At 41.0% G+C, this 72,089-nt stretch overlaps 2 protein-coding genes across 2 annotated transcripts; both read left to right on the plus strand.

Annotated features, from left to right (window-relative positions):
- The first annotated feature begins 7,486 nt into the window (after positions 1-7,486).
- ino80c (INO80 complex subunit C) lies at positions 7,487-9,843 on the plus strand. Its single transcript, XM_068760363.1, has 5 exons — positions 7,487-7,663; positions 8,054-8,167; positions 8,271-8,382; positions 8,553-8,620; positions 8,705-9,843. The coding sequence occupies exons 1-5, from the start codon at positions 7,487-7,489 to the stop codon at positions 8,834-8,836; spliced, it is 603 nt and encodes a 200-aa protein (XP_068616464.1). The 3' UTR covers positions 8,837-9,843.
- Positions 9,844-44,303: 34,460 nt separating this feature from the next.
- On the plus strand, positions 44,304-48,377 carry LOC137917553 (transcriptional repressor scratch 1-like). Its single transcript, XM_068760271.1, has 2 exons — positions 44,304-44,418; positions 47,650-48,377. The coding sequence occupies exons 1-2, from the start codon at positions 44,304-44,306 to the stop codon at positions 48,375-48,377; spliced, it is 843 nt and encodes a 280-aa protein (XP_068616372.1).
- The last annotated feature ends 23,712 nt before the right edge of the window (positions 48,378-72,089 follow it).

Here is a 72,089-nt window from a genome sequence, read left to right on the forward strand (position 1 = left end):
AAATTGGTGTAAACCCCAAAATCCCATAATGGAGTCAGTGAGGAGCTGCATGTCCTTATTAGGACTCAGTGTTCTACCTGCAGACAGAAAACTCTATGCCCCATCTAAATGAGATATGAATACAGCTCACTTCTAGATCAGATCACACAGAATGCATTCTGAAAGTGAGAGCCATCACATTGAATTATTAAATACAATATTAAATATTTTGGAATGCACCGAGTCCACTTCGAATGTGTTAATTTGATTTTGATTTAAACACACAGAAATGTGTGCCCTCTGTCCCGCCAGTGTAGAACACCTTTGCAGATTCAGATAAACTGATGCTTTAACGCTGATGAAAAGCAAAACATAACCCAGCTTTCTTAAATTTTATTTCCACTCTTTTTTTAATATAGAATATTACATCAAGCAGCACAACTGAAAAGTTGAAAGCACTCGTTTCTTCCGCTAGGATCCGCATCCATACACATGCAAGCATGCACACAATGAGAGCTATCCATCCCCATTACCAGCATTGACTTGTATCCGGCACCAGTCAATGGTCTGCTGACACTGATCGATAAGGTGTGCTTCGGGCTGTGGCTTACTGTGCTCTGTCAGGTCACTGGGGCAGAAAACAACACCAGCACACTCAAATAATCTGATTTTATTTTTCATCCCTAGTAGCCGTATACGAGTATGTGAGCTTCCACACACGGCTTCCATTTGTTTGACACAACAACTGAGCGTGGATGTCAGGTGTGTTTGGAATGTCAGATTATATGAAACCTGAAGCAGCATTATTCTGTCGGTTCCAACATACTGCTCCAACCTACTGTCTACCTGAAACCATAGGCATGTGTTTATAAGAAAATGGGTGAACCACTCAAACAGCACTCAGTTACAGCTCATAGTTTAACTTTACCCTCTAAACATTCATATGTGTTTGCAATTGAGCTCCACTCTTTTTTAATATAGAATATTACATCAAGCAGCATACTTAATTCATGCATCTGGAAAATGTTGTGTGCCAGTTGTGAATGAATTATTTGTAAAGACCTTCCTTTGAATCAGTATTTCTCCTGCAAATGTGGTTGTCTTGTCTCTGTGCCAGAGTGGTGACCTTTCCTGGTGTCCCAGCACACAACAGTAGGTTTGCAAGACAGGCTCCCCTCAAAAGGTGTTTGTGTGATCCTCCTTTCATCAAACATAATTTAGCAAATATACTGTAATACTGTAATATATTGCTATATTAAAATAGAAAATGGTCATGATCATAAGGGTTTCTTCTTCTTTTTCTGGCATTACTATAGGAATTATCAGTTGAAAAGCCTTGGATACCTTGTTTCATGACATCAAACCAACGGAGGTAATAAAGAATGCCGTTGGAGAACAGATGTGACAAAATTTTATTTACATGCTGTGAACTTGAAAAATCACCATACAGTGTGACAGGATGCTGTATCACAATTTCATCTGTCATTTAGACCAATAACTTATATTGAGTCTCTCACATAATGGACGTCTTTTGAAGGATTTTGAATATCAAATGTTCTGTATTCATACATTTGTATTCATTTATGAAACAGTGGTCTAGCTTTTAGCGTCTGTGAGGGGTTTGTATTTTCCACCTGGGTTTTCTTCGGTTTCCTCCCACGTTGAAAAAAGTGGAAGAAAGTGAATTAATGCATTTTTTTTTTTTGCCAACTAATTGTCAAAAATCAGTTGACAAGCAGGTAGCTGGGGTGTCCTCAACTTCAGTCCTGACACATCCAAGGATGTTGCCTCAGTTGTTCCAGGGTGGGACGCCTCTCATAATATGGATGTGAGCACTTATTTATGAGATCTCGGCACCCTAAGGCTGAGAGAGAACAGAATGCATAGATGTGGTTAGAATATTCACAAGTCATAATGAAGATTAAGAATCTGGAAAAACAACAGACAACCTTTCAAAAGAAAGTACATCCGAGGACACATTTCCTGATGATAGCAGTCACTATGTCCCAAGCTAGTGCTAGCCTTCTGACCTCAAAATAATTTTAGCAATGAAGTGGCTGAATGTTAATGTGGTGTTATAAATAAAATAAAAGTAGTCTACTTATATGACTTTCTAACTGAAACATGAGATCCTAACACTGAAGTTTCCCACCATTTGCGTGATGTCGTCATGTTGACATATATAGGAAGGTTTTGCACACAGACACAAAGTTAGGTTGTATATTGATGCCAGCATTGCCTTACCCTGGCTCGCATCTTTAAGGACACTGCTGTTGGATATCAGGGGCTTTTCATAGAATGACTCTTTGGCCAGGATGTCATGAAGCACCTCACCCAACTCCTGGACCGTAATGGCCTCAGACATCATGTTCTTGAATTGCAGTTTATCTGTAGGAAAAAGCACAGCGTTTTTGCAAGGTACAGAGACAGACAGGCCAGGACAGGCAAGATGTTCACGAAAGAAGGGTGAACAGCTAGAGGAGAAGTTGTGTGATTTACCAGTTGCCCAACTGCTACAAAAATATGTCTTCTCCACGAGTTCACTGAGGCCGAAGTCAATGATTCTCACCCGAGGGACACCAGAATCAAGTTGAATAAGGATGTTGTCAACCTTGATGTCGTTGTGGAATACACCCTTTGAAATCATGTCGGCCACCGCGGACACCAACTGTCTCGTGATGTTCTGAGATGAAAATGGATGAAGAGAAAATTAGAGTGAGGGAAGAAAGAAGTGCTGCGTTTGCACTTTGATTTTACCACAAGTGACAGTTTTTACATGAAGGTTTAAGACAAATGAACTAGAAGCTTAATTTGCTGTGGCGACCCCTGATGGGGACAAGCTGGAAAAGGAAGAATTCACTTGCAAAAGTGAGGGAGAATAGACAAGGAGGACAATCTCATTTGAGCCTTACTTTAGCCTCATGTTCTGGTAGCGGTTTCGATGCATAGTCCTTCAAGGTAATGCAAGGCTCTGGCCTCTCCATGACCAAGATTAACTGGCCATCCAGTTGGTACCAGTCTATCAGTGTTACTGCTGGTGATTTTCCTACTGACTCTGGCCGGCCCGCAACTTTCTGCATAATCAGAACCTCATTTGGCAGCTTTTGTTTCTTATTATTAATAACCTAGAGGAGTAAATAGACATGATACAATTATTTAAAACACGTATATATAAATGTAAATGCAGTCCTATTTATTGCCAATCAGCAGCACAGTGACAGTACTACCGTTTTACATCATTAAGTTTTACTCATTCTAAAAATTAGCACCAGTTAGCAAAGAAGTGTGACAAAATGTGATTAAAATTACTCACAACACTTCCAACATCTACTTGGCTGTCGTGGATGTATTTGATTGCCACCTAAGAGAGAGAACGAACAGTTTGTTAGCTGGTAAATGGAGGAATTACTGCGTTGTGTGTGTCAAAAAAGTCAAGTCAAAATACCTTTATTGTCATTGTTGTAGGAACAACAAGACAGTGTGTGTGTGTGTGTGTGTGTGTGTGTGTATGGAGAAGTTAGAATTCAGCACTCATACTTACTGGCAGGTTATCAGATCTACGATATCCAGCAAAAACACAACCGAACGATCCTCTCCCGAGTATGTAGAGCTTTAGATATTTTTTCTCAAAGTCCACTGAAAACACAAACACAGTTATCTTTAACGGTGGAGAACATCTCATCTGATTCACTCCACGATTAAAACCACTGGTTGTTAAACTCATTTTTAACTTCTACTCTTTTGCATTATCTGAAGTAGAAAGTGAAAAGTACTTCATTTCAGCAGTTTGTTTACACTCAGCTCACCTCTGCTGGAGATGTCTAGGGAGGACTTCATCCAGAACGGTTCTGTGTCTTCACCACTTTCATCAGCACTCGTCCTCAGCCTCTTAACGGGCGACTGGTGGGCAGTACTTGCTTTTCTTTTTAACCCGGTTTGTTGCTTGTTGGTGGGCTCTACAAATAACATCAACCCAGTGATCTTGTTAAAATGGATGTTTGAACATTATTATTTATTATATAGGAGAATGCATATTATATATTGTATATATCATATATTATATATTATTTATTATATAGGACAAAATGAAGTGGAGAAGGTTGATTTGCTGTGTTTACAGTAGTCGTAACATGTATTCTTCTTTTTCTTCCTCATTCGGCTTGTCCCATGAGGGGTCGCCACAGCAAATCAACCTTCTAGTCGATTGCATGCTTAATTCTTGCAAAGTGTTACGTCGGATGCCATTCCTGCTGCAACCCTCTGCATTTATCCGGGCTTGGGACCGGAGTCAAGGGAGACACTATCCGTGCTACCTCTGAGGCTGCATTAGCAGTAGATAATTATTATTGATTACCTTCCAACAAGTCTGTATATGAACATAAGTAAAAAAAGAGAAACAAAAGAAAAATCACTTTGATAACAACCCAAAGGTGTTGACAAGGATTTTTCACTCACCTGAATCAATTTCTGAGTAAAGAGAACAAATTCTTCCAGATCTTAAAATTATATCTGAATTTTTGTCTAAAATGACTGTCAAGAGTAACCAGTTGGGTTAGAGGTTTACAGCTAGGGTTGCAAGTAGAATGAGGCTTACTTGGATTGTCTATAATGCTTCAATGCAACCAGCTGCGCTTTGAATATCAAAGTATATTTTTTCTGCATTACCTTTGAAGCCCTATGCCCGTTGTTGCCCATTTTTGCCCATTTTTAACTTCGACTGTTTTGCATTATCTGAAGTAGAAAGTGAAAAGTACTTCATTTCAGCAGTTTGTTAACACTCAGCTCACCTCTGCTGGAGATGTCTGGGCCTTCTGTGTCTTCACCACTTTCATCAGCACTCGTCCTCAGCCTCTTAACGGGCGACTGGTGGGCAGTACTTGCTTTTCTTTTTAACCCGGTTTGTTGCTTGTTGGTGGGCTCTACAAATAACATCAACCCAGTGATCTTGTTAAAATGGATGTTTGAACATTATTATTTATTATATAGGAGAATACATATTATATATTGTGTATATCATATATTATATATTATTTATTATATAGGACAAAGTGAAGTGGAGAAGGTTGATTTGCTGTGGCAACCCCTCACGGGACAAGCCGAAAGTACAGTAGTAGTGTGATGGATTCTTCTTTTTCTTCCTCGTTCGGCTTGTCCCATGAGGGGTCGCCACAGCAACTCAACCTTCTAGTCCAGGGGTCCCCAACCACCGGGCCGCGGCCCGGTACCGGTCCGTGAGGCATTTGTTACCGGGCCGCAAAGAAAGAACAACTAATGTATACAATTTCCGTTGTATCGATTATTAGCGTCTAAAAGGTGTTTTATTTTGAAAAACGACCGGATTTTCTCCAACGTAACAATCGCGTCTTGATACGTTGCTAAAAAAAAAACTCGCAAAAATTAATAAAAAGAAACAAAAGTATTTGGAGAGCTTCTTTGCTAAGGAGAAAAGTCCAACTGAGGAGGAAGAAGGAGGAAGAAGAGGCGCCGACGACCTCCAAGAAGAGAAACCAGGAATGACTTAAAACGGGTATTAACAGCTGATTCGCTCCGTTAACGAGCAATGAAGGGTTCAAACCTGCTTCGGCACATTGAGACCAGAACCCGGATTAAAAAACAAGAACCCGGATTAAAAATAAGAATATGGAAATTATGAAACAAAAAACCATGAAGGACAGAAGTAATTATTGGGACCATAATTTATGGTGAGTAGATATTGTGTAACTATTAATTATTTATTTAATAGTTATTGCAAGTGCATAATATAAAGTTTATTGGTAAGATTATATTCCTCTTTTTAAATTAAAAATTTCACGGCATGAAACCGGTCCGTGGCAGGAAAAAGGTTGGGGACCGCTGTAATCTAGTCGATTGCATGCTTAAGTCTTGCAAAGTTTTACGTGGGATGCCATTCCTGCTGCAACCCTCTGCATTTATCCGGGCTTGGGACCGGACTCAAGGGAGACACTACCCGTGCTACCTCTGAGGCTGCATTAGCAGTAGATAATTATTATTGATTACCTTCCAACAAGTCTGTATATGAACATAAGTAAAAAAAAGTCACTCACCTGAATCAATTTCTGAGCAAAGAGAACAAATTCTTCCAGATCTTAAAATCATATCTGAATTTTTGTCTAAAATTACTGTAAAGAGTAACCAGTTGGGTTAGGGTTGCAAGTAGAATGAGGTTTACTTGGATTGTCTATAATGCTTTACTGCAACCAGACTGCACATATATTATTGCCTTTGAAGTTAATACAGCAAAACTTTGCTTTGATCTTCAAAGCAGTGACCAATACGTCGGTTGATCGCATCGGCCGTGTGGATAGATTGCACAGCATTAAAAAAATAGCCGTTAGCCTATCATCCATCCTCATTATCGGATTTGCCACTTGATTGACTTTCAGTGAAGCCAGTGTGACGTCTCTCTTTTCTCAAACACGGAGTGAATGTGTGGCTAAACTGCGAGTGAAATCACCTGAAGGAACAATTGTGTTTCCACTGCTCTAGTGTGAGTGCTTCACTTCTACAGAAGGAATGGGACAGCTTTCACAGAGCTCATGTTGCACTGCCATGTTTTTACAGGAGCCCAGAATGGACAAATAAACAATAATCCTACAGAGGGCATGCCATTTTTGTAGCTGGATGTAGGGGAGGTTGGTGCCCACTGGAGAAGAGTGTTCCTGGTTAATTATTCAATAAAGTCACAATTAATAAAACTTGTAAGAGTTTGTGTTGCTTGAACATAATATGGATCTTGTACATAATACATCCATGCTTGTTTTTCTCATTTTATTTTAAAGGCCCATGATCCTTAAATTTGTCTCACTCTGTTAGCAAATAATACAGATATTCTATTGATTATACATTGTGGAAAATCTTATGTCTCTGAAGGTGTTTTTGGAGTAAATTAAAAACAGAGACGAGCTCAACCCTTGTCCTCACTCCAGATCCTTCTCCACAGCTTCTGTGACACCTGCTCCACCAGCTTGTTTCCACCCTTCTCCCTCTCTTGTACTGCTTCGCCAAACCGCTGACAAGGAGCCTAGTAGAAAAAAAAAAGAACGAATGAAACTTTCTCCCTTGGGTCGGCAGAGGCAGCAGGAGGGATGAGACGGTAATGATGAGATAAGGGTGCTGCAGCGAAATCAAGGGTGGTGGTGGACTTTTTAAAGGCTATTGGAGTATATAAAAGAATATGAAGGGACCCCCCGCCTCACTTTTTTTTCCTCCCCTCCATAATTTATCATCCAGACACTACAGCCTGGTCAGGGAGTTGAGGAAAGGAGCGTGATACACATCCCGGATCAGTAGGGGGCGGTAATGCCCCGTCGCAAACTTGTCCAGCCGCAATGAAACACGAAAAGAAGAAGAACTTGTTACAGGAAGTAGAAACATTCTATATCCGGGTGAAACGACGCTCGTAAGGTTCAGGTTGGGCAGCTAACGCCAAGCAGCAGCTATACGTCTATCAGTCAGGGAATTTACTTCGTAATTACAACACACGCGAATGGCCTCTCAAATCCCAATAATCGTAAAAGCCCATCCGGCCGCCGGAGCTTCTGCCGCTATCCGGGGGAAGAAGCGTCCCGGAAGTCCAGCGACCTGCCTCCTCCAGCAGGTCAGCTGTAGCAGCAGCAAGAAGAAGAAAGGACAGCTAACGGCGACAGCAGTACCACAAACACAAGTAAATGATTTATGTTTTAATTACCTCCGTCGAGGCGGGGGGGGGGGGATGTAATCACCAGCGTTGGATTGTTTGCCTGTCTGTTGGCAAGATGACTCAAAAAGGTTCTGGACGGATCTTGATTTAGTTTTCAGGAAATGTTGGGAATGTTATCGGGTACAGATTATTACATTTTGGTGGTGATCTGGGAAAAATGCACTGCACTTTTCCCAGATTGCACTGTTGTGGAATGGTGTCTGCCTTGGTTGGTGGGGTTAAAAAGGAAGATGTCTTTTCAGATTAGATGGATTACGCTATAGATTTTCTTTCAGACCTTGTTTGAATTTGATGATACAAGAAAATGATTATTCTTCACATGAAATGTAAACGGTGTCGTGTTTCATCTTTCAGGTGGCAGCAGTGGAGGTCGTGCCTGAGGTGAAGGCGTTGGGAACAGCTGACAGCAGTTTGAATGCCACCACAGAGTCCACAGCAAAACCACCATTCAAAGACCCCGCATTTACGGTGGGCTCCTGTGTCAGTCTGTGTTTCAGTTAATCTTTCTCTGTTGCTCTTAATTTAGATTTGGACTAATTTATTCCTCTGTTATATTTCCTAATCTTGGCAGCATTCTGGAATTGGTGGAGCAGCAGCAGGAAAGAAGAACCGGACCTGGAAGAATCTCAAACAGATTCTGGCTTTGGAGCGGACTTTGCCTTGGAAAATCAGTGATCCTACCTGTATGTTTTCCATTCAGAATTCTACCACAGGCATCTACACGCAAGTTTTTTTTAAACTGTACTGAGTTTTACTATTAGCAAGAGTGTCAAGAAACAAATATGTTTAATTTGTCTAAAATAAAAGTTTTTTTTTTTAGGTTAATCTGATGTGATATTTTTTGTGTTCACAGATTTCAACATTGACGCTCCTCCCTCTCTGAAGCCAAGTAAGAAATACTCTGACATCTCTGGACTTCCTGTGAGTAATCACGCTGCCAATATTGTCATTGTACAATAAACAAGTTTATTTGAATCACTCACTCGCCATCTTTTCTTTTCTCAGGCAAACTACACGGACCCTCAGACAAAGCTGCGCTTCACATCTTCAGAGGAGTTCTCTTACATCCGCCTCCTCCCCACTGATGTTGTTACGGGATATCTGGCCCTTCGAAAGGCAACTTGCATTGTTCCCTGACAGCCGAGCTGGGATTGAAATCGGACACGGCTTTTGACCGGAACTGAACTTGTGGTGGTGCAGCAAGCCGCTGGTCCAGTAAGGAGACTCCGAGCACTGGCTGCTCACAGAGAGGACAGGTTGGGAGCATCGCTGAAAAGAGATCTCCTGGAACTCATAGCTTGACATTTGCACTGCTGTCTTTGAGAAGACAATCTAAGAATGGATTGTTCCTGTGTGGAGAACTATTCAATATGAGATCTTCTGTCATATGCAGCTTAATTTTACACGTGTGATTTGTTTTCCAACTGGTGGCGTGAACGCATCTCATTAATTGCACATGGCAGCCATCCAAGATCATTCGGTATCGGCTACTTTATTCATGCATCTTTTCACAAGCTAGATAAATGAGAAGTGTGTTTCTCGTGTGAATGGTTCCTGTTATGCAAAAACATATGAATAAAGGCACCCAGTCTTTTAAGAATCAAACCTGCAACCTCCTTAAGTCCGCCTCTCTAACTTACATATTCAGCAAGTTCTTTAATGTAATGTTCCTGCCCAGAAGACTTGGTTGTATGTTTTACCAATAATAAAAGTAATGTGTTGCCATTCATTGATAAAGTAACAGAAGATTCCATTGTTTCCCACAAGCTATTAGATTACAGAAGTAAGTAATGTTGTGGTTTTTGGTGTCACTTTGCAGGAAAACCTGATTAACTACCCACCTGTGGGCATCATGCAGCTGATGGAGGCAGCCTAGTGTACCTCACTCACCCCTCTGTCTCATTCTCAGGACACAGTGGACAATCTGAAGAACCTTTCTTTTTCCCCCTTCAATTTATCATACAGGTAGAAAAAGATGAACACCTTTTCCCCCTACTGGTTCTCATCCTTTTGCATTTTAGGACACATTTGATGGTTTTATTGTTCACGTGTTTAAATGACTTAACATCATCTCACTGTCTGGCACTTCTGTAGCCCCCAAACTGTGGATTAGTTTGGGGACTACAAATGTCTAAATCCTACTTTTTTTTTTTATATGTCCTTTTTGGTCTGAATGGTTTTTAAGATTTGTTTTTTTTCATTATGTGACCATATTGTTTTTTGGACTTTACAGCACTTTGATCAGCTCTTTTTAAATATACTTGTAAACAAAGTAGAAACAAGAAAGAAATGAATGAATTGCATCATGAAACTGTCTCTTCGGAATGAAAAATCTGTTCTACACCAAACTCAGCAGGATGATTGTATGGAAACAAACACCAACGTGTACCAGATCATGATTGTAGAAACAGAGAAACACCGAGACGTGAAATATCCTCGGGGTCGATAAGTCACATGCATGTGTACAGTATCCATTACCCTCAGTGTCGTTCATGCGAGACACTGAGGAACGGAGCACATCCCAAACCAGGGTGGAGATCCACTAATCTCTGCAGCCACTCTTTGTGACCACCTGGGGGCGCCAGAGCTCTGCTTATTCTGCCACCCGGCCTTTGTCGAGTGCGTTTGGTTGAATCCCAAAGTAAGTCAGGCGGGCTGCAGACGTCTGCGTCTGAGGAGGCTAAATGCCACTATACATGTCCAGGGGACGGCTGTTACAGATGTGTGTGTTTTATATGTCTGTGTTTTCTTTTTTTTTTTTTTTTTTACAAGCACAGGCTTTTCACACTAAAATGTGTAAAACGTCCTGATAAAATGAATAATACATTAGTCATCTGACATGTCTGAATTCTAAAAATGTACCAGAAAAATTCATTAAAAGAATGCTCAAATGTCAAGTCAGACAAATGGACGACACCGCAAGCTCTAGTGAGCTGATCGATAGACTGGCGCCGGTGCCTGCTGAGCCAGCAGGGGAACTTTCATATTTATGTTTCTGACCTATTGGAGCAGCAGGAATATAGTGAACTTCTTAACTGTTAACAAAGAAATGACTTGTTATTCACTGCTTAATAATACAGATGTTGCTGCAGCGGTGCAGGAAGGCACAATGTTTATTCAAAGTAAAACTGAATGAACACCTTCATGAGGAGCATGGCCAGGTGTTTAACTTCATTTAACAATAGCTGCATACAAACAAGGACAAAGCTCGGGAAAGCTGACGTCTGGGCAGAGACGTCACACTAACCACATTCTTTTATTGCAGCAATGAGCTCGTAGGTGTGACCAAAGGAAATCGCTGACTGCGCTCAGATTCTTTCATCACTTCTGTGGTAAATATGGGAAGCGTGATTCCGTAATCCAAGTGGTTGAAACAACTGTTTCATCCCCCCAAAATTTGCCTTTTGGCTGCTCACCTCCGCCGAGCAGCTCATTCCCCTCATAATTAGATTTACACCGTCCACATGGTGATCTGGATCATCATCTAAAGGTTAAAAAATTGTCTTGGTATCTTTATACACCAACCATGAAAAGTAAAAGTGAATCTGAATGTATGGATATTTGTAACTGTTTTCTGAATCCATAAATGGAGTTTCCTAATGTCATTCTGGATCCGATCCAGATGAAATTTGGTGGTGAGATAGAGGCCCCCACCATACATGACTGTGTCAAATTCCGTGTATTTTCCTGACTATCAAACAATTGCTATAAAGGTTTTCTATGACGAGGCCTCACAGCGGTGATTCAGAGGACACTCTGCTGCCTCCTTTCCTTTAACATCATCATGTCTTTGTGTGTGGCCATCTTTAATCACTGCTTGTATCTTTGTTCTTGTACTTTGCCCTTCACCACTTTCATCCCCATACTTTGTCAGTGCTTGTGCCTGTCCTAAAGGCGGGACAAAGCACATGAAAACAATGTTTAACCTTAACTGATCATGCCATGACTGCCCCCACAGTGACACAGTTTCATGGTCCATTTAGCTGAAGAAAAACACAGATTGCTGCCTCAAGGAGTCACGGCCATTATTTGTCTTTCCTTGTTAGAATGCAGCCGAGGTAAATGTAATGAGCGAACAGTTGTGGCTGTAGAGGTCAAACAGCAAAGTGTCATCAGATAGCTAATCAACTCATTCAGATGTCATTACACTGGGATAAATCCCTGTTAATCCCACTGAAGATTCCATCAGTGTTCCCTTGCAGGTCAACTTGTCATCTCAGAATGTGTGTGTGCTCACATGTGGGAAGAAGGGATGCAGAGAAAGGTAATTCTTCATGTTGATAGACAATGATCGTCCTTTAATAGGCAACATTCACAATCCCCTCTCCGTCCTCCTCTCCTCCATTTTCCTGTCCTGTCCGCCCGCTCCTATACCCCCTCCTCACCTTCCCTGTCCTAGCTGTCCTACCTGGCTCTTCTTCTATCTCTGTTGGCTGGAGGATTAGCGCTCTGCTATGGTCTTTGATTGATAGGACCTCTGTCATTCCATTTGTCTGTGTGTCGCTCTGCTTGTGTGTTTGTGTCATCCACTGCCTTGCCCCTTTTCCCAACACCCACATGCAGGTTTCCTCTATGAGAACAGTAAGGGGTGTATTGGTTGATTATGGAAATCAAAACATGTTTGCTGTTAATACACTTATTAGTAATAAATATTCTATTCATCGCTGGCCATTCTCCAAAACCGAGTTACACAATTTTTAGTATTCTACAAAGTCAGGACTGCTGAAGTCAGTCGAACACAAAATGCATTAATTGGGAACATCTTTCAAAATGAATTCCCCGTTTCCCAGCTCAAATTCAAACACCACCATACTTGAATTTAAAGGCGATGTTGCCTTTACACAAGGGGTGTGTGTCAGGATGTGGATTCAGCTGTGCATAATGGTGAAGCATAATGAGTTGTCTCTCAGTTTTGATTGACTCGTTATTATTTTTGAAGATATTGAGCAAATGTTAAAAGGAGCTATCTCAAAGAAAATGGAGAAAAACCCAAACATGAATAAAGCAAACAAACCCAATGTGAGCAATTACATAACTTTGAAATATCCATCCATCCATCTGTATCTTGTCTTCCCATCTCTCCGTTGCTCAGATTAACTCCATCCATTGCATGCTGCCAGACCTACATTGAAGTGAATGAAGTGTCATTGGATAGAGAGAGAGGTAGTATAGGAGGGATGTGACCCTGCCACCTTCTCCACAACAGATGGAACCAATCCCAGCAATCCAAGACAGACCATGATGTGTTTGTGTGTGTAATGATAGCACCCATCCATTCAAACGGCTGCTGGTGATGCAACTCAATGCCTAACTGTGCTGTGCTATGCGTGTGCGTGTGTATATGTGTGTATGTGTGTATCATTGAACATGTGCCTCAGACCTGATATTTTATAACCAGCTCAGCTCCAAAAGCCAATTTACTGTGTGAGGGCTGTTGTGAGAGTTTCAACCACAGATTGGAGAAGTAATCTTGGATGACTTTGAACGAATTTATAATGTTACTGTGTCCCCTGGTAATGCATACTGCTTTTGAGACCTTTATTTTTTTTTTAATGCACATCCATACACGAGTACTTAAATGGTCTTATCTAAACTACTATTGTTTTATGCTGGAAGAAAAATAAAAGCAGTTTTGCAAAATGACAATAAAAAAGTGGCGCCTTGCTGTGAAATCTTCTACCCTGTAGCAGCAGAGAAGGGTTTATATCAATACTGAGGGGCTTTATGAGCCACAGTGTCTCCAATAACTACTCCCCACTCTCTCTCATACACACACACACACTTTTACTGCAGGTCCCCTAGCCATTTTCATACATTGGATACACAGCACAGAGAGAGAAAAGGTAATTGCAGCGATGTTAGACGTAAAGCAATAGTTACAGGCTTCATGTGCGCGCGTGTCAGAACCTTTCATCCATCCGTATCACTGTGCATTCAGAGGCTCTTATGCTCGGCTTGCCATCGGAGAACACAGCAGATAGAGGCCGGCCTCCTGTTCACTATTATGTACCTTTTCACATGTGTCACACATGTGCTTGTTCATGTAAGGGATATATTGATTAAATAAAGAGTATATGCATGGAGAGAGAGAGAGAGAGCGACCATCAACACAGAACCCGACGCAAGTTGGGTTCTGTCTTTCCCTGCAGGTCTTTCCCTGCTACTCCTGTAAAGTGCCTTGAGATAACTTTCTGTTATGATCTGGCGCTTTAGAAATAACATTGAATTGAATTGAAATACACGCATACATTCTGCACAGTGTCTTGGGAGGATGTGCCGGTAAATGAGGCATGAAATGAAGAGTAAGACATTGTATAATGTTCAGTCCTCAGGTAGCCTTTAGATCGGACATGAGACAAACCAGGCCAAGATTGGCAAACATCTAACCCTCAATGACACTGCACCAGTACGCCCCCCCCCCCCCCCCCCCCCCCCTCGGTGGTTACAATGTTACCCTACCCAGCGAGTCCTCTTCTTTAAATTCATCAAGTCAGACATATAAGTGACAACATGAAATGTGAAACCTTTTTTCAAATGACATTACTGTAAATGAATTTAAATGTACATCATTTGTCTTTCTTCATTTGTAACATAAAAACGCAGTGAGTGCCAAGCCTGTTACCAGCTAGTAGCAGGCAGAGCCGCCAGGCCCTTCTGAATCACCAGCTTTGCTCACATGCCTCGCATGCCTCTTGTTAATTTGGTAAAGCAAAAACGAGAGAAGTCTTTGCACATCTAGTCCCATGCCACACTTCCTCAACAACCCTTCTGGACTCATAGTCCTGATGATGTTGCTACAGCAATACTTAGAATTTCGATATGATTCAGAACAAAGCAAATGCACAGTACATGCTACAGTTTTTCTACTTTTGACCTAAAACAAATCAGGAACTTTGGTCTGATGTGTGACTGTTTGTCTCAGAAATCATAAAGCCAGTTAAAACCATCTCCTATGCTATATTGCCAATTGCATAGAGCCACCTTCAGCACTCTGCTGTGATGAAGCGCTCCTCCTGCCGCTGAGGGAGGAATATGCATCAGCATAGACCTCAGCATGTGAGTGACACGCTCCTACATTAAAGGTAAGTGGTGCGCCACTTCATTGTTAACATTACCATTCCAGGCTTGACGGCTGCATCAGGTCATCTAATTCTATCGGCGGCAGCTTCAGTCTTTCTCTCCGCCACCATTATAATTGGGTCTTATCTTCACAAATATGCTCTGCTGTTAATGAACAATCAGTCCAGTTAATGTCCTGCTAATTAATAGCCTTCAGCCTCTTCAGAGTGGTAATTAAGTGCCAGTTGAGGCGTCTTAATTGGCATGCTTTCTGATTGGATCGAGACACGCTCAGCCCTCTGGGACCCACAGGAAATGGATTATAGGGTTGTCATGATTGTGGGGAGGACTTTTGCAAAGACTGCTGACTTACTTGTTTAAGAAATGGAATCATCTCGTTGACCTGAGATGAAGTGGACTAAATGAAAGTCTGAATGAAACAACCATCAATGATAGTGGCCTGTTTTTTCTCTCTCAGTCCTAAATAACTCCTAAAGTCCTAAAAACCTCAAGCTAAATATATGAAACGTACTGGTGAATGTGAAAAAGACACACACATATTAAGAAGCAGAAGAGGAAAAAAATGGAGTGTATTGTTTGAATTATATCAGCAGTGTGTGATTATATTAGATTTTCGGACACTTGAGGCTGACGGAATAAACGGGATAATGAAATCACCTTCTAATGTTTTTAGGGAAGGTTAAGTGTTACCCAACAGTCAGCCAGTCACACACCCAGCAGTCCAGCATCCACTCGCCCATTAACTCCCTTTTTTTGCCTTCCGTTAAGTCCTAATCGAAACATTAACTGTGTCCACGAGCTCATTATTGTTGATTTGGCTGTATGAAAAGAGTGTATCAATGCTTTATCATTGAAACTGACAGACTCTAGTGAGAGCAGTCAGACTAAACCCCGGGGAAGTTTATTATATCAAAATATGCTAAAACATCCCAGTCTAATGATAATTCTCTGCGTAACCCCTTTCACATCACGTACATCAGCCATCCATTGTACAATAAACACATTTTCATTGTAGCAGCTTACAATCATTGAAAGAAAAGTGCACAATTGTAGGTGCTATTCCTCAGTGATGGACAGGAAAGAGCTCGCTCATGGCCAGTGCGATTTCAGTCCAAACACTGGTCATGGTGAGCTCCTTCGCTAATTAATTACACTAAGAAAAACACAACAGAAAAGGTTCCAAGGCAAACAGAAGTTCAAATCCAACCAGAATTATGAGACAGATTCGCATATGGTTGAACGCTGGCTGTGAGCTGCTCGGTTAATTAGTTTTATTGTTAAAAAGAACAGAAATAGCCAAAGGTTAAGTGCAAAGTGTAAGGCAAAGAACGGACTTGATGCAATACAAGCTAACAGTGTGAGATGGCGGTTTTTCACTCACATATGGATGACTGGTTGCTTCAAGCTGTTGGATAATGAGTGAGAGGACAGTAACGAGGGGGGCGGGGGGGGAATGGAGGCTGAGAGTAAAGGTGAAGGGGAGGGAGGGAGAAAAGAAAGAAAAAGAAGGGAAGGAGAGGGGAAACGCCGGCAAGGTGGTTTTTATAATGAGGGACAGAACAGACAAACACCTGAGTAGAGAGAGAGAAGGTTGGAGGCAAATAAAGACTCCATTTGGCACTCCACACACACACACGCGCACACACACACACACACACACACACACACACACACACCACACACACCCACCCACCCACACACACACACACAGTATACTGGTTGCTTAGAGCAGCTTGGGATAATAAGAAACACAATAAGGTGGTTTTTATAATGAGAAACAACAGCTGAACCACCGATGGCAGAGAGAAGAGTGAAGAGGGTTGCAGGCAATGGACGGCTCCACTTACTGTATAAAACAAGAGTCTGTGCAAAAATAGAAAGTTCTTATACAACAGCCAAACCGAGTGAAAAGACAAGTAGGGGGACTGAGCTGTTTAATGCGTCCCGACTGAAAGCCCTAGCCTGTGTGATGGCTTTTATGACTGAGACTTTACTGATGACAAAGTTTGGTGCCAGGTGGCAACGCTAACACACTGCAGATATATTGTGAGCCAACAGTGATCAGTGACACATTTGTCATTTAGTGCGATCGTGGCAGGACCTCCCGTAAGAGGATGCCATTCATTCCTGACAATGATGTTGTAGATGTTGTAGAAACCTGCAGGAAGTTTCTTTTCTGATACTAAACAGGCAAAAAAGTTGATAATTGGGCTGTTTTCCAACAGAAAGATCGTTGATTGAGCGAGACAGGTGTTCTGCAGAGGGAGATGCAGCGTTGCGATCAGGTAGCTCAAATAAGGTGCCGGGATTGGGCTTTGCCAGCTGGATGGTGGAAGGCAATCAGCTGATTGGGCTGATCATTCAATTAGCTGCTATCAGATGAAGCAGCTTGGGCTGTGTATGGGCAACAAGGGGATGATGGGTGTTAAAAAACACTTACACATTACACACATTACAATTTCATCATTAAAGCAAAAATAAAGAGTGGATACATCTTTTAGAAATAGTTCATAGATGCAGAAAGGGCAGGGGGAGTGTTCCATTTCCATTTCTGTCCAAGCAGCAACTGTAGATGCATCCATGCAGCACGTGTCAGTTTTTGCTGCTACTGACGCACATCTGTGGATCCATCCTGATGCCGTTGTTTTTGCGGGTTTCTTGAGTTCATATGCTTTTTAACTTTGTCTGTTTTTACTGCATGCCCTAGTATAAGCGCTGTAGTTTTGCATTTGATTATTATTTGTTGTTGTTGTTGTTGCTATTTTATGTTACATGTTGCATGATTGCACCATGAAAAATTCCTAGTTTGTGAATCCTTTCACTGACAATGGTGAATAAACTGATTCTGATGTTACTGTGAACTTGGTAGAGAGGATGATGAAGATATGATGAGACAGGACATTTAAACGAGACGCATGCATGCAGGACTTAAGAGGCTTGTTTTTCTTTTTATATCCATGCATGTGAGTGTATGTGCTGAATTCTGGTGTGTGTGTGTGAGAGATAGAGAGAGCGAGATCATAGAGCGCTCCCTTCCTCTTTTTTTCTCCTGGATAAGCACTTTGTTGTCCTTGGGAGACTGCTGGTGCTCGGCTTCTCCTGCAGCTACCAGGAGCTGTTCCACTGAGCCGTGCACGTGAGGTGACCTTCCTTTGCCTCTGACTGTCTCATGCCTCTGTGCATCACACACCTTCAGGGCTGCGGGATAACACACTCTGTCCCCTGCAATGTTTCATTGACATACATCCTGTGTTGTTCACTTTAATGGACCAATAGAAACATAAAGTACCACATTTACAAACACACAAAATCACTACCGAACCCATCCACACACACACACACACACACACACACACGCAAAAACGTTATCAAGAATGTGTAACCAGATCTATCATGCAAAACAGATCTTTTTTTTTTTACTGTAGACGTGTAGAGCAATGATAATTAATACATCATATTTATCAGGTCAAAGAAGCTACACTATTTTCCGGCAGCCATGCATAATTGACCAAATCAATCCGCAGTAATCAGATTACAAGTGAACAAGGCGTATGGAGGATGCATTTGTAACAGGATGACCCAGGCCACATTCAGAGGAGGTTTTATTTTTATTTCAGCAGCATCATCTTTTATCAGTGTGCCAGTGAAAGTGTCTGCGCTACGCCGAAGGGAAGCGCATTCTGCTGCCTCGCTGGTGAAACGATTCTAATATCTGGTTTGCTGCAATGAAAACTACACGTGTGAAGCGCCTCATCAGCCAAGGAAAGCAGCAGAAGTGAGCGAAGCGTCTGATTCAACTGATGTCGCCGCTGACCTGGTGACCACTCTGGGCCCATTCACACCACAAATGGTTTTCTTACATTACATGTGTTTGATCAATTTAGTTTTAAACTTTTATTGATGACATCAGGCACTTGATACCAATATATTTGTTCAGGTGACATTACTTCCCCGTCCTCCGCTATCCTCCAATTCCTTTAATCCTCTAATTACAGAACACAATTATTTTTATCGGAAGATATATATTCTAAAAATACCTCAGAAATACTATGTGCCGGTACTATCTGGATAACACCGGCACACTTCTATGAGTGCGTTTTCATGACAGCGGAGGTAAAAGTGTTGCAGGGTGTGGCAGTTCTTTTCAGCCCAGATGTTGACCTCAGAAGAGCCTCGGAGCTCCAGTGAACAGAGGCAGAAAATCACCCCCAGTGTTATCAGGGCTGCACTGACAGATGCTCATTAGAACAAACAAGCGTGCACACACACACACACACACACACACACACCCCCTAACTTGATAGCTTCTTCTCACTTCAGTAGTTCAAAGATGCGTCTTAGATCTCAAGAAGCTTCTCACTGCAGAATGAAGATCACCCATGATGCTTACTGTGTAGAGTGCACATTTTGATTTTGTGACACTGAGGTCCTAATTCTTAAATGCCCTACAAAAAGAAAATAATTATAAAACTGTACATGTAAACTGTATTTGAACGATGAGCAATATGGACAGTGTGAAGAACATTGAAGGAACATGCCTAAAGTGTTCTGATGCATTTGATTATTGGTTCTGCTCATCTGAGGATGTTTTATGTTGCTCATCCTGACCATAAATTTACAGAAAATAATCAGGCTGGGAGGTGGGGAGATCCAGCCCTCTGACTTACAGCGATGCGTCCCTGAACAATGATTACAATCTCTCAGAAGATGCCAGTTTGCCGCATCATTAATTCAGCCTTTCATACTTTTAATTTACACATCATCAACACATCTCCGGTTGGTTATGACTGTGATTAAATTGTGATTTAAAAGTGCCCCTGGCATACAGTTGCGTTTATATTAATATTCTTTCTTTATTGAAAACGTGTGATGGGTTTTGTTAATTTTGATGCTGCGAAGTGTCTCAGTTTCTCCCTGGAGATTCGACGTTTCGTCACCTTTTCTATAACTAGCTCTGCATCTCCTTCTAAGCTGCATTCAACAGGCAGCGTGTTCACAAACAGGAAAGAAAAAAAGTTGCACATCCCCCCCCCCCCCCACCCAATTTTCGTGAATCAACAACAGCAAGTCAAGTCAAGTGTTTTGTTTGTTCCAAAATGAATGCAAACCATAGACACATGGGACCTTTACTGTACAGCTGCAGCAGTGAGAATAGAAGTAGTATGCATTATTCTCCACAGATGCATTTATTCATAGATTCACGTCATCAATGTTTAATGATCTGCTGATATTTGGCCATCAGGCTCCCACTGAATGTGACAAGAAATGTTCTTCAGACTCTTCATCTGGTCTGTGCACAATACACCCGACTTTCATTATTCTGTGTTTAAAAGCTTCCAGCAGGTCCGAAACGTGCAACACATTAGCATAGAGTTGTAGTTATGAGCGGGCAGACAGGTGTTAATGATCCTCTGAGGACGCACATATTTATTCATGGATTCACTTCAGCTATCCAAATGCACCGTGATGGCCCCAACATTTTTCGCTCTGTTTTGATCTGCCTTTGCTGGAGCTCAGTCACAGCATGCGGACAGAAAGTGTCATATTAAATCTTCGTCATCGTTTCCAATGGAGGCTCCTACCTTTAATGTACAATGTATTTATGCACAGAAAAATACAGAAAAAATACAGGCATTTTTTTCTCAGACTAAGATATTGACAAATTTAGTTCATCAGTGATTTGTCGACATTTTGTTCCACTTAATTGTTCTTATTTCCTTGTTATTGTGCTTTCACTGTGAAACCCAGATGCAGTATATAGTTTTTGTGCTTTCTAACTGTTATTTTATGTTACGGTACTTAACTTATAGTCAATGTATTACCAAAGATTGCGAATGCAAAGTCATCATTACTGGCATGTATTTGAAAACACTGAACGGATGATGAGGGCAAAGGGTAAGACAAGTTTTTTTTTTTTTTCATTTTCACTGAAACACATTCATATTTAAGCAAAAGAAAAGAGGGAGAGTTTTAAAATGAGTGACTTTCCTCCACAGGGATTCTCCCTCAATTGTGTCTCTGATTTTGTTTCAATTTGGGATTAATGCATTTTTAGTGTCCAGCAGATTCAGATTCTGCAAATGTAACTCCCACAGTCCACTGAGTGAAAGAGCAAAGCTACTAGAAACATCATAGACTCAATTAACACATTCTATACTTCACATTTATATTTAATTCAAATATTTATATCTAAATTCAATTTTAAAAAACATGCATAGAGAACAAGAAAGATTCAACATTGAGTTTTGTAATTATGGGATATGTGCCATCACTATACAGTAGGCACAGTAAGCAGGCCTGTAAATAAGCCTCTTTTGCCTCCTATTTTTATTCATGGTTGTGGTTTACTCAAATTTTGCCGGCTCATTGTGTCTGTTGCAGGCCCCTCCCTGGCGGCGGTGTGACTCATGCATATTAATGAGTGAAATCTACATAATTAGATGCAGCGTTATCATAATAATAAAGACCTACAGTATATATAATCTCTTATAGGATCCTAGAGCTCAGATCTTTGAGCTTTGACCTAGAATAGAACAAAGATATGTTCTGCTGAGATCCCTCTGTGGATCTGCAGGCCTGGTGAAGGAGTCACACAAAGCTTTACCGTCTCCAAGTTGGTTCTGATCCAAAGTGCCTGTATAAATATTAGTGTGAAAATAAATACATGTAAAACATTACAGAGAAGTGGATCTATGACTAACACAATTCATAGTTTTTCTGACTAAGCACGTCGTGTATTTGATCATTAAGCAGAGTTCTTTCTTTCTTATATATTGTCTAATAGACATCTCTTCATCAACCTCTCTTTGCACACACACACACACACAACGTGACACGTTTACACATAAACACATTCACTCCTGAGCTATAAGGTAATTTACATACACAAAGCACAGTGACACATTCGGACACATACACAATATACAAATAATCCCCCCTACCCCCCCTCACGGCTCACACACACACACTGTGTCCCGTGGTCTGTCTGTGCTGATAAGGGCTTAATCCTGATTGGAGTCTCAGTAAAAGGCTTTGTTATGAACACTAAATAGACTGGCCCTCGGCGAACACACTGACACACAGCTGATAACATATACACACATGGACAAACACATGCAGAATAGATGCATGCAAACATACGTTTACACACACATCCATACCACAACACGCTGTATGCACTCTATACCTGTGCAAATTTGCCTATACACCAACACACACACACGCACACACACACCAGCCCAGAAAATCGTGTGTATGCATTCATGCAAGTGGGTCTGTATGTAAATGCAGAGTTTATCAGCTGTTTGACAAAGCTCTGGAGAGCGGTAGGTGTTGGTAGACCACAGACTGAATATGCTGTAAATGGACTACTAATAGAGAAAGAGATTAGAAGGCTGGAGAAGAGGACAGTAGAGGAGAGATATGAAAGAGAGGGAATAGAAGGAGATGAGAGAGGAATAGTAATGTCAGCAGAGCTGCATTTTAACTCCCTATTTGACGAAAGATCGGAGGAACCCCCACCCCGTCACACCTGTAGCAGCAGAACTTAACCTGGAGCTCTTAGATTTAGATGGGCGAGGTTATACCTTAAAACACAATAGTCGTCTCACTCCCTCTAATGAGTTACATTTCTTTCTTCAAATTCTGAATCACAAACATATCGACTTAGAATTTAAAAACACATTGTAACAAAAAAAAGAAACAAATCATTGATAACAGGTTGAAACAAAGAAGGGAAATGGATTAATCAAAGAGGATGGGTCCTTCTTCCTCACCTCCTCTCCAGTGGTACTCAGGGGGACTGTAATGGTCTCTGATGCATACCACACATGGTGATATCACACTAGCTTTCAATCCAATAAAATATTGTCAGGAAGGCAATGCGGCAAGAAGAGAAGGATCCAAATGCACAACAGACAACAGGGAAAGTTTGCAGAAAACACATCGCAGTTTAACCATTTATCGCCACGTGTATCATAATTGATATTAATAATAATAGGCTTTATTTATATAGCACCTTTTTAGAAATGAAATTCCCAAAGTGCTTTTACAGATAATAACAAACCAACATGAATCATACAAACAAAAAATACATAATAAACAAACATTCATCAATGTAAAACGGGTGTTCAAAAGCAACAGTGGCGTCAGGGCACAAGTGATGAGACGAGGTGATATACATGGCCTTTCAGGATTTTGAGAATTCTACTTCAGAAGCTTGATTTTGTTTGATTTAAAGGGTTAACGGTTCAAGTTCAAGTTCAAAAACAGGAACAAAAACAAAGCCCAGCAACATACAAAGACAATTAATACATACAAGAATTAATCACAAGGACTAAGGTTTCAAACAACTGACTACGACTACCAACTTCTTGGCAGCGAACTGCAGACAGAGCAGAGCCTAAGTAGAGCGACAGCTGACGACGAGGCGAGCAGCAGGTCAGGTGAAGCTAGTCAGCTGATTACCGGGAGGATCTGGGAAGACAGGCAAAGTTAGTGCATGAGCAAAAGCTGCTCGTTACCCAGGAGCCCTGACACAAAATAACAGCAAGGTCAACGTCACCAATATCTATCAATACTTTTTTATGACTAAAATTGGCTGGAATGATACCATGGAGGAGAGAAAGGCATCATTTACAGGCTACTTGAGAATCAAGTTCAATTACTATCAAATTATTTGTCATTTAACATGTGTCCAATGGAAAACAACAAATACATACAAAGCTTCAAAATAGTCTATCATCAGGCAGTGGATCTGATGGAAGCGATACGCTCCATCCCTCTGTTTTACTCTCCCTCCCTTTTTCAGCCATCCTCCTTTCATTTTGGACTTGGACTGAAAGTGTCCTCTGAACGATCTCTGAGCAGAGTGAACCTGTAATCCTTGATAGCAGCCTCCCCCCCCCCGCTTTATTCCTCTTCCCTCCTTTGACTGACTGATCAGTTAATTAATGGATCAAGTCCCCTCCTAAGGTCACCGTGGCCGTGGGACATCTGCTCTTGACCTTTCATCAATGACCTTTCTCCTGCTCAGAGGTCATTAGATGCATCCCGGTATCATTACAACAGACCCAAAGGGGTTAAGGCTGCTCTTTGAGGTCAGAGGTGAAAGGTCGAGACTCTGTCATCAATAACAAGGTAAGGTTGTCTGTAGGTCATTGTCTACATAGAGATGAAGGGCAGCTCAGCCTTTGTGTGTGAGTTTTTTTTTTTTACATGCAGGATACATAATGCTCTACAGCTGCATGCTGTTACCCTTCTGGTGTTGAAGCATTCATTTAAGATAAATGGTCACCTTGTGGTGTTCAGTCGGATGTGGCTATGCACCCTCGGAACGATCTGGGCAAGTAGCTTCCCTTGCTTTATATTCTCAATGAATACTCCTGTCTCTTTTCCTTTATTTTGGTGCCTCATGCAACAAACACAAGTCTGGGTAAAGTTTCTTCAAGTGCATAAGTCTGGGAACTCTGGATTTGCCTTTTCATGCGGACGACGGCACTGAAGTATAAGCGGCGTTCGATCGTCTGTTGTCGACGATACATCCACAATATCTCTCGGCCACAGCCTTCTCTTCATGTTGGCTCTGAAAGCAGCAAACAAAGCTTCAAAAAGAAATTCGAAAAGTGTTCATGTGGTATTGTGTTGTTGTTTCAAGTGGCCTGTACACACCGAAAAAAAGGCGTTTCACTGTAGCACGAACAACAAAATGAGCACAAATGGAAAACCATGGAGCTACATTATCAATTGAGGACCTGCTCTCTATCACCTCCGTGATTGTCTCAAGTCTTTGGTTGTTTCTCATTCAACTTTTACCCATTTCCCTCCTCACCTTTTTTCTTTTTCCCCGTCTGGCGCTTCTAATTCTGCCCCCCCATCCCATCCCACCCCTCCCTCTGTGTAACCTTGCGGGGTAAAGCTCCATTGACATCTGCTTCATAAGTATTCAGGACTCAGCGCCTTTGACATTAATCAGCCTACAGTACATTATCTCCCCACTTCTCTTTGCCCCCCAACCCCCACCCACCCCTTTTGCCTCCTGCTTCTCCTCTCATCCCTATCGCCCCTCTTTCACTGCTCCACTCTATTCTGCTGCCTCCCTTTGCCACGCTCTCCCCCCTTGTGGCTTCCCCCTCCTCCCCTTCTTCCTCTCCTCTACCCTATCATGCATTTCAGCGTTCCACTCGCTGTTTTCTTATCACAGTGAGATAACCAGAAGAGAAAAGGGCATTACTAAGTCTGCATGTTGCCCACCTAAACGTCTGGCGATCAAGATACATTGTCTATCTGCGTGCCTGCCAGTCTTAAGAGTAAGACAGCAACTTTAATATAGCAGTTACAATGCAGCAAGGTCAACTCAGTGAGGAGGATTCAAATGAGATTTCAAACTAAATTGTTAGATCAAAAATAAGAAAATAAAAAAAGCACATAATCATCTTAATTTTAGCTTTGCTTTGACTAGAACTAGACTCTCCTTTAGTTTAATCTTCTTGCCTGTAATAGATTGGTGACACGTGGAGGATACAGACGGATCTCCATCTTGTCTGCATTGAAATGTTTGAATTAAAGAGAAATATTTTCCTAGATTATTTTTACTATCATTAATTTACTATATACTATAGTAGTCAGGCACTATAACCAAAATGTCTAACTTTGTCTAACCTAACAAAGTGACAGTTTTGACTACAACTCTATTTGCCTATTTTGACTTTAGGTAAAAAGTAGCTGGAAAGGAAGTGAATAATGTATTTATTGCTTTAAAATGTATTGTTCAAATAAATGAAATAAATGAATAAATAAATAAATTGCATGCAGGCAGCCAGGTTTTTAAGACTGTGTCTGCAGAACCTGATGTATAGACTTTGTTGTGCATCCTTCTGCAGATTGTGCAGCTTGTCAGGAGAGTGCAACTATATTTTATATTAATGACCTTATCCTGTGCAAAGTTGAACATGGCCTTTTGGAATGAAAGCTGTTTTGCATATCCATTTCATCATGTAGCTTCAGTTGGAAAGACCGACTGCAGCAATGACAGCAAGTAATGTAATGGAGAGTGAACCGCGGCAATGCCTGTCCATCCAGCATCTGAACTTCCTTTTTCCAGAGGCCTTTAAACACTATAGGAACTCAAATATACTGTATACAACATAAGACATTAAGTGGATTGTGCCCAAATGTCATTTGACCCCCTCTGGCAAGGAGAAACCGGTTTTATTGCGAACTGTTTCCAGTGTGGCTCTGTAATTTGCTTTGATCGTCCTCACAAAAACTGCGGTTTGTGTAGTGAGAGACGGCGTCCCTGGAGGAGTAGATTATGGGAGTAGATGAGGACAAGACGAGGTGTATGTCACGCAGTGCTCAGATTATCTTGGAGGTGTGATGTATGCCTCCACTGCTAGCTAACAAGGGATTATAAAGATTCACATAATCCTGGATGGGCGGGCTGGTTCAGGACTCTCACTGTTACTACATTAGCATTAAGCATTAATAGCACCCCGGCATTAGTGTTAGCAGCTAATAGTGTCCCAGAATACATTAACTGCTAATAATGCAATGCTGTAAGATTAGCATTTGTTATAATAGTGCCAAAGCATGCATTATGAGTGTGAGTTAGAGGACAGGATAAGTGTGTGTGTGTGTGTGTGCATGAGCACACATGCTTGTGTCTATCTTTGTGTGTATTAGTGTGCATGTGTGGAGTGTACAGAAGCATACATTAGTAGACGATAGAAAATGTACAGGGAGAATAGAAGGTTACTGAAGACGCTGAAGGAAAGAAGACGGAGGCGGCGCCAGGTGAGGGGTTTAACAGGGTGTGTGGCAGCATGCATTAGTTACAGCAGGCTCTGGTCCAGCATTCACACCAACACAAGGTCATCTCACAAAGGATATGCCAGTTTCTTATATACCACAGGAAGGGCAACTCAATTTTTTTTATTTATTATAGAGTAAAAACTCAAGATCGGGATTGAATACATTAGAAGTCAAAATAAACAACAGCTTCAGCTTTCTGCAACAGCTTTGATGGTTTAAACAAACTTTCTTTTATTCTAGCCGCAACTGAAGGCCCTAAATTAATCTGCTCCAAGATCCACAGGGATTGTTTGATAAGGATAATAATGCACACTATCTCACTCATTTGAAAGGCATTCATGGAATCACACTCATCTTTACACACAATGAATGACAAAAAGAGATAAAGGTGTGAATATTTAGGAAAAGAATGCAGAAAGTAAAATCAATTGTTGATAAAGAAGACTCAGTCTCATGCTGCGTTTAGTTAGCAATCCATCCAGCTCCTAGATCCAGGGTACTTTAGTCCCTCTTTTTAGCTTTCCTCATTTACTTTGGCTCATTTATTGAAACATTCATTTATAGACTTTAGGTGTCATTGTCCCAGCTGATGCAAAAGGTTGTAACTTGCCCAAAACAATTCATTCATGCTTCAAACCCCAGGAAGTTTGTGAATACAAATGTGAATGTTTCGAAGTTGTGAAGATTATTAAAACTTCATAATTGGTCCACTCATCAATTTGGTAAAAACAACAACAAAAAAACATGTGCAAGTAGTCGCCATGGATAATATACCATATACCAATACAAATTAAATTAATTGACGATTGAGAATTTTAAAAATGAAATTATCATGTAGGTAAAAGAAAGCAATAATCTCAGTTTAATATATATATAAAATGATCTACCTTACAGAAAGGTTAGGTTTGTCGTTTGTCTTCAATGAGGAGCTAAAAGTCTTCACAGTGAAAGTTTATCCATTATATCAACCCTGCTTCGTAATTCCTGCAATGCAGAACCTGTCATTAAAGACAAGTCAGAGACAGACAGAGAGAAGAAGAGACGAGATGCAGACAAATGCAGAAAATTGGAGAAAGACAAACATTTCACAGAAAGAGGTGCAATCATGCAGCTATTCAGTGGAGTCATTATCAGGCTGCAGGCTGTTTGGTTCTTTACAGAATAACAGCAGGGGTTTAGGGAAGCTTCTAAACCACCCACAGTCACACACAGAGAACGGTCCTGCCAGTTTCAGCGCTATCTATAGCCATATTTCTAAGTGGGCACCACTCAATCTAAGATTTTCTTCCAATCACCCAGGGAAATAGAGAAAGGATTTATAAACTTGCAGATTAAACTGCATATTCCAGGGGAGGTGTTAAGCTGCTAAGGAGGTGGGTTTGATGCTTGCCATTTTGTTTTCTTAAATGATTCAAAATCATGCAGAGATGGAGACAAGCAAAAAAAGAGCAAGAGACATTTTCATTTTCAGTTCCAAGTGCTCATGGATAGCATAAAGTTAATTACAGTTGTCATTGATGCCATAGAAAACCACAACAAATAAGGCAGGGCAGTCGGGTTTCTCAGCCCACAAGGTGTTTGAAATCACTGTGTTATTAGAATTGCCTCAAACATGCGCATGTGAGAAAGTGTGTGTGTATGAAGAAAAGAAAACCTGTAATTGCTCTGTCTATCCATATCTGTCCACAGCCCCATGTGGGAACCCGGCTAAAGCTGCTGCCTCTGCTTTAGAAATAGCAGTCTATATGGCCGGAGGGGGGCAGTTAAATACCCCATTGTCTCTATGGCCACATAGCCCGGCCTGAAGGGACCCATTTACTCGCTCTCTCCAGCAAATACAGGCCCCTGAAATTCTTTCTCCGTGGCCATTTGTTGGATTCCAAGCTAAATGTTTTTGGAGAGTTGCAGGGTTGATGCTTTTGGAGTGACATGATTAGAGCTCCTGCTTTCCACAGTAGACCTTTTGTATAAACCTCAGAAATCCCAAAAGCCCCGGTCTGCTGAACGGGATGTGTGAATTTTATTGCATCTCTTGTTAAAAAGGATAGCTTGACATTTTCAATTTAAGTTGGTTGCTTTCCCAGAGCACACTGAGGGATCAAGTTTCAATGTTTGGCTCTCATCTAATGCTAACATTAGCTATTACTGAAAAAAATGCCCATGTGAGTTAACCTACTTCCAGAGTGAGTTATATAAAACATCTCATTCCTGGAAGTCAAGCAAATAGTTAAAAATGGCCAAACATGAATTTGCAGGGACGCAACGCTTTTGACTTTTGTCAAATGATTCTAAATGAAGCTGATGCCTCCCATCACTATGTTTAATCCACAGGTATGACAGGTTGATACTTTTTCCCTCCTATTCAAAATCTTTAATGTATTTCATCTCCTCATTCCATTTCCCCTCATTGCTCTGAATCATAAAGCTCACATAAAGAGCAAAAACAGTCAGTTAATGAGTAAATCCTCCCAACGGCTCTCCGAGAAGGATTGTGTGTGTTTAATATTTGTATATGAGTATAAGTGTGTTGTTGTGTCTGTATATAATGTGAGACATTATACATTTAGCAGAACATTAACACACACTTATCCTATATTAGGACTAATAAATCAAATCCTGTCACCAAGCTGTAATAATTTACATCTCCATTGTTTACTATCTGACAGGCAATTTGAAGGTGTGTGTGTGTGTGTGTCTGTCACCTATGCCATCTGGAGTATAGGAGTGTGCAAGAGCATGTTACGACACAGAGGGGGTCTTTTGAAAATGCACAGATGCATTCTAACATCCCTTTCTGCAACACACAGACAAGGTGAGACACTTTCAGTTGGGAATAAAAAAAACAAAACTCAACTTATTTAAAAGCCATTCAAAAAAAAACAGCTTTAGAGAGTCAGAGGTCTAAATAATATTGGAATATAAATCTTTAAAAAATGTAATGTACTTAAATTAATTTTACTCTCAGCATTAAAACCACTTAAAATGTACTGAAACATGTAATTATATAAGATGCATGTATGTTAAAATGTATGTAAGTCAAAATCTGCACTGATTTTAAAGTGTGGGATCTACACACATACACAAAAAGCACACAGCTGCACCAAATATAACTGTGTCAATACAGTCGTCCCTCGCTATATCGCGGCTCACTTTCCGAGGATTCACTGGATTGCGGATTGCCTTTCCGAACATATGTATTCATATATTGCGGGATTCTATGGTATGTATAAATGTTTAAATTTCCATTTCCCTATTTTAATTATTTTATTGATAAAATAAGTATTTTATAGACCAAGAAAAATAAAACAGTATAACAATTAAATTAAATTAAAATATTGATGAAAATGATCAGGCTGATATTTAGGGTGTTGGTTCGCTAAGAGTGTGTGCAAATAGTAAAAACAACAACAACTTAAATGCACCAGAAATAATTCCATATTCATAAGAGGTAGTCTGCACTTTAAATTGTGGTTAGAGGGCTATGTGATTGATTGAATTAAAGGAGACCTGGGGGGGCAGAGGTTTGTGCTCTATTGAGTGCCATTTTAGATTAGTTTCGATATGAGGTGAATCTCTGCAGAAAAACATGTAAATAGTTAAACAACATGCCGAACTTGACCTTAACTTCCACAGAGGATCACAACCTCCCCTAACAATGCTACAGCACTGGAAACAATCAATGTGTGTGTGTGTGCGCGCGTGCGTGTGTATGTGCATAACAGGAGTCCTTTCATTATTTACATTTAAATGAATGGAACGTGCATTGTTCCCACTGAAAGCATGAAGACATATGCATGCACCACTACCACACTAACACACACACACACACACACCTACACACGCAGTTTTCAGTATGTTTTCCAGAGAGGGTTTGTGTGTATGTTTGTGTGTGAATGCGTGTCCTTTTCCACAGTATTGTTTACATGTTAATCCAAACATTGCCATTCACCAAACCTCCTTATAGCTCCACATGGGGTAAGCCTGTGCATGTGTGTGTACGTCTTTGTGTGTGTGTGTGTAGTTGAGAGCAGAAAGTCTATGTGTCTATTAGTGACTGAGCTGAAAGAAACACACTCATTTATATACAATAAAATTTTATAAAATCTGAAATTTAAAATCAATACTTCAGAATATCCTCAAGGGAACATGAGCCAATTTTATTTTACGAGTCTGGCTTCTGTTTCTTTGTCTGAGGTCAAAATCTAATTGACAGCTTTAAATGTGGATATCCACCAAGTATATCCAAGAGGTGATAAAATTCTGTGATGATCTGGACCAGGATCACGGATTTTTTTGAAGGATTCCTCTTTAACATTGTGAAATAGTTCAATTTTCATCATTGTGGCTGTGTTAGTTTTTGCTGCTGCTGATACACATCTGTGGATCAATCTTGATGCTGCTGTTTTTGTGGTGGGTTTTTGTAGTCATACGATTTTTGACTGCACAACCCTACAGCATAGCGCTGTAGTTTTGCATTTTATTATATGTCATCATTTTAGGATTCATGTTGCACGATTGCACCAATAAAACAATCCTAGTCTGGGAATCATTTCACTGGCAATGGCAAATAAATCGATTCTGATTCTGATTCTGATTCTGGGAGTCACCCTTCATGGTTGCTCTGGCATGACCTAAAAGCCATACATAACGTAACATCATGGGGCCGCATTGCCTGATGGTTAGCTATGAAAACATGTCAAATCAACGTCTGTGTACATCCTACAGATGAATGATGCATTGCAGCACAAAGTCATTTCAGAAGACCAGCTTACATCATATTTCTCCATATCGTATTTCAAGTATTATTGCTTGCCAGCTGTTTGTTGTAAAGTGACACAAATTGAATAAACAGGTAATTTATGCAAAGATTTTTCACCATTGATCAGAAGAAATACACTCCACTGGCCAGAATACAGCCTCAGCAATTTTGTGTGTAGCAGACTTAGCTGAGAAATGAAAAAGCCACCAAATCAAGTTCTCTTCAGGAAAACAAGTTCAATCAGATTGTGGAAAAATCACCCATATTCCACAAACCTCCCACAGTGATAGTTATGCTCTTTGATTTCATCCTTTCTATATTTTGTGCCACATGCTGTCACCAAGCGCTATTACATGGCTTTCATCTCACTCACTGTTAGACGATAGGTGGACAGGAGCTTCCAGGTGATGTCAGCATCCTGCATACAAATGAATTTGTGTCAAACTTATTCAGTAAGCAGTACTCTGATATTTCAACAAATATAAAGGTGAAGAAATGCCCTTATCAAACTGGGTGATGCAGGAATTAATCCCCAAAACAGGTTCACTGCCTGTTATATCTATACAGTCTGTCTGTCCTAAAGGGAAGCAAAGAAAGTAAATTGAAGACAGAATGCGGAGACATGTTGCAGGATTTATGTAGAAGACAGCAGGAGAAAAGGAGTGATCAGGGTCCAAGGAAAGGAAAGCCAAGAAGTTATCAGGGCTTGCATGATTTGATTTTTCTTTTTTTTTTTGCTCACCAGCTACATCTTTATTTTTTTCACAATATTGGTCAAATTTATAAATTTTAACTCAAAGTCAGCACGGTGGCGCAGTGGTGGCGTTGTTTCCTTACAGCAAGAAGGTCACTGGTTCAATGTCCACTTGTGGCCTTTCTGTGAGGAGTTTGCATATTCTCGTGTTTGTATGGGTTCGCTCTGAGTTCTCCGGCTTCCTCCCACCGCCAAAAACATGAATGTCATGATCGTCATCTTTCTAGAGCAATAAACTGCTAATTACAGTTTCATTTTACTTTCTGCACATAAAAACAGTATGTGGTGCCTTGTGTTAGCTGCAGCAATAGCTGATTTGACTAACATTATGAAATGACAGGCAATAATTCCTTCAATGCACACAATGTTTATATTTCATCAACAGTAACAGAATCAGTCTGATGCACAGCTGCAACAGATGTGGTAAAATGTCTTGTTTTGGAATATGAGTCTGACTTAAATATAATTCAAAGAAAATTGGTGGCAGAGAGAGATGCTACTGATAACATAAATGCTTTGTATTGTGAAAATGAGAGTGTGATACAGACAAAGGAGTACAAAAGATTTAGCAACTGCTGACAAAGGAGACAAGAATCAAAGACCATTAGCATAGCAGCTCATTGTCCCCAGTCTGTCCTTTTAGTCTCTGGTCTGCCAGAGAGAGAGAGAGAGAGAGAGAGAGAGAGAGAGAGAGAGAGAGAGAGAGAGAGAGAGAGAGGTCTATTAATCAGAGGAGGCGTCTGAAACTCAAACTACCTGGGGGCTGCAGGAGACAGAGTCTGGGTGAGGTGAGGTTAAAATAAAGTGGATTCAGGGATTTCTTTTTTTTTTAAAGAGTTTCATAATCTCAAAGAACAGTGGAAGTCAGTTTAAAACCTACAATAATGTAAGTACCAAAGGTCTTTGATTCACTGTCTTTTACATTTTGAGTAAAATTAGTCTCATGATCCAATCTGTATTGAATCAGGATCTGTAGAAGTAATATTTTAAAATCAGAATTTTATTTTAATTGTACTTGTGGTCCGTGTGAATATAAAATTGAAGCAAAACTCACAGTAGTGCAGATTAATAGCCATGTGCAGCAGAGCAGGCAGCATGGCTGAAAGCCAACTGCCCCTTCTGCTCACCCAGAAGGGCCAACAGCCAATTAAAGTACTTGTTGAGGTTTTGGGCCAATTAGACCAAGCGGTCAGGGCCCTGGATGAGCTTGAAATATTGCTCCATGCTCTTACTAAAAATCTGGTCTAAACTCAGCCTTGCTTCATCTAGATTCACTTTGCTTGGACAATCGTCTATACATGCTGAGTGTCGTTTTAGTGCATGATGCTGATCAACGCAAAGTGTAAAGATTAACACACCAATGAATGAATGGTGGCGTATGTACAGTAAGTTGGTCAACGTTAACTGTAACTGTAAATAGAGAAAAAGAAAAATGAATACTGCCCTGGTCCTGTTGGCTCAACCGTGTGTTCTCTTATGAACAACAAAGGTCGAGGCTTTTAGCCAGGAGAGGAGAGGAGCGCCATCAGTCATCAGATTGAGCCAATAAGACCCTCTGCTCTGCAGTCGCAGCCAGACAGTTAGGTCAAGCCTGGGTCAGGTGGTCAACGCTGGGGTCAACTGTCAGAAGAAGCCCTCAGTGTCCAGCAGTCCAAATGTCACACAGACAGAGAAACATGCTCTCTAATGACAACCATGTCAAGGATGATCAGAGACTGTGGCTGATTTGGTTCGCTGCCCAGACTTTCATTTATCATATCAAGACGTACACCGATCTAAATGAGCTGCTGCAGAAACTGTTGGGAAACAGAATGTCTTAATAACATAATCAGCCTCCGAGTAACTGTGTGATCCCCAGAGTCTGCCATTCATGGCTGTTTATGTGCTTGAATTAAATATCTGCAACCAGAAATCAAAACAGGATAAAAATGATAAACCGAGATGCCCCAGAAAGAAGAGGAGGGGAGGGTTCGATATGAGGCTGGTCCTTTTCTCCCTCCTTCCAGGTGGCCTCTCAATAACACATCACAGATTCAAGCAGCATAAAAGAGCAATCACAGAGCAATTTAACCTCTTCGGCCTCTGCGCTCACAAACTCGGTGCGTGACACCACAGCAGAAGTGACGGCAACCACCAATTCACAAAGCTCTCTCCCAACGAATTCCTCACAAATGATAACTTTCAGGCCCCCTAGCGATAAAGTAATTTCTCCATCTCTCCTGTCGGGGGGGCTTGTGGGATGGCAGAGGGCGGTGATAATCTCATAAACAGAAGCTGTGTAGATATGAGCCATCTATTATGGCCAGGAACAGTAGCGCAGATAGCAGCATTTATTATCTGAGACAGCAGACGATACATTCTCATTCAGTGATACTACTGCTGACAGACACGGAGTGATCCATCTTCACCGACTGAGTGGAAAGAGAGGAGGGAAGAGAGCGGGAGCGACAGATGGGGAGCGAGAGAGGTGCAGAAAGAGTGAGGGGGGTTAGCAAAGGCATTGAGAACGAGAGAGCGATGGGAACTTAGTGTCTTTGTAGAGAGGTGTGAAGAGAGGAAGAGCATGTAGACAAGAATTATTATTGCTCTGCTCAGCATTAGCGCTGCTTCTGTCCATCGTGGTAATGAACACTCACGCACGTGCGTGCACGCTGTTACCGTGCGTGCACACAGCTTTTCTAGTGGGTGATGTAATTGACAAGCGCACCAGTTAGCCGGAGCCTGAGGCTGCAGCTAAATAAATCAGTTATAGTGGTTTTAGTGCCAGTCAGTTGCTTTACTGCTAATACTAATATGTTAACATAAAACAGCTACCCATCCTGCCTGACTGTCTGGAATTCAAGAGGACACACACACAAAAAACCATATTTTTTCTTTTGAACACAAGTCTGAAAATAATTGTGGTAAAATGCTAAAAGATTCCAAAAATATTTCAGGCACCTTTCCAATAAATCATCCTTAAAAATATGTTGGGATGGAACCGATAGATAAATACAAGTAGCTTTCATCCACACACACAAGCAATATGGGCCCACTCTCAATCTATATTCCAGTCGCAGCTACAATAACGAGCCCGCTTTCCCAAAATGTCATCCTATTCCTTTAAGAGTTCCGACCAAGCAGGCTTCACTACACCGTCAGTCCTGACAGTCAGGACTAGCGGCAAATAGCACACCTTTTAATTTAGCTCTCCAAGGCTCTGGCATCATGTGTGTTGATCTTATGGAGGACAGTGATATCTTGGCAAGAAAACCTCACCTTCAGAGAGAAGGAGCAGGATGAAAGAAATCAGTAACCAAACAAACAACTATGAACACAAGTAGAGAAGTTGGGAAATAGATGATAAGGATTGAGACAGCCTGAGGACAATGGAACAAATCCAGGTGATATTTTTGTCTCAAATCCTACCATGAACTCAGAGGTTAGAACAAAGAGACAGTGGACCAAAAGAGAACAGGTAGAAACACAGCGAGCCGAGGTTTATAATCAGTGTGTCATGACAAATGAGAAGATGAGCAATTAAAACGAGCCATATGGATGATCGTATGGCCTTTTTTTTATAATTAGCATTATTTAAGATGGAACACAGACTTGCAGGAAACAAGCGGAAGGGATGGTTGAATTTGAAATAACTTTTTATATTCAGTGATTTGATTCAATCAGCAGCAATGAAACAGAAGGATTTCAGTATAAATCCTCTTTGCTTTGGTCCCTAATCAGTCATTTTTTCAAAATAGTTCACACCATTTCTAAAATTGGTTCATCTATCATATTTGCTGCAGTCCAACCCATTGCCCAGCCTCTGGCTGGTGCTGTTTCATATTGGCCATCACCTTTTGCCGATTGTATTTCTGCAGTATACAAACACTTCTGAACAAATGCTGCTAATTAATTGCAGATTTTCAATTATAAACTACTGTTCAGTTAATGTTTACCACACAGAGGGAAATTCATCCCCCACTGGGACAAAGCAATATTTGTGTTCCCACCATAACACAATGAAGTGAACACATTAAGAGTTATAGATTTTGCTACCATTTACGATCCGTTTTATTAGGAGTACAGTTAATCATGCCTGCCTTTTACAATCAAATCATCTGCAGCGAAATGTCGCTCCTGTTGTTCTAGTTGTATCAACATTTGTCAGCATGAACAAGTGTTTCGTAAACGACAAACAAGATAGACCTTTCCGCAGGCATTCCAGGGGAGAAAAGGACCTATACGGGATGGCTTGTGTTTTTCATTTTAACAACCTAAAAGCCATTTGCTCTCAACAGTGTTGCTCCTTTGCACAGAGGAGCGACAGCATCTGCACGATCCATAAAAGGTCACTGCTACACAAAACACACAATGGCGGCGACATTTTCATGTAACGTGTTCCGAACACTGGGGGGAACCCTGGAGACAAACTTCATCGCCAAATTAGAAGCAGTCACATCCTCACTCACCTTGATGTACATTGATGTACATGTTTTACCTTTGCAGATTAATAGTAAAAAAAAAAAGAATCAAATTGATCCTAACACTGAACAAACTCTGATGTTTTAATTTTTGCGATACTTCAAGTAAATATGTAGTCAGGTTAAAGGCTCAGATCCTTTCAGTGCCTCAGACGGTTCATGATTGAGATGTTTTGTCCGTCAGTGCTCACAAAGATGCTGCAAAACAGAAAACAGAAGAAGAAAAAAATGAATGAGAATAAAAAATATGATCATGTAATGGGTTCGTTCAAAGGTCATTTTGTTTCTTCACAACAAAAGTGTGTTTGTAATCTATTTGCCTTCTGGTGGCATATAAAGTTGATTTAACTGTATTGACAAAACATTAGAACGTTTGAACAGCGGAGAGTTAGAATGGTAATGTGTTGTCCTGCTGATGAAACATCAGGCAGCTACTGATGCTGCAACACTGCCGCAGGGACACACACACACACAGACACACACACTGGGCATGAATTTGTGTTGTGTATTTGCCCTGTGTATCTGCGATCATGTGCAGGTTTCTGTGAACATATGTGTATGATTGACCATGTGTCTGAGAGACAGATTAGACACAATAGTGACGTGGATGGAATAAAATAATGAAACCATCCTTCTCTTCTTTCTCCACGGCGCCGTGACGTTGTGACGTGTTACACATGTGACAAAGTAGAGGAGAATCAACCAAACAATGCTCATTTGTGAGTTCCTCATCATCCAATTATAGGATTAGAACAACAGTCATGTGACAGGAAAGGAAAATCTGTTCATGCCATGTTAATCGTTTGCAGAGCGCTGTTTGATTTGTTTGATGCTGCTGTGTTGGACGGCATTGAAATTTGATTCTAGACTGATTTGGGATTGTTAGCCTTGGTGCGAACCTCCTCATGCAGTCAGTGTGATCCTTGAACAAACATAAGTTAAAAACTAAAAGTAACCTCCTTTCCGTCATGCACGAAGGCAAGTTTTATAAAGAAAAAAAGTCAAGTTTCACATGTGTGCATGTGAATACTTAATGATTTCTTTGATGTGTTTAACATTGCCATTATATAAGCAGACAGTGTTGGAAAGGACAGCATAAATTTAATTCTATGTAATGAAGTGTACGGTTAAAAAGCCACAGCTGAAATGGATTTCTTTTTCCTTGACTCTTTGTAAATCATGACTGAAGTTTTTACTTTACCGTTTCAATTCAAATTCCTCTGACTTCATCTGTTATTGCTCGATTGTATCCTCCTAAACCAAGGAATCAAAAATGTTGCCTGGAACACTTCCAAAGCCCTCTGGCTGTCTCTCATCTCTTATTTCATTTTTCCTTCCTTCCCGTCCCCTCTCTGCTTCCAAAATACATCACTCTTTATCGCATGTGACATCGCAGGATGGGCCTGTCTGAAGCAGGTAATGATTTTTCTGTTCTTATTCCTGCGTTGAAAGGGATCAGTCGTGTTGGTTATCAGGTCATTCATTACCCTGTCAGCTCACCGCTCTGCTGTCTGAGTAAATGCAATCCCTCCTAATTCATACAATTACTCCAAGATAGAGAGAGGAAGAGAAACATCCCTTGAAATGGCATTTTGGGTTAGAGGGAGTTTAGTGTACTACACGCACAAAGAGAAAGGCGTCTTTAGTGATTCCCCAACCAGACTAACAGTTTTCATGCAAACAAAGATTATTTATGTGTGTGATATTCAGAAATAAAATAACACGAATCTACTACCTATTTGCAGACGGTGAAATCTTCAATTTTTCAGCTGCATTATACATTCTTAGCAGGAGGCCAACACCTCCAGGAGGAAGCATCAATTATATATATTTTTCTGCATTAATATAATCAATGAAGCATTACAGATTTTTTTCAGTTGAGGCTGTAATGTTTTTTAATTTATTCTGGATTTTACAAGTCAAGTATTAAGCCAGTATGGGAATAATATAATCTCCTATTTGCCAGCACATGGACAACAGTATCCTGAATCAGATGGGATATCTATGAAAATGTAATTACAACAAATGTGTCTTTGAAACAGGATGCGGCTGATTTTAAGTACGTAGGTGACAGTAGGCCGAAAACCCCCTGGAAGTCAAAAGTCATATCCTGATTAGTGATTACAGATAATGCTGTTATCCCTTCAAGTTTTATTGGAAGCACAGAAAACGCCATTCACATCCAGGGACTATATATTTATGTAATGCGTTTCAGAGGGAAGTAGGACAACTGGACAGCTGGACGAGACCTGGCTCTAATCTCTTGGAATGAAAACAAATTGGATTCCAGATGATGTAAATGTATATATGTATTCTCCTCTCCTCTCCTCTCCTCTCTTTTGGGACACTCCATCCTCCACTAATGTACACTGCGTTTCACCAGTACAGCAGGAATCATCAAAAAACCGCACAGAAACAGGCCACATTTCTCCCCTAGCCCAGCACTTCTGAGCGTGTCTGCAAGTTTGCATGTGTGTGTTGATGTGTATGTGTGCATGCATCTGTGTGTATGTGCCTGGCGAGAAGAGCTGCTCAGCAATATTTAAGCATTACTGCGACAGAACAGCTATAGGACAGAGCAGAACAAGGCTCACCTTCAGAAGAGATGAAATGAGAGGCAGAGAGGGAAAGAGATAGAAATATTGTACATTTTGACTTTTAATACTCCTTGATAAAACAGTTCCATTTAAATAATATACTCTAAAACCACCTGCATTTCAGCCTTGAGGCAAAGCAAGTGGTGAAAAATAACCTGGCAGGAACTTTTTTTTTGCTGAAGACACACTTGTATGTGGCCTTGAATTGAACTATACAATGATTAGTGCCTTAGCTGCATTACATTCAAATTAGAGCTTGGTTTTGCATTAAGGATTTTCTTCCTTATGCCATTGATTAAGTCAGGGTTGATGTGTAATAAGAATTGCATCTCTAAAATCATTGTTATTCCAAGCAAATACTGTCTGTGTATGAAAAAAGTAATACATAGCATTACTATATTCCTGTTTGTGAAGAGTAATGTGTTTAGTGATTGCACAACTTTTTGCATTCTTTTCACCAATAAAATGCAAGAGTAATGTTTCACAACATCGTATTACAAAATGAGTGGACATCAATATTGTAGAGCCTGATGGAGACTCGCACAAACAACTTCTGAGTGGTCAACCCAAGACGTGATGGCCAGTTAACAATCCCGTTCAACAACAACAACAACAACAACAACCTTCTTAAACACTGACGGATGGATAAACAGCCAGAGATGCTCAACATTGGCTTCGTGCTGGTTTAAAAACATGCTGCGGAAAATACAAGCAGCACAATCATGCAGGACCCCCCCAGCTGATCCAATGTACAAAACATCTGGACAAAAACAAGGCAAGCCACTACCATGCAGGTTTCTATCGACGTAGTAATACAGTAATGTACTGTAGTTACTTTTCTGATGCGCTACCTGAACCACTGCCCTTTATATTGGGTTAAAAGGCCGCATCTGTCTGTCCATCACATGTACCACAGCCCATATACACATCCGCATCCACCGACACACACACACACACACACATGCACACAGACTAGCTGAGCAGAAGCTCTGTGTTTGGTGAATAACACACATCTGTCGGGCCTCAATATGGCACAGCATCAATTAAAGCAAACGCGACATCGATCACAGCTAACCTCAGAGCAACATCTCTCTCTCTCTCTCTCTCACTCACTCACTCACTCTCTCTCACGCTCACACACACATGCACAAACACACAAATTAATTTTATAAAATTATTATATTATTTCAATCAATCCAGTCAAACATTTAACGGATTCTTCCCTGCCCTTTGTGTAATCCTGACAAGAGACAAACAAACAAATCATCACCAGTGAAGACATTAAATGTTTGGTGGGGGTAAAATTTGCTTCAAATACCATCATAAATTGCACATCATAAAAAAACTAAATGATATCCTCAGAGCCTGGGTTCAGACACAGATGAAGTCGATACTCATGTATGGATCAAATACATAAAAGCTGTCAACAATTTCAGCAACGAATCAAACCTACTCTTAATTTAAGTTATTTTTGGGTTCAGGCTGACAAAATAAAAAATCTCCCTTGTCCTAAAAATACAGTGAGGTGCTGTTAGCAAAGTGTGAGGATGACACCAAAAAGAGAACACCCAGAGCTTCTACTTTTGGCTGCAAATCACAGACATGTGTGCTGCAGTGAAACACTGTCCCTTCCATCTTTAGACATTCCTCTCACATCCTCAAGCTGACAGAGACACAGTGAGTGACTCACTGTCACTTTTGTCTTTGCTGGCAGAAAATATGGCGTGCAACGTCAGAGATGGAAAACATCTCAAGTTCCTCTTTAGTCAAAACACAAATCACATGAGGATGGAGATGCATGTGGACCGATGCATTTCTTTCCTTTCAAAAACTCTGTAGTAGACAAAAATCTATATATATACCTTGTGCATATGAAAGCCTGTGTGTGTGTGTGTGTGTGTGTGTGCTGTCGCTACGTATATGCTTACTTTGTGAGAGTGTACGTTTTAGGTTGTGGTTGTTCACATGGCCTCCAATGATGAACTATGTTGCAGGTTGTTTTAGTCCTCTGACAGTTGTTGTAGAGACGGTCGTGTCTTGTGTGTACATGTGAGTGTGTGTTTAATTGGACCTCCCTGAGCAAGTATCCAGGTGATGGAACTCATCCGCTCTTCCCCTGATTAAAGACAACAGATGGACTAGAATCACAACACACACACACACACACACGCACGCACAAACATGCACATGCACAAACAACCACACGCGAATTCTTCCACAGCCGTGACTCATCGTCAAATGCTGAACACATTGAACACACAGCTACATTACAAGTCAGCTGGCCTGTAATTACTACTTTACACAGTAGAGATATATCAGATACCAGCATTACGTATCCTCATCATCATCATCACTATAGAAGAATCTCTGCCATGCTGATGTGAAAAACAAGACATCTACTCCACAAGTCAAATTACTGAAAAACCACAGCCTAATTCATTTTCTAGAAATGTTCATTTAATAAAGTTGTTAATGCAAAATGAACTGGGCTGCTTCGAAATGAAGCTTTCTCTAATCAAATTATGACATACAAGGCCTATTCATCCTGCAGGTATAGCCAGATTCAGTAGATATAATGGAGACCCGCCTGTGGCTTCATCAGCGGTGCAGTTGACATGTACGACCTTGGGAAGGTGGCTTTTCTGGTGACTTTCTCAAGTGAGTGTTCTAACTTTAATTCAATTCAATTTTATTTCTAGCGCCAGATCATAACAGAAAGTTATCTCAAGGCACTTTACAGGCTTTAAGAGGGGGGTTCTGTTAAAACTCTGTTGTTCTATTCGCCTGGGGATGACAGGGGCAAGTATTAGACTCCTGAACACCACAGAGTGCTTTTATGTGGTGCAGCAGCTTCTTCACAAATTGTCTCTGTGAGCCATAACAACAACTACTACTTCTTCTTCTTCTTCCTCCTCCAGGTTAATCTCAGTCGACAACCTGTTTTAAACAGTAATGCAGATGTATTTTTTTCTCCTGATTGGTTGATCAAAATAAGTTGCAACCAGAAACACAAGCAGATGTTGACATGGCAAGAGATGTTGGAACACAGTTACACAGCAGAGTTAAAAAAACAAACAAACAATGCATTTACTTGCATTCATCTTCAAGAATGTAATCCTAATTTTTTTAATCTGATCCTAAATAAAGTCCTCATGCTGTAAAACCTTTTTCAGACACTGTCTTTACAAGTTGTCAGGCATCAGCGTCATATTTCAGTGAAACCCGCCTCAACAGCATGAGACTATTCACGCTGCTAAACTCATGTCTCAGTTGATCTCACAAACTCTCCAATTATGGTGATCTATCATTCGATGGTATATCTCTGCAGACCTGAGTCATCCACTGCGCTTCCGCTCACCTTTAACACATGTTCAGCAACTTCCCAACAGCCCATGAGTCAGTGTGTCACCTGCCTCATTAAAACAGAGCAGTCGTTTTAAAACTTGTACAGAAACAAGCTCATTGACGTGCACGTTCGCACACGTGGGACTAATTAAAGCACATTTATATACACTCTCGTCGTCTGTTCCAGATTAATACAATGTGGTGGGTTATCAAGTAATTAATACCTGCCAGTATTCATTTTAAGGCCTCGTTTTTTTTTATGTATCAATGTTGACAACAATGTTTTAGATGGTCCCTGACTGATCACTGGAATACACCTTAGTCACACGTCATATTTTATACATCAATCAAATAGCTATTATTACACTTGAATTTGAGAGAAATAACTAAAGGAAAGTGGGGCTGAATAAATAACAGTGCTCAATAAGTGAGTTATTAATCTGTCAAATCCATTTTCTTGTTGTTATTATTATATTGACACGGAGCAGTGAACCAGCCCAGTGTGACCCTGCAGTAGATTCTACTCTACACCCATATTAATCCAGCAGTCACTGTAAAATACTCCATTTGGTCTGCGTCCATTTGCCTTCAGGGCCACACTAATGATAATTACGAGGCTCTCAGCAAGCAAGTTAATATCCTTTGTGAAAAGGCAACGTTTAAATAGTAAAAGGTGATAATAGATTACGAAAACAAAGAAGTATATGTACTCCCGAAAACCCTGCACAATGGGAGAATATTTAAAATCATCGCTGAGTGTTCATAAAAATATTTTTTTTCCATTCTTATCTCCCCAAAACATGGCTTGTCGCTTCTCTCTCACATGGAAAAAAACTGACACGCGCGCACACTCAAGCAAAAGAGGAACGGAGGAAGGGGGAGAAGAAGAATGAAAGACAGAGAAAGAAAAAGAAAGAGGGGGGGATAACAGCTTCAATAAATCATCCGGGCCAGTCGCCGCTCCCCGGGGATGTGGGATGGATTAAATTAAGCACTCCTCTCTACTCTCACTCGCACTCTCTTGTGTCTATCAATCCCTCCTCTCTCTCTCTCTCTCTCTCTCTCTCTCTCTCTCTCTCTCTCTCGTATAAATGCCAAACAGCTGATCGCGCAGCGACACACTCACGGGAACACCTCGCTGAAGCTGCAGAAAGAGAGACTGAGGAGAAGAGAGAGGGATACAGAAAGAGAAAGAGGAGATTCCGTTGATCCGTTTGACCGCGGGGAGTCTTATTCTATTTTTTCTTTCTTTTTTCTTTCTTTCTTTTCTCTTTCATCCAACCTGAGTAAATCGTCACCAACGGGAATTAAGGACTATACTTCCGGGCGAAGACGGAATGACAAGGTGTCCGATATTTTTTCCTGAAAAGCTTCCAAAATCCTCTCTCCGTTTCCCTCTTGTTTTCTCCGCATCCCTCCCTCCTCCTCCTCCAGCTCCTCTTCCTCTCCTCTGAAGAGAGGCTTGCCTTCCACTGCCCCTTGATTTGCTGCGTGGTCTTCGCCTGCTCCGGCGGCCCAGCGGAGGGAGCTGTCCGGTGCTGAAGTTCAATAAAGCGCGGAGCCTGGAGACGCGCAGAGACTCAAACTGGGAAGAAACACTAAATAAGTGGCGGCGAACTATTTTAAAAGCTCGTGCTTCCTCCTGAATCTGAAGACACTCTTCCTCCTGGATTGCTTGTCTCCCTCGGTGTGTAACGCGTGAATCACCACGCTGGCCAGGCCACCGGCGTGTGTCTGTGAGTGTGTGTCGTGTTTGTGACAGTGTGTGTGTGTGTGTGTGTGTCGGTGTCGCACCACCATGCCAAGGTCTTTCTTGGTAAAAAAGGTGAAACTCGATGATTTCTCCAATGGAGCGGATATGGCGAGCGCCTACCGGCACCGGGCGGACCTCAGGCTGCGGCTGCACGACAAAGGTAGGTCAGGCTGCCTAACAGGTGTCTCAAACACTAGTGGAACTAACAAAAGCGGAGGGCGGGAGGTAGAGAGGATGCTCCTTAAATAAGGTTACATCTTTGTGATGAAGAGGAGGGCTAACCTTTGTGTCCTGCAGAGTTTTGCTTCTGCCAATGGTTGACGCACTAATCCTTCAAAAATATATTTTCACCTATGCAGCATTCTTCACCTTCTCCCTGTGAAACTTATTCCAGGTTACCTAAGGGGCGAAGTGTATTCTAGGAAGATAAGTAGCCTATAATCATTGATTACGGAGCAACGTTATCGCAGTTATTGCTCCCCCGATGGGCAATAAAAGCGTCAAATGCGCGCACAAAGCAGTCTTCGGCAAAATAAGTACTTCACTTCGAAAGGCTGAGAGCTCAGAGGAGCAGCGGATGAGATGGACAACTCAGCTCAATGCGTCTTCCCACTTCACTGTAGGACTCATAGTCGGAGGTTTTTCTTCCCTCCTCGCAGATTAAATTTTATAAAAAAAACAAAGACGGAATAAACGTTCTATTATTATTATTAAATGGTCCTCTTGGTTGGAATTTGCAATAGGAACGCTTTCGAGCTTCGTCTGTTGAACAGAGCCTATACATTTCTACTTTACATCAACATAATATGATAAAACCCAGAGACACTGACCATTTGATCATATATTTGATCGTTTAAGTGTTAAATGAATCCTCCGACCTGCATGAATAAACAGCGGGTTAACTTATGTTCAACAGTTCGTCATTGGTGACTGTGAGGTGAGATTTAGTGCAGGCTTGCCAACGCGGATCCACGTCTATATTTCTGTGTTTAATCGACAGAGTTTGTTGTAGCTGGTACATTCAGAGTCATGCGTTTATTTTAATGCAGACAAATCTGATTGCACACCTGGAGAGTGGAGACGGAGCACGATTCATTGTTTGTTCTTAAATTAGATTTGTCGTGCAGAAGACAAACAAAACAAACAAACAAACAATAAACCCTGTCGACTGCTGGTTGGTCTCAGCATTGCTACTCAACAGCTTTAAAGTTGTTCTGCTGCAATTGTTGACATCATTTTAGAATGCTATATATACTTTTTAGGACTCTTTGTCAGCCCCCCCTCATGCAGGAAAATGTGACCCATAGCCATTGTTTTGTGCTGCTCTCCTCCCTGCATCTCTGTGCGTCACACTTTGCACGAAATCCACAAATGCTTTTGAAATTAATCGGCGTCATGGCCTCCACCTCAGTGTTATGGTCACGTTACTGCCAGCCTGTCATCATTCCTCTGCCGGTGAAACAAAAAGCTGTCGGTGGTGTATTTATAATGTCCAGGTTAACGAGGCCCGCTCGGTTTGACACGCGATCTGCCGCCTCAGCAACCTTTTGTTGACCAACATGCTGATGGATAAGTGCTTAATGTGGCTTATTCATACAGCACAGGTTATGCCCTGCCACGTTATAGCAACAGCTCTCTGCTTGTGGAATCATCACTGGGCTCATCCCACCCGGCTTGCGTGCGCCGTGTGCGATGGGACCATGTATTTAGATGGGACGCGCGCAGCTGCAAATGTGCAGCTGTTATCAAACGCAGTGTCACATGGAGCTTGTTGCTTCTGCAGATTACTCAGCGAGCCTCTGAGAGACTGCGTGGATGAAGACAGCATTGCGTTTTTCAGGGGTGGGGTGGAGGAGGAGGAGGAGGAGGAGGAGGAGGAGGAGGAGGAAGGGGGGGGGGGATTAAATACTCGTTTATTTTTTAAACGATGCAGCTTTTGATGATAAATCTTTTATCATGTCCAGATGAACATTACGTTTCCCTTACAGAGACAAAGAAAGGATGACAAAAAATACCTCTGCGTTTAAAAACGTTTCGGTTTGTAGATAGTTTAATTTGCTGTCACACCAAAAATAGATCCATCCTGCTAGAAACACTAATACATTTGTGGCGCTGTTGACGTAAGTTAAAGTAGAAAGATGTCTCCTTGTCTTATAAAGAGGGACTGGTAGCATCATCCAACCTGCTGATAACTTTCACTGTATTTTGCCCACAAGTCTCAAGCCCCTGATGTGTTAGAACTGCCCCACATCACTGTTGGCTGCACCGATGGAGCCTGCACAGCAGCCTCCCTGATACTGTGCCAGGAGTCTGCACTATAGACTACATCTGTCAGTGGTGCAGCCGGTGCTGATTTTACACACTTTAAATTAGCTTTCTCAAGTTCAGGGTCAAGCCTGAGAGCATTTATCTTTCACTGAGGGAATGTTTTACCTGCAGCCTTTGAGAGCTGAGAGGAATTATATTGCTAAATTAGCTCTGGACTTACACTGCAGCCCTTTTCACACTTCACTACCGGCCACAGGTGCCCAGATCAGAGACATATGGTCTCCGTTATGACAAAAGACATTAACGCATGTTAAAAGTTGTTAAAATCATTTAGGTCGATGCTGTTCTGATGCTGAGTGCAGAAGCGTTCCACTTGAGGGGAAATGCTGGATCTGAGACCTAGCTGTTGTTGCAGTAGTATTTCCAAAGGCAGACTGTATTCTGTGTACTTTTACACAAGATAGGTTGTGGAATATGGAAGCAGAAAAACACTGTACAGCTGTATAAGGCAGGCTGTGCTTTAATGACACCTATTCAGGCTGATGCTGGTCAGGAGACGGAATATGTGTGTAGCTGGCTGCAACTATATAACGATGCTCATCTGAACATTTACCCATGTTGTCTCCTAGTTAGATGTTTAGGAGCAACTATCTATCCCATTTCCTACTGTTGCATGAACTGTGGGTGTTGGCTATGCTGGGTGACAATTTTAGCACTTGCCCTTTGTGCCTGTCCAGATCTCTCTATCTCTGATTTCCATAGCAGGCCTTCAGCTCATACGCTCATCCTTGTCTACCCTTTATGGATTGTACGGTCTGTCCATGTCTCCTAAGAAATCGCTGGACAGAATTCCATAGAATTTCATGCCTGTGCTGATTGGGCCATAACGGTCTTCAGCTCCTAAATGGTTTCTTCATTTAGCTTATTTTCACTTTTTGATCCACATATTTTTGAATGTTATTCTGCTATTATTCTGCTATGATAGAGGTCACGGTTTATCCACATCAGCATAAATTGAGTTTTTCCAGGAGCACAGACATCTGTGTCCTTGGACATAAATGATATATTTATTCTAACCTTTTTTTACCGAAATGTTAATAGAGTTTCTTTCTGTCCACATCAGGTGGGTATATCAGTGACTACATCAGTCCTGTCGTGTTCGATGGAGAGAGTGACAGCGGGATCAAGGTGCCCTCTCCCGACCCGCTCTACGACGGTATCCACAGTGACTACGGCGCCCCCGATTCTGAATCCCCCGACAGTCCCGGCTCAGAAACCACCGATGGCTACATCAACGGAGATGCTGCAGTGAGTGAGGGTTACACAGTCGATGCCTTCTTCATCACAGATGGCCGCTCGAGGAGGAAAGCTCTCAGCAGTCCCAGAACCATCCAGAGGCACACATGCAATGAGTGCGGCAAAACCTACGCCACGTCTTCCAACCTGAGTCGGCACAAACAGACACACCGCTCACTGGACAGCAAGCTGGCAAAGAAATGCCCGACTTGCGGGAAGGTGTACGTGTCCATGCCCGCCATGGCCATGCACCTACTCACTCATGACCTCAAGCACAAGTGTGACGTCTGTGGGAAGGCGTTCAGTCGGCCCTGGCTTTTACAGGGCCACATGCGCTCTCATACGGGTGAGAAGCCGTTTGGATGCGCCCACTGTGGGAAGGCCTTTGCAGACCGCTCAAATCTGCGCGCTCACATGCAGACCCACTCGGCCTTCAAACACTTCAAGTGTAAACGTTGCGACAAGACCTTCGCGCTCAAGAGTTATCTAAACAAGCACTACGAGTCCGCCTGCTTCAAAGGTCAATTCTCTCCTCTCGACCCCCTAGATGCATGACCCCCTGCATAAAAAAAGACCACCGCCAAAACTGAAGTCATAAATGATTATTAATCTTACAAACTGAAGTGCAGACACAAACAATCTATTTTTGGTGACCTTGCTTCTCCTCCTCCTCCCTTTCTCACTTCCCCACAAACCTCACCTTCCCTTGGAAGCTATTCTTGATGAAGAAGAAGATGAAAATAGCACAATTTCTTCCTCCTTGAGATTTACCCACTTAAGGATTTAACAGATCTACGCATGCACTTCCTCAAAAACTCCTCTTCCTCCATGCGTTCGGGACAGCCACAATAATACTAACATGGATTCTGGCATCTAGATACAATGTGAAACGCAGAGGAATAGTTTTTCCTTCTCATTTTGTTTTCTTGGGGGGGAAAATAGTTATAATTATAGTATTAATGATGATGATAATAATATTCTGCTGCACCAAGTGACCATATTCTCTCCGCTACTGAGGTAAAATAATATTTATTTATTTATGTATTTATTATTTACTTATTTATTGATTTCAGAATTTGTTTCATTTTATTTGCTATATGTTATACTTGATGATGATGACATGACATTGTTAACTTATTTGTTGCACTTTAATTTCTGTATACGTGTGTGGGATTTTTGCCAACCTCTTTCTATCACTACAGGCCAAAGCATACGTCACTTTTATTAGACCAATTTGTCTTATTATGTTCTTTAATATTTTTATTGATGTTTTTGCATGCAAAAAAATAATGAAATCTATGCCAACATCATAAAAAGCTTATGATTTTTGCCAAAATCCTATAGATTGATCCTGAGGTCAATATCTTTTTTTTTCACTCTTGGAGCCTCCGTAGGACTCTTTAAAAGCAATAATCACCTAATGCATGGTATTTTATGATGACGTTATGAAGTATTACCTACTACTGTATAGCAGTTTTAAAATCAGGTATGTTTTACTTCACCTATAGTTATAAACAGAAAACTACTACTATTACAGACATCAGGGAACATGCCAATGTAGTGTTAGAGTAAAAACAAAAAAAAGAAGTCCTGTCTTTCCTCTCTTGTTATGCACTGCCTGCCTCTTAGTGAGTAGAACTAATGTAGGATGTAGGCTAGAGAGGCTGGGACCAGCTGCCTGCTGGATGTGAGATCATATTGTAGGATAATCCTGACAAAACTGTGCTAGGCTACCTAGCATTAAATACATCTGTTCTCATTACCCAGAAGAAGCCTGATTGTGGATTAGGTCTTGGGCTCCTAATTTTTTAGTCAGATTGGATCATTGGTCACTGATAAGAGATCAGTGGTGTAGTAAAATGCTCTGATACGTCAACACGGCACTTAAACGTGTTGAAACCATGTATTGTAGACAAATAATACAACAGTAGGTATTTAACAGACATTTTAATTACCATAAGAGTCCTATATTATCTTTGTCCTGACGCGAACAGTCAATTAAAGGTTAATCCACAGTCTGATGAGCAGATTTTGCAGTGAGACATCAAAAACGTACATTTATAGTTAGCATTTAGTACATAGTATTTTTTAGTATGCTTTCAAAAGAAAATCAAGCCAGAGTTGTTTGGATTGTCGAAGCTGAACCAAGGTCAGCTTTAAATGCAATGCATTATTCAACCCCCCCTTTCAGTGCACTTCCAAACCAAAGTGTGCATTTTTAAAACACATAAAAGCATGTACTTTAACCCAATTGTGTGATTGCCGCTTAACTTTTTCATTCTATTAGAGACATAGGGAGTCCAGATTATTCTGCAGTTGGCCCCATTCAGCCATTCCGGGCCGACTACAGTCTAACTCTAGGAGCAATAGACTTATAAGACAGGCTAACTCCAACCAGCTCCAACCAGCAGATGGTGTAACCTTTGATTTCGGAGGCCAATGCAGGTTTGCTGAACCCAGTTCTCTGCAGCTCGACATTTTCCTCAGATTCATGGAGCTTTCTGAGAGACAGACTGAGAACACACAGAGCAACACAAATAATGCTTGTTTATCATCTGTATGCATTTGCCGCAAACTTGCATAGACACACACGTGCACAGGTGCATATTCATGCAGGTACCGGTAATAAAGTGTCTTCTGATTAGGTGTTGTGGCAGACACACATAAAATCTACTGTATGTGTACAAGGAAATATTTCAACAGCTGGAAAAGGATTATGTTCAACATTCAGATGTGAATCTCTGATTAAGTAAATTTGGATTATGGTTGTGCTTCCTCGGGCGTGAAATTAGAGATAAGGTTGATTGATATCCAACATCATTTACAGTTCTAGAAACAAAAGGAGAATCTGTGCTGAAACATGAACCCATTACCTATTTTTATTCACATCTCAAAGACAAAGGACCCGTATGACATTAAGCTCGAATTATCAATGATCTGATACGATCTGGTGATACTATGATGTAAAATAGTCCATATTTGCATAAAAAGAAAAAAGAAAAATCTTAAAGGAGATGATGCCATCGAAAAGTCTTTTAAAAAATTTAATTTTTTTTGGTGGATGCAAGTGATGGTCACTTGTTGAGAAGAAAGGTTGTTTTCATCATACGTGAATGTCAGAACATGAGTCAGCAAATTATAGGTCTTATCTCAGCCTGGCACCTGAAAGATTTCATTTGATAGATTTTACAAGATGAAAAGTCATTAAGCTCCAACATGTTAGGGTTTAAATGTTTGTCTTTTTATCTGTGTTGTGTAACCGTGGCATAAAATGCAAACACACACAAAAGTAGGTGAAGAGATAAAATGAATTGCTTGAATTTAACAACTGCACACTTGCTAATTAAAAGCACAAGAGCCCATATATGCAAAGAAAAGAATTACATACTTCCTGATTCAGCGCAGAGACCTTGAGCACTGTTCTGAAAAGCAGTCATAAGACTTTCTACCGTAGCAACCGATCACAGCGTGATGGGTACTAAAGTTTCTGAACCGAACCACTGAGACCATCTCTAGCTGTGGGATCTCCGGTTGTTGTTACGCATCATAAATTCTACCATTGAGCATTAAAACTTGCTGCAAATTTGCACTGCGCTCTAAACGTCTTCAGGGTATTTGGCCAAAGTTGTTGTGGTGCAGTTCCGAGGCAGGAAAGCGGAGTGTGTGAGTCTGCGTGTGTTTGTCTCTGGGCGAGCTCCAGGTCTGTTCTCCTTCAGCACTTCCATTCTAGTCATCTCCACTTAAAAGAAAGTAGCACAATGAAACTTACTAGAATTCAGGTAGAGAAGAATTAAAAACCTTGTACTAGCTTGACCGCTCTTCCTTTTTGTATTTCCAAGTTAAAGAATGATGATAACCTAAATAATAATTTATTGCAAGAGGGTTTGTGACGAAACCTTTGAATTGAGACATTTTTACTGCTGTATAGCAACATCTGATACTCCTTATCTCAGGAGGTTGGGCTCTGTGCAGAGAGAGGATCTCCTGGGGTTTTTTTTCGAGCCAGAATTCAGACAATGTAAGCACAATGAACACAAAGCATTTTGTGGCACTTCATAATAAAGAATAATCTTAAACAACCAAGGGAGTTTGTTGCAGTTTTGTGTCTCGTCTGGTTTTAAGATTTAATACAGTCTTCCATCAGTCCCATCCATAGAAGACAGTGCTGGACTGAAACTGCTCATGATAGCGATGCTTATTAAATTTATTTTTAATCTTGTCAAAATTGACTTTGACCTAAACAATTTCTGATGTGTTTAATTAGTATTAAATAAATTCATGGTAAAGTTTACCTTTGCGTCAGATTGAGTGTTGAGTTAATTTGCATAGATGAACACTCTGCAGCCCGGGCTTTGTATTAGCTTAGTCAATATTGTATGTTGAAAGAGGGGCCGGGTTCCCACTATGAGACGCTCATCATCACTCTTTAGACTGGAAGCTATTTTGATTAATTATGGGCCGCCTGGGCTGCTAAATAAAACAGTTTGTTAATCCTATATTTGCAGGGGTGAAGTTGGAATGCCTCTGGAAATTTTATTCAAATGTACTTTTCATTTTCATCAATTGATTGATTTTATATAACTTTTATAATGCATGTAAAAATAAAACCTTTGACATATGCAATTTTAGACTGTCCTAATAGACTTAAATAAATGTAATCACATCACTAACACAGCTTAAATTACTCCATTATATCAGTGACTTTGAATGAAAGAATATCCACTGACGTGTCGCTGCAGCCCAAGCTCATTGCAAAGCAACAACTTGTTGTATGACTGTCTGTTCAGAGCGCCTCTTTGTGGCTTTATTACTAATTATTCTGAAGTGGTGTGTCCCGGCTGCAATCAGCCGACAGGTCTTTGATTGAATCACAGCTTCCAATGGTTCAAACACCAATTGAGTTTTAGTTTAAAGAAGAGTTCCTCCTCACAGATGGTCTGAGTATTTGAGTGTCAACAGCAGCACAATGCAGCACTCTGCAGCTTTTACCAACTACAGTGTATTTCCTGACCCTTACCTGACAACTGTTTTCACAGCAGTTGCAAAACTTGAAATTTGACTGCCCATGTCTCAGCCTCCCTCTCTACCCTCCTGTTGTATAACCTCTCTTCATCTTTCTGTTATCCATCTCATCTCTTCACCTCTGTGATCCCCCTGCTCCTCACATCTGGTTTCCTCCTCCTCTCCTCTTCCCCTGTGCTCTCCCCTCTCTCCCTCACCCATCATCTTTCTTCCGTCCTCCTGTGCGCTCTCTGCTCTAGCCCTTCTTCTCCATTTACCTCTTCCTTCTCTCTCCTGCCAACTCAAACCAGGCCATCAGGCCTTTGAGGACCTGCAAGTCATTTAAGTCTTGGTAGATAATAAGTCTTAGAATATAACTCCTCTCAGATGATAAGCTTTATCACTTGATTGCTCTGCCTGCTCCCTACTGTCTTTGGATTCATGTCCAGGGACCTACTCAAGCGAATCACACTATTTCCTTCCTGGCAAGCCAAATTAACACTGTGTGTGTGTGTGTGTCAATGGCTACTCATTACAGGGAATAGGGGACTGCTGAGGGTGCAAAATAAAAGCAAAAGCAAAGGTTAGTTTCTCATAGCAAACACGTGTGATTGGTGAAAATAGTTCAACAGTAAAGGTTTAATTGTCCACAGATGTAACATTAACCTCTGTATTCAACCGTCATGCTGACTTTAATTTTGGATCAGCTTTGATAGTCCCACAGAAACCTCTGTCTCTTCACCTGTCCTGTGTCCTTACCCAACCGTTTCATATTGACCTCCTCTCTCTTCAGCTCTGCTCATTTTCCAGTTCTCATATCTGCACTGCTGCCCCTGGGCAATGAACTCACATCTGAGCCAAATCCATCCCATTATTAGCTATAATAATTAGCTCTACCTGTTGCAATGCTGCAATAAAGTTTAGTAGTGGGATGTAATTAAAACAAGAACGCAGCCATGGAGGGCACACCGCTGTCAAATCTAATACATCTGGGTACAAAAAAAAAAGTCCTATATTATTTGTTTATCTGAGGTGTGTCTCCAACGATTGAAAAAACTTAGCACGCATCACAAGGAATAACTATGAATAATAACATTTATTATTTAGATTAAAATCTCTTGCATTCTGCAAAATACAGACATTTATTTGCCAGCAACAGGTTTAATCAGAATATTGTGAACTTGTTTGGCACCTGATTGAACGTGCGTTCATATAAAATATGCAGCACATTGTAGATTAAAGTAATGTTCATTTCATTCATTTTCAAACCGCTTAGTCCGCCAAGCTGGAGCCAATCCCAGCAGTCAATGGGCGAGAGGCGGGGTACACCCTGGACAATCCGCCAGTTCATCGCAGGGCAACACAGAGACAGCCACACACACACACTCACACTCACACCTACGGGCAATTTAGTGTCACCAATCAGCCTAGGCCGCATGTTTCTGGTGGTGGGAGGAAGCCGGAGAACCCGGAGAGAACCCACGCAGACATGGGGAGAACATGCAAACTCCTCACAGAATGGCCACAAGTCGGAGACGAACAACAGTGCTTACCAACCGTGCCACCGGGCCACCCCGATTAAAGTAATGTAAAAAATAAAAATAAAATAGAGTTTAGATATAATTATTCTGAGATGTTAATGAGAAAATACATGAACCCATACAGTCTAAGTGTCTTTACAATGAAAAAGATCCAAGCTCAGCAGTTCATTTAGGGCTCGTTGTCCCTCGTGTCACCAGAGTTTCCCACCAGGTGTCACAGATGTTCTTGACTGACTTCCAGCAACGTCATGGCTAACAATGACAACCTCTAATTTTTCTGTGATCAGCAGAGGGAAATGTTTTGCAGGTTGAGAACGCAGATATTATAATGAGCACATCACTCATCCTCTCTCTCCATCTTCCCAGTCCCTCTTCTCTCATTGTGTCTGCTCTCATTCATGTCACTCCCCCTCCGCCCAGCCTCGGTAATATTAGGCTGAGCAGCAGCAATCAGTCCAGCTTCCTCTGTCTGTCAAAGCGGGCATCATTATGTGCTTTATGAACCAAGTCATGACATGCTGTGCTGGGATCGCGCATATCAATTTAGGCAAGGTTTAAATGTGAAACTAGAGCACATTTTTTTTGTCTACTATAATATGAATATCTAATCTGTAATCAGATGTACTTTCTTCTTTTTAGATATTAAGATCAGATGTCAAGAGATAAATTCATATAATATAAATTTACTTTGGAAAACTAAACTGAATATTTTTACATTCGTGTTATAGAATGTCATTATTTTTATACAGCCTGTAAAATCTTAAATAAAGAAGCTAAATAGCAATTCACAGTCCTAAGCAGAGCAGGTCTCACTGATTTACAGGCATGTAAGCCACATGTTTGAAACAGTAAAGGAGGCTTTAACATTCCTGCTAAAGCCTCCTTTCTTCCCCTTTATCTCATCTTCTACCTTTACAGCCAAGCAAATACCTTCTGTGCTTTTTCCAGAAACTCCAGCCCCCAAATTCATGGACTCAATTTGTCAAGGCATTCACACAACAATTGGCCTAACTCACAGTGTTGCTGCCTGAGGGTACGTTAGCCTCAATAAGTAATGTTACACAAGCAAAGATGTGTAATTCAAAGGGGGATGAGGGGTCGGCTGCACTAGGTAACATATTTTTAGTTGGCAAGATAGTATCTCGACTGTTATTTAGGATTCACTCCTGTATAAAGTAGCTCCATTTCTTGAGGGTGAGGACATGGAGGAGGGAGAGCAAGTCAGAAGATATTTACCAACTTGAAAGTGAATTGGATTAGAATTATTGGCTCTAACTGTAAGAGGCTGGTTTGGTCCTTATGATGGTGACTGCTTGTGAAAATATTGTCGCCTGGTAAAAATTAGCATAGAGATGTCAGATTTCTACAGATTTAGAGCAAGTTCAGTCTCTTTGTTATTTTCCTCTCACATCAAATTTACATGCATCTAATTAAAAAAAAAAAATCCTTAAATCTCTAAGATACAAACAGAATAACAGATATATGGTACATTTTTTGCTTGAGCTCAAAGTTTCACTGATATTTACAGAAAATATTGTGTAAAACACATGACAGAAATATATGACTATAATAAAGAAGAAATGTTGCACCAGCTTGGTATGATCCCTTGGTAGTCAATAAAAAAGTGTTTTGCTGTAAGTATCAGACTTGTTTCTTCTTTATGCGCCTCTGTATAGTGATGCTGAAATATCTGCGCGGCCACATCTTTTAATTCATCAATAGACATACATGATAGAGCAAAGCAGCGTCAGACAGGACTGTGAATGTTCTCACCACATCCCAGGCTATTTGCAGAGATGGCCGCTGTCACCGGGAACAGCAACAGACAGAAGATAAGTGCTGTTCACCACGCATGCAGGTCGGTGGAGGTGTGGAATGAACAGAGATGGTTTGGTCCTTATGAGGACACATGAGCCGTATCTTTTTATAAAGGCTATTACTGTTCAATTAATTAAAAACAGCTACAAAAAACAGCGATTGACTTTAATCAATATGTAAAATAAAAGAATGCATGTCATGTACAGCAGGAGATGATGATGTATGCATGCTCATCGACTAATTCCTTTCTTTGCCTCATTGGTGCTTTTTTGCCTTTAAAAAAATAATAATTGTTAAATGATTTGACTTTTTCCAGACACTGACTGCTAGATTCATTAATTTATTCTGTTAATAGTTACTACAAAACAAAATAAATAAAAATCTGCCAAGCACCTCAGTCTCCCTATATTGTGATTTACACCAAAAATAATGATTAGATTAAATAATAATGAAAACAGACCTTTAGCAATTAGATCCACATTGAAATTATTATTAGTTTAGAAAAACAGAACCTCCTTTGTGGAGGTGAGAAGAGAGATATTAATGAAAGTGTCCAAAAACAATTTTTTTGTTGTTGTGAATATTTACCCTGATTTCAACTGGATCCGTCTCTTCAGGTATTAAAGATAGAACTAGGGAATACGGGACGATACATAGAACGGGAGAGCATGAAAATACTGAGAGAACAGAGAGGATAGTCTGGCAGAGAACTGTCCAGAGAGGCAGGAGCTGATTAGGTGAGATGTGTAACAGGTGCTTCTCGTTCAGTTCAACGATGCCTCCGCAGCTGTGCAGGGCAGAAATCAACCTGCAGCAAAAGTCACCATAGCAACACTCACAAATGGAGTTTTAATGTTAAAATGTAAGATTTATTTTCTAACCTCATTCTGGATCAGATCCAGTATATATTTTGCATGATAGTGCACATCAGACCCCTTTATGACTGCGATCTTTGGGGACTGACTTGAATGCATAGGCTCCAGCATGACCCAAGACACGGTAACGGACAAAGCAGTCAGGAAGATGAATGAATTGAATGCATATTTTACAAGATAGGACTTTTTTGAAAAAGCCTCCATTATAAGTAAATGGAAAAATCCGGATTGCGACAGTATCCTCAATCCATATCCGATGTGGATGAAATGCAGGGGTAAGATAGAGGTCCCCAAACTACATGGCTGTGCAAAATGTTATAAACATTGGTCAAAGATCAACCGAGATATTGAGGAACAAATTTTGAAGCTCCATTGACTGCAATGTTACCAAAAATGTCAAAGTGATCCAGAATCCAAGATTGCTTGTGGATCATCACCAAATTGTAATTAACAGTTCCTGGCAAGATTCTCAACATCTCCTGAAAATGTAATCAAGAGACATCCAGAACTTTTTGAGTTATCTTGGAAACAGGTCAGACAAACAGACAAACAGACAAACAAACCAATACCTGCAAACACATAACCTGCTGTACTTATAAAACTCGGCCACCGGAGTAAATGTAGATGTGTGTGTTCAAATCAGATTTTGTTGAATAGGCCCATTGTGTTGAGGGAGAAAAAGGTGCAACGAGGCTCCAGTTGGGACAACCAACCCGTCCTTGCAAACACAGACAAGAACAACAAATCTGCAGGATAAAAGCTTATGACATCAGAAGTTCGGACAACAAGCAGTGTTAATTGGCAGAAGCATGATATAGTGAGGACTGTTAAGCTGCTGTGTGCACTGGTTTGAATATGATTGGTCGTTAATGGTCACCTGACAATCCAACAGCTGATGAATGAGCCACCGGTGTGAATGAAGCAGTTAATGGTACTTGACTCAAATTATTCAAGAAATCCCAAGGACAACATAATGTTTGTTGAGCTATGAAGATCATTACGATATGCATACACGCACATACACACACATGCACACTCATGCGCACAGAGAAAGGGAGGCAGATTTTTCTGTCCTCTTTCAAACATTTATAGGCGTCTTTATTTGATTTGGACACTGGATGAGAGAACGGGCCTGCCTCTGAGCTCTGTAGCTAAACAAATACTCCCTGAGAGAGAGAGAGAGAGGGGGAGGCAGAGAGGGAGGGAGAGATAGAGAAAGAGAGGGTGAGAGGAGAAGGAGAGGATGGAGGGAGAGCGGTAGCTCAGGGAAGAGAGAAGGGAGACTTGACCCAGATTGAGAGCCTAACGGCAGCAGCAGCGGCGGAGTGAGCCGGTGAATGTTTAATGACGCCAACCACTTGCATGCTGACACACACACACACACACACGCACACACTGTTGCCTAGGACTCTTGTTGCTGGAATACATCTCAGGCCTGTTGAATTATTGTGGAGACATGATTATCTATGCACTTGAAATAAATTCTCAGTTCATGATCTACGGTGGAGTCGGAACACATTTAAGAGTTAAACCTTTGTCCAGCATCGGCAGCATTTACAGCATGTTTGATGTTCTGTGAAGCTGAATTACTCAATGGTCCCTGTTGAAAAGTAATTTAGTCTATGTAAAGGTTTTAGTTGAATAAATTACCCTTATTCTGCCTCGCCTGTGAAAGGAGAAGGGATACCCAACTCTGAATCTCACAGAAAAGGCAGAGCGTTCACTGCATGACTGTGAGCAGACGTTGCTGTACACATTCACTGATTGGTACATTGCAATAAATAATAGAGTAAATAGCGAATGGTTTCAGACACAGCTTTTCACAGCAGACATTGTCTCATAGTAGGAAAAGCGCCAATGATGCAAACATTCAGGATCAATTCTCTTCACATGCCCCATAAAGCTAGGACCATGTGTAAAGTGTAATAACCATTATGCTGTTGTTGTTGTTGTTGTTGTTTACAACTATGGTTTTGCTTCAAAATATCATTACGTTTATTGATTTGCTTTAATACATTCATGGCCAATATTAGAGCTCTATCCGCAGCAGCTCTCATGCCCTCATTAGAGTGTAGCATCATTAGTGACAATAAAAGTGAACAATTTGCTACTGAGTGGGTAAAGGTAGGGTGTGTCTGGCTTGACATTTTCACACACAACACCTTAACTGCTTCCTGGTTGTTTATTATGGAGCCAAGCACCATCACCTCCCAATAGGCGTCACATGATGCAATAATGTGCTGTACAGCGGCAGGGCATCCAGGGTTCACCACTCAACCTGCTACATGGAATAGATGATAACAGGTAGGTGGAACTGAGGTGCAGCTGGTCTGTCTGTTCACTGAACTGCACAAAAGCGATTAGAGATTGATTACAAATGAATTTGACTTTTGTCAGCGGAAAATATGAAATGTTGCTTGTGATCAAATTTGCATAATTGAGGCTAGAGCTAATAGCACGAACAGAAATTACATTGACTAAATTACAATGGCAGACAATACCATAGTAACCAATTGTTTAGGCCCATATTTGGAAACTAGAAAATAAAATGAAATGATGTGTGGATAATTAAAAATCAATCCATCTATTTTCTTCCACTTTTCTGTTTGAATGCTTTTTGTGGCGATCAATATTTGTCTGATAACCAGTTTTAATAGAAGGCTGATTTCGAGAGAAACATTAACAACTGGGTTTGTATCAGGTCTGATGCGATTCTCATAATATCAATCTTTCTTTGTCGTTATTATTAACATTACGTAAATGATGGGATATGAAAATGCACCTGCTAGTCTCCCGGTTATTAATATTAGACTAAATATTCTGTAGTTATTTTTATTCGGTTTTATTAAATTTGGTAAGTCTGAAACTAACTAAACTGAAAACCTTACATGTGTCCTTGGAGTGAAGAAATAAATACGCATCTGATATAGTAAAACTTCAGAGCTATGATCAACATAAACATAAGAAGGAAAACCCGACATGACAAAAACCTTTGTTCCTGTTTCTCCACATTGTTAAACTACTCTATTTTATATAATCCTGTAGAAGTAATTTTATACAAATTGTTTTTTGTATTTTTTTAAATAGATTTTAAGGGATGCAATTATGGAACAGCTAACCTCCTTTCTAGTTTTTTTTTTTTTTTTTTTTTTACAAATACTTAGAGCTTTGGTTTTGAGGATATGAGAGCAGCAGTGCAGCATGAAGAACACAGAAACAAGGAGGAAGAATGAGTAGGTAAATGTGTCGGCACCCCAACACAACAATCACCCACATTCTCTTGACTCATAAACCCTTTTCACACAGCGAGCAGGCAAAACTACCAAAAATAAGATCCTTCCCTGGAACGCCTTTGTTTGCACTTAACAAAACAATGGTGGTGAAATTCTGTTCCAGTGTGCGCTTTTAGATAGCATAGCAACATTCGGCATGAAGTGAAATATAACACGGCAATGTCATGGTTTAAGTGTGATGATTTACATGTGTAGAGCAGCACTTTGGAACCAATGGAATAACATGGAAAATTCATTTGCCTCCCAGTTATGTGGCGTTTTATTTCATCCTCCATAAAATACTGCTAACGGCTAATAGCTGCTTATTAAATCTTCTACACTCGTGAAAACAACTTGGAAATCCCGTAACAGCACCAGGGCTTCAGATTCATGTCCCATTTTCACACCAGTGGAACTTTGGTTCTGGTTGATGCTGGATATCATCACATTGTTCTTGCCTTGCTGTCCAACATTCTGGTCTGTCATCAAGTTACATACTGTGTGTTGCAGGGAATGAATAATTCCTCGATCATGAGACAAAACACTCCAAAACGTCTTGTGCTAGTTTTCTTATTGAACACACAGGACAGAAAAACACAAACCCTCCGTTTCTCCTTTGTAGCGTTTGCACAGCACAGTGGATTGGAGGGAAAGCGCTACGTCCCACTACGTCTCACTACGTCCCTCCTTACACAGGCTATGTTAAAGTGTACATGTACATTTCAGTGGATTTTGGATGCAGCAGGGCTGATTATCGCTGCCACACACAAGTCAGTCTCTTTCCATCTCTCTTGTTTTGTTTGTATTGTTTCAGAAGTCAGCATTCTTGTTCATGTATTCAGCTCTAGTGAGTCATCCCTCTGCATCTGTGTGTGTGTGTGCCTGCTATTTCAGCACTTTCCAGCATTATCGATTCAAACCAGCCTGCAGGGGGAAAACACACACAGACACACACACACAAACTGTGGTTATACATTTGAAAAGAAAGGTTCATTTTAAACATTTTTATTCCAGTTGTGCTAATCTATCAAATATGATTGTATGTTTTCACACAACTGTATGTGACAAAGAAATATGACAATAAGTTAATGCGTGTTGATGTGAAAGGTTACATTGATTTTGTTCGTTTTTATTTATGTGTGTGAGATGAGGATTTGGAGCTTTTGTTACTGGGTAAGGAATAGAGTTTGTGTCAATGTAGGTGTGTGTGTGTGTGTGTGAGTGTGTGTGTGTGTGTGTGTGAGTGTGAGAGAGAATGTTTGTTTACTTGTGCGCAAGAAAACAAAACATGAACACACACTACTTATAGTGAAAGAGCTGTTTATTATTATGAGGAAAAGTGTTGTTTATAATATAAGCAATGCATACAGTATACATATACACACACACACACTGACACACTCACCCTGAGTGAAGGATGCACAGCAGGTATAGGTCAAACCAACTGAGCCACATCACACCTCTCAGTGTGGCATACCTTTCCACTGACAGCTGAAAATAGAACCAGGAAGTTGTTTATTTTCGGACCTGGTTTCCAGCTTCCTTCTTTTGACACTTCAACTACAACCGCCAACTTCAAAGAAATAATGTGACTTCTCTCTGTGGAGCTCAACTGATAAAAATACATGCATTTGTTTTTTGAAGACGAGACAATCAGTACTCATCTTGTCTTCAACTGCTTATCCGGATCTGGGTCAAGGGTTCACGTCGGAGCCTATTCCTGTTGACATCACCCTGGATCATTGCAGGCCGAATAGACAGACAAACGACCACACATTCACTCCAACAGTCAATAGCTAGTGAACAATTCACCTAAAATGCATGATTTTGGGAGGTGGGAAGAAGCTGGAAAACCGAACAAAATCCACGCAGGACACGGAGGAAGAGGCGAACGCCGTGTTGAAATGCACCAGGTGGAATTGAACCAAGGACCTTCTTGCTTGCTTCTCACCCACTGCGCCACCTTGCCCCCCCCCCCCCCCTTTGTTAAACATTATTAATTTAAAGGTAACATGGCTTCTGTTACACCCGCTGTGCCCTCTTTGTTTGTAACCCTATTTTGTGTAGTTTCTGAAGGCAAATTACAGGGTGTGAACCCCGGCTCGGGAATGGCTCCAGCAGAAGGGGGCGTGAATAGCCACCAGATCAAACCTGACTGACCAAAAACATCAGTTAGATTGATTCTCACGACTTCTGGGTTGAAGCTTCCTGGTTTAAATAATGTCATGTACATCAAAGGCATAAAAGTGTCACCCGCCGTAATCTAATAAAACAAGGATGCACCTCTTGATGGCTGCTGAACAGAAACTGATTCAAGAATCGAATACAACTGCGTGCTGCCTGTGGTATCACTTTCTGCTTTCCTTTAGTCCCTCTTTTATTTCCTCTCTATTCTGTCCCTGTGTGTAAATCACCCTCTTCCCTATTCTCAGTGCCATTTCTGTCTCTTTATACTCCTTCCCTTGGTTTACCTCTTTGCCTTTGTCTCTACCATCTACGCATATTCTTTCCTCATCCATTCTTTACCTTTCTGTCTGTATCTTTTGTTCTCAGTGTTTGGCTGCAGTTCTGTCTTTATTTCGCAGGTTGGAATAAGGACATTTAACAGTTTGTGTTTTCACTGATCAGTGTGCTTATTTTTAGGCATTCATGTGTATATGAATGCACAAAAGCTGTTATTAAATAAGAAGTGAACACTCATCTAGCACTGTGCAGAAGCTCAGTTACATATTTATATATATATATATATATATATTTTTTTTTTTTTCTTCTTCCAGAGAGCAGTGGTTTGGAATGTTTTGTCACAGCAGGAAGGTTGTGGGTTCAAGGTTGCATGCTTTCTCTAAGCCTTCACGGGCTCACTCCAGCTTTCTCCAGTATAATGGAGAAAGTAATGGGTTAATTATGAACTCTAAAATGTGAAAGTGAGAGAGAAGGGCCGTGTCTCCTGTGATGAACTTCCCAGGCTGAGCCATGCATCTCTCTCAATGTCACCTTGGACAGGTTCCAGCATCCTGTGACCCTGAGAAGGTCCCTGCTATTATACAATAAGGTTTTGCTGTTATTACTATGGTGTATTGTTGTTGTTGTTTTACATTGAAATGTGTTTTTACAACCTTTATTGTTTTTGAATGCTAAATATTTAAAGTTTGCGTTGAGCTTGACTTCCCCACTTCCTCTTATGTATTTATAACTATCATTAAAACCCTGAATGACCTACTGAAATACACTAGTAATGTTATTTGCAGCATATAAAGGCAAACTGCGGACCACTGTATGAATCTCACAAAACAAAAGGTGCACTGTAACTGTGGATTTAAAGATTACATTTCTACAAAACTTTTACACGGAGATCTTTTCTTTATTCCTTTGCAGGGTGTGATTTTGTCAGTTGCCTGTTCATGAACACTTTCAGTGTAATCCGTGAACATAATGGATTCATGTTTTGGGATTGAATGATCAGGATCAGGATCAGGAATGAATGGAGGCTTGCTAATCTGGCTCTGAGTGTGTGTGCAAACAGTAAAGTGTGTATTCATAATGACCAGCTGTGAAAAAAGCAGGCATGTAGCTGATGTAAAATGGGATCACTGAGTGGATGGCTGCCTGCTAATCTGGCTGCAGCGTCTCTCATTCTGTGTTCGTCTTTACAGGGAGCGTTCAGACTGCAGCAGGAAATAGTGTAACCAACAGCCTTTATTGAACTCACTTCCAGTGTGCACCGCAAACTGATGCATCACCGTCATGAAGACAGCGACATGATTGGAGATGTGCCTAATTGTTTTCCTTGTTCACTTTTTTTCGTGTGCTAATCGAGAAACAATTAAAATCCATTTTTCATTTCCTTGTTTGTCGAAAGCTGAAGAAAAAATAGGAAGGGAAAATTCTGTCTTTGTTATTGGATTGTGTCACTTGCCAAACTGATTATTTCTCCTGCAAGTGCATTGTACAAAGATTTTGCTAAAATGCCAAAGAGCTGACGTTAATTCTCATTTTTCTTCATGTTCTGCTGATGCACAGATTTGAGTTTTTTGTAATGTATAATAATGCTATCACACACTGTGATGATATACAGGTATGCAGTGGTAAAAGTCTCTCTGTCTATACCTGCCTTTCTCTGCAGCTTTTGCAACAGGACAATGTCCCAGCGATTTGCTTGCTTTGATTCCCACCAATAATCAGAGGAGAGTCGTGTTTTTGAAGCTCATCAAGCTTGTTTCTCACCAGGTTTAACGTCTCACCTCTAGTCAGTCAAAACAAAACATCTGGAAGTCAGTAAATCTTTTCCTTTCCTTCTTTTTTCCTTTTATTAAAAAAATTGTTTCCACCCTGAATTTTAAAAGTTTTGTTCAAATTGAGGTTTTCTCTAGTTGGGATACCACACTAATCTTAATCAACAGATGAAATTACCACAGACATCAAATGTCAGGGTTTTTTCTCCCACTTTAACGACTTGTCCTCTATGTTTCAGCTTTTGGTTTTATTATTTTTATAACAGTTGACGGTGTCTTCGCACGATGATCGTCTGATATGATGCAGTGAGATTGTTTGTTACCTGTTGTTTCAAAGACCATAAACATTCTAATTTCTTTTTGCCTTGCGCTCAATGACAAAATCACTGGCACTCTAATAGCTGCAACCAGCAACCATTAGCAGCCGAGCCTATGATAAATTGGTTTGCAGCTGTTACTTTCTTTGGTTATTGATTTAGCCCTGTTGTACATATATATTTTTGTGTATTTTCGAGTAAGTGGTTTGCTTTTCTTGTATTGGCCACCAGCAATAACGAGGTCATTTTTCAGGAAATGCTTTTCCTTTTTATTTTATTTTTTTTACTGTGTCTGAGTCTCTGATCTAACCAGAAGCGTTACCAGCTCCTACTTTCTTTATAGTCTACATTGATACGGAGACCCAATTGTTCCATAACTATATATTTTCACTCCCCATCCTTTCCAAAAACAAAACATCCCATCACATCTCATTCCCGTTGCCTCAAACGGTTGCCTCAAGACAACACATGCAGTCACAGCCAGATATTAAAAACTTGAGCATCGCCTGCAGGCTCTCTGCCCTGGTTGTCACTGTTTCCATGCTATGTTTGGGTGTGTCTGGATAAGTAGAGGGCTGAGCGACAAAGCAATATGAGGGAATCCAATAAAAACTGCTGTTGACAATGCTAATCTTTGTAGATTTTCCTCGTATAGACAGCTCCATTAGTAACAACAGCCAGTCAGTGTGCTGGCTGTCTGCCTCCGCTCAGTGCTACTGCCCGTCACCTGCCTCGTATGGGGTCACGCCCCTGCAGACAGAGGACAGCAGCTTAACTTCAGAGCGGAGTCCCCAGCGGAGTTATCGGACGATGTCATCAAACAGCTGTTAAAACACAGACTTGCAAAAATGTGACATTGTGCATCGACTTCGCTCGCTGTAACACGCTGCCTTCCTCTGAAACACGGCCAGGCTGTTACAAACAGCCGCGTGGAGGTTTTCATGCTCAAGTGCTGAAAGTGATCTTATTTTATCCTTTGATATGGAGGAAGATGTTTAATTCTAATTATTAGATCTGCAAAACTGAAACTGAGGTTTACCAATCTGCCATAGCCTCTATCCTGCTCTGCCACTCCACAGGTGCTGTACCCGACCTTTGTGTGACAATGGAGAGGTGGGTCATCGGAGACAAAATAATCCAAAGCCTTCACCATCTCAGGGGAATCTCATCCACGCACGATGCCCTGCCTCTGATGAGTTTCTTGCCTTCCTCAGTGACCTCTACCAGGGATATGGACGTCTGGACTCAAGTCTTTCATCAAAGACGGCGGTATTTCGGTTCAGTGTCAGTGTCTTCTTTTCACAACCTGAAAATATCTCCTGTCTTGGAGCTCTCCACAGTTTACACAGCCAAAGTCTTTCCTTAAGTCTAACTAAAAGTCCTTCTTCATAGCTTCCATGTGTGCGTTTTTGCTTCAAATCTTTTTTTTACGAGATTACATTTTAAAAATTTGTCTTTAATAATTTAGATGAAGTTCGCAATGTTATATATTTAAATGTTGTGGACTGTGGATGGATCGGCAGTTCATTACGGGAGAGATACATGGAGAGACGATCCATCATTCACACTCACATTCACCACGATGGACATACTGCATATTTTGGACTGTGACATTGCCTGGCCTACAGGGAACATAAAGACATGCAGAAAGACAAAATCAATCAGACAGATTATATTTTGTGATGAATCAGTATGTGAAATATTTGTAATTATGATTTTCTCATCTTGTCTGGACCTATCCCGCTCAGTTTTAAGAAGACAAAGACAAAGTTTAACTCCTCCACACGCTCTCTCTGTCTGCCACCCACTGGCTGCACACGTTTCTTTCTCTTCACGTCATCTTTTTTTTTTTACGTTTTTTTTGCTTTATATCTTTCTGTCTCTCTTCATCTTCTTTTTCCTTCCACCTTTTTGTCTCTGCCTGTTCCTCTGCTTTAGGATAGTGATTAATCTTCGCTGGAAGTCTGAGCCCTTCTCCATGTTTACATCTCCTGTGTTTGTGTACGGCTCTCTGATGTCATGGTGTGTGTGTGTGTGTGTGTGTGTGCGCGTGCGTGTGTGTGTGCGCGTGCGTGTGTTTGTGAGAGTGACTTGCTAATTTGATTAATGGGTATAAACAGTTAAGCTAACAGTAATGACTACCAAGCAGTCTGCTGCTATAGCCTGTGGGCTTTATACTGATTACTATCATCATGAAGATAAACCTATTGCATGTGTGTGTGTGTGGGTGTGTGTGTGTTGGTGCGTGTGCGAACTGTAGCAATGTGTATTTGTGTGCTGTCTTGATATGTGTGTGAATGTGTGCATGTACTGTGTGTCCAGCTCTAAAGGCTTAATGCCTGGTTCTCTGTGTGCGTGTGAATGTGTGTGTGTGTGTGTGGGTGCGTGTGTGTGTGTGTTGAAGCTAGTTTCTAATCTATTATAGCTCAAATAGAAATACAGCAGGCAAAGAGAAATGCTGCTTAAAATGAAATACTGACTGTACATTTATTGTCCAATGACAATGAAAAACTCAGTTTAGACAAAAATATGCCAAAACACTGGAGTGATGACAAAAAAATAGATAAGGTTAAATAAATTAATTAATAAATGTTATTAAATGTGGGAGGGTTAAATAAGTAAAACTACTTGGTAAAGGTTCAGGAAGGATCACACAGAAGGAAGAAATAAGAAGACAGAAATTTGCTCTTTGTCCTGTCATGATGTAAACCAGAGACAGGTTGATACAAGTAGATCAATATGTGGAGGACTGCTGAATGGTTAAGACAGTGATGTTCATTTCTGCATCCTCCATAGTACATTTTTATTAATTATACAGCCCTTTAATTTAGTGTTTCACACCATAATTTTAAATCCAATCCGATTCAGTACCAGTAAAGTTAATTCTGCATACTGCAGAGCATCAATAACCTACTTACTGGATATAGTTTAATCTGCAGTGGAGCCATATTCTGATATGTTCCACAATACACCCCTCTGTTCCCCCGTGACTCCCTGCTCAGTGTTTAGGTTCAAGCTACACATGTACAAACTCACACAAATACATTCGCACACTACATGCACAAACACAGGATTGAAAACTCACAAGCAGAGATGCTAATACACAGAGAACACACACAAACATGCCAGCATTCACACAGTGACAGAATGCAACCGGGAGGCTGCACACTTGCCTTGCCTGGAGAGGGAGAAGCTTATTATGGAACCTTATTGAAGGCTTCAAAGAGTTTAAATTGGGGTGGAGAGGAGGGATTAGGAGACAAGCTGGAGAGGCAGAGGAAGAGTGGGTAAATGAGAGGAAAGGAGACAGAGAGAGGGGAGGGAGGAAGTGGGAGAGGAAAAGAGGTAGAAATAGAGAGAGAGTGAAATGAGGGAAAGGGGATGAGAAGTTGAAAAAGGAAGGGATGGGAAGGGCATGGGGGAGGAGGAGAGAGCAAACGGGAGAGGAGTTTGCTGGCTCATGCAGATCTTACGGCAGACAACGACATTTATTTCCAGGTGGGAGTCACAGCACTTGCTCGGAGTAAAGCTTAGTCACAGCCATCTTAATATTACAGTCATTTCTCATAATGATTGTTCTCACAAAATCAAAAGCATGACTCTGTAAATGTGTGTCTGGAGGACGCCCGTGTCCGACAGACCAGGAATGGATGGATCGTCATGCGTACGCTGTTGTTTAACATGAAACACAATGATGAAAGGAAGACATATTATGGGTAACATCATTTAATGCATGCTTAAGCATAAGTCTGCAGTATCAACCTGCAGACCAAAGCCAATATTTGTCTCTGAGCAACAACAACAAACTGTCATAACTCACAGGTTGTGGATAGAGACGGAGAAGGTAGAGAAGGGAAAACTGTGAAAGTGATTAGATGAAAGAGAGGAGTGAGAGGACAGAGAGCGAATGGAGATGATTTTAGCTCGAGGGATGAAAAACGGCTGCCAAGGTTGCTGAACATGAGGAAAGAGGAGAGACGGAGACAAGAGCAAGAACACAGGGAGCAGGAGATCAGAGGAAAGGGGGAAAACTGAAAAGAACAAAAAGGAAAGCATTAGAAGGAGAAAGATGGAGGAAGGGAGAGGAAAATGCGAGTCAGAAGGGACAGAGAAAGGCTGTCAAGGTCGCTAAACAGGCAGTGGAGACGAGGACCTAAAGGGATTGGCCGCAGCGCCAAACAGCACTGACCCGTTAGTCATGGTCACACACAAACACACAAGCAAGGAAGAGACAGTAAAAACAAAAATGAATATACTGGCAAATGCAGCGATGACAGAAATAAAGAATGGCTGAACAAACTGAAATGGAAAGGAAAAGGAGCAGCGAGACAAAACACGGAGGGGTTTCAATGCGCTCTGGAAGGATAATTGAATTGGATGACAGAATAATTGAAGAATGAGCCTATTTCGAGAAGGAGCATCCTAAATATGCAGAGTTCACAACATTTATCTGAATCTTCAAAAGACGGCACGACAATGCAGCAGGTAGTTTATGCCTTGAAATCTGGTCCACATCAACAGCAAATGACGAAAATGAAATCTAATGAGCTTCTTTTCTCCTACAAGTGAAAACAAATTGGGTCAATTCAGTTATTTTTGATAAATGTGCAACCAATCTACAAAACACCACTGGGATATGCAGCACAAATAACAGGCGGACACAAAGATAATAGACTGTCAGCCTGTCTGTCTGTCAGTCTGTAAAGTGGGATGCACACAGTGTGTGTGTGCGTGCTTGCCTCAGGGACAACAACGCAAAGCAACAGCCACCTGTGCATTTGTGTGTTTGTGCCCGAGGCATACAGCGATGACAGCACAGCAACAGAATGAGGCACAGAGTTTGGAACAATTTTACAACACTGATATCTCTTACCAGCGTCTCACACACGGCAAGGCAGCAGCTGCAGAGTCGAGTGCGATACCACCACAAGGAATAGGAGCTCCTATCACCTGTAACTACTGTGCTTAGTTTGACTTTATATTTCATAACATACAACAGAAGCCAGGTGTTGGCCTTGAGGTTGTTTCAGTCATCTGACAGCTGTGTAAGTGTGAAAAAGTGATTCGATCAAGGGCCACAAGCACATCAGCTGTTTTTATGATGGCAGATGCCACCAAGCCCACTCAGCGAGCAGCAACCACCACGGCGTGCTGAATCCACAGATGTATAGTTTAGATGGTTCATATTTATTTATAGTGAAAGACACATGGATGACAAATGTATAAATGCTGACTCAGGCCATAAAGAAGTGACTGTTAGAACTCCTAAATCTCTTTACATTTTTACTTGTGTAGTTAGTTTTTTGTGGTACGGTAATTTAATATCCATACATCTAACATGAGCCCAATCGGCCTTGCGGGTCATGAGTTTCTTGATTTTATTTGTACTTATTTCAATATCTGGTTTGAAGGATCAAATCAGGTAGAAAGAAAGGTAGACCCTCATCTCAACCACTAGAGATTATTTTGAATTTAAATTGATTGTTTTTTTACTAAGATTTAATGAATCCCTCTCTTATGAGTGCAGGTTGCAAAACATTGTTATAATTAGATTTGTTTGTAATGCAATACTGAGTCACAAATACAGTCTTGGTAGAAATGAACTGATTAACACCTTTGCAGTTGCTCTCCGCTTCTACATCAACTCTGCCGTTACCTCATGCAGCCTGCATCCCGCCGTTGGCTCCAGTGCTGGCTCCAGTGTCGGTCCATGGGGACTGTCGGACTGGGAATCAGGTGGTTTGGTGGTTGGCCCACACAGTGGAGAGGATGGGTTTGGAGAATAATCTAATTGTGTAGAACAGCACAACCAAATTAGGGACTTTTTGGCAGGCTTTGACAAGCTAATTGACAATCACTCTCAGGACAGACTGTGGCTCTCCTCCTGGTGTGGAATGTGAGATGCCTGCATTTCCTCAAATCATTGCATCGCTGTGTATGTGGTTGATTTTTTTTAAAGTGATAGGGTTGTATCCACTTCAGTCTCTGCAGAGATAATCTCAAATTGTGCACATAATTCTTGAATGTACAGTTATAACCCCCACTTTCTGTCATAATTTATGGAAATATCGTGTCTTTGATTGGTTGTTAAACTCAAATGAGCTGTGTCTCGTAACTGCACCAGCAGCACTGAACCAGAAAATGGGCCCACAGCCTTGGAAAATGTGTTTTATTCCAGGCACTGTACTTCTAATTGATTTATTTGCACTAAGAAAGCAGTTGCCAATTTCTGCTGAATGTTTCATGTTCTGCCTTCTGTAGTCTGCTCTTTGAGGACTTGGCAGCACTATCAGCTTTCTTATCATTGTCCCTATTGGCAGAATAAATCAAATTGTTATGAAACAGGATTTGGCGCACAGCTCAGGGATGACCAGAAATAACAGTCAGAGTCTGATTGAAGAAATAAAAAAAATGTCAGTGTGAAAGCAGTAATATGGATATATTTGAATGCATTTATGATGAAACCCCCATGGTTTCCCTCTCAAGCCCCATATCTTCCTCTGTTTCTATTTGTCTCTGACTTGTAAAAGTCTCTCTCTCACGCACACACACACACACACACACACACACACACACACACAGATTTTAGTGTGACTATCGGAAGCGTTATCTCTGCATTGCAGAATATTAAACATTGATGCGTTGTTATTGTAACACTGGCAATCTGGATCATCCAGGCTGAATGACCCAAAATGAAAACACTTTCGCTTGCGACAACACGGATTCTATGATAAACAACTGTTTTGTCTGCAGCAAACAATTACAGCATGCTTTGCTGGGATCCATTTTGCTACAAGATAATCTTTTTTTGGGGGGTTGTTATTGTTGCTTTTTTGGATTCTCTTTTTGGAAGCTAGTTTCCATTAGTCCCACAAACTTTCATGAGGCGCTAACAGCAAGCTGTAAATAGAGCTAAAACTTGTAGGACCATAGAGCTACAACATTGGACTGTGTGTTTCCCTGTGTGTCTTTCCCATTGATTGATGATGATGATGAATATATTTATTAGATAGAATGTTAGAGTACAAGTACAGTCACACAGTAGCATGTATGATCCCAACCCAGTGATGTTCAATACTTTACATGATTGGTTTAATGAAGTTTTTCTTGGACCCACTTTCCTCCAGGCGTCTCTTGTCTTCTTCCATTTCAATTTGACAACAGTTTCTGTGATTTGCAGAATGTCTTCTGGCACTCCTTGGGGAGCGTGA

The sequence above is a fragment of the Brachionichthys hirsutus genome, chromosome 3 (assembly GCF_040956055.1).
Source record: "Brachionichthys hirsutus isolate HB-005 chromosome 3, CSIRO-AGI_Bhir_v1, whole genome shotgun sequence".
In the NCBI taxonomy this organism is placed as follows: Eukaryota; Metazoa; Chordata; class Actinopteri; order Lophiiformes; family Brachionichthyidae; genus Brachionichthys; species Brachionichthys hirsutus.

Excerpts from the sequence above, each read along its gene's own strand:
- LOC137917553 (XM_068760271.1), top strand. The coding sequence starts at position 44,304 with ATGCCAAGGTCTTTCTTGGTAAAAAAGGTGAAACTCGATGATTTCTCC. Across the intron at positions 44,419-47,649 it reads GCTGCGGCTGCACGACAAAG|GTGGGTATATCAGTGACTAC; the intron begins GTAGGTCAGGCT and ends TGTCCACATCAG.
- ino80c (XM_068760363.1), top strand. The coding sequence starts at position 7,487 with ATGGCCTCTCAAATCCCAATAATCGTAAAAGCCCATCCGGCCGCCGGA. Across the intron at positions 7,664-8,053 it reads CAGCAGTACCACAAACACAA|GTGGCAGCAGTGGAGGTCGT; the intron begins GTAAATGATTTA and ends TTCATCTTTCAG. Across the intron at positions 8,168-8,270 it reads TCAAAGACCCCGCATTTACG|CATTCTGGAATTGGTGGAGC; the intron begins GTGGGCTCCTGT and ends TAATCTTGGCAG.